The 72,089-nt window shown below is 35.7% G+C and overlaps 1 pseudogene; it reads left to right on the top strand.

The window, feature by feature from the left end:
* The first annotated feature begins 27,939 nt into the window (after window positions 1–27,939).
* On the top strand, window positions 27,940–61,029 carry LOC149576651 (DNA replication licensing factor MCM7-like; annotated as a pseudogene).
* Window positions 61,030–72,089: the final 11,060 nt, after the last annotated feature.

The raw sequence follows: 72,089 nt of genomic DNA, 5'->3' as shown, positions 1-72,089 counted from the left end.
TCGCATAAGCAAAGCATAAGTATAAACAATACAATGAAAGTACATCCACTAAATAACATCCACTGCACATGTCACAAGGTATGTGAAAATAGATACAATAAATCAGAATACATGATAACATATATACATCATCTGAAAAGAAGTCTCTAAGATAAGAAATAAGAATGATAAAGGTACATCTTCTGCAACGAACATCCAACAGCTGACAATGTGAAGGGGGACCCAAATGGTAAGAAGGCACTACCTCCCGACCGCGTGGTTACCTAGTCAGGCTTCCACTCCCACCGTGCAGGGAAGATAATGAACGATCCACAAACGGCTATCAAACATAAAAAATTCCTAGGCAAGGTACCCCTAATAGCCAAAACTACCTCAAAGGTAACACATGCTACTCAAGAAGATAAAATAATCCAAAAGTAAGAACGCTCAATCCAATACCGACACCACATAACCAAACATCATACACAAACCAAGTATAAACCAAATACCAAGATCATAAGATAAAGTCAACGAAAGATAATCATCTCAAGTCAAAAGCCACATGTCAAAAGTACAACATCCATGAATCACCAATCATCCTCAATGAAAGTAAGTAACTATAATAAACACATCCGACAATGGATACACCACCAACAATAAGTACACCACCAGAGGTACACACAAAATCTACAGAGGAGACTCAGGCTACATACTAGGGAGTGTCATCACATGGCTGCTTGAGTTACCCTGGACTGATCTCTTAAGAGACCCCGGACCCTCAAGCGTTGAGTTACCCTGGACTGGTTACTATGAACCCTGGACCCTCAACATCACACATATGGAAACTAGAAAGCCCTCTCAAGAAGACGAGGCACTCATCTCATTCCCATCCTTAGTCTATACAAGCACTAAAGGCATGGGTAGATCAAATATCTCTAACTTATCTTTTTAGTGTATTTTTCCCCCCATAAATTTTAGTTACTAGATTATCACTTATTACATAACTTGCATTAGGTTACCCTGGTACTGACCACTTTGGGTCCCGAACCCCTATGCAAGCCACTCCCAAGTCACGTACCTAGACAACCTCTCCTAAGCACATAAAAACATAGTTGTGTCCCATACCACAACACCCATAAAGATCAAACTCGGTTCCATAACAGGAAACCTGATAATAAGATCGTTCTCCCATCCAAGTACACATAAATGCTCCACAATATAAACCTCATAAATATAATCTCCAATATGAATCACAAAACTCATCATAACATCCAGCCACTTAAAATAGTATCAAAGAAATCTCACAAGGCCTCTGGTGTACATCCTAGACTGGTCAACATCTAACCGACTCCAAAAACCCAAAGCATAGACAATATAAGCAAACAATACAGTTTCATAGTTTGGGTTTGATTTGAAAAGATATTGTTGATATTAAAGTAGGGTTTAAGTTCTAGTGCATATATTTTGAAGTAATAAGTTTCCGCATTTAGCCCTTTCAATTAACCTATTTGTCGTTCTTATAATTAGAAAATCATATCATAACTTAAGAGCAATAGTAATCATTTATTAAATTAACAATTTATTGATTATTAAATTCAATACTCCCAATTCCATTAATAATCCAATTATTAAATAATAAATATAACTAACATCATTAATTGATATTTATCATTAATTCAATCTTATTCTAATAATTGCATACATTATTAAGTAATTAATAATCAAGTTATTGGTAAAATTCTTAGATAAATCATAATAATCAAATTAATAATTAATATTTAAAGTATGAATTAAATCCTTTTGTAAATAAGATTTACTAATTCACCACTTAATTAAATAATTAATAGTAAAATTATTAATTAAAAATTAATAATGACTAATGAGTTAAAAATAAATTTAATTAAATAAATTATATTATTTTAAATGAATTCATATTAACATGGATATATAAAAATATACTATAGGTAATTAATTATATAACATTAATAATAAACTTATCTAACAATTTACATTGAATATCATATAGAACATTTAAAAAAAATTAATTAAAAGAAATGGTTTTAACCTAAACCACCACGCGCGGCCTAAATTAATGCAGGCGCCATATACTTGCCTTGAATTAAAGAATGGCTCCCACGCTATATGCTCAGTTATATCAGCCGCTTAAAATGGTAAGTGGGGTATGCGGTAAAATGAAGATGTGTTTTATTTTTATGTTTAAAGAAAAATAACCCCCATTGCATGCAAACTGCGATCCACGCAGGCATAGAAAACATGAAGCTGCCGACAGTATGAGAGGTAAGTCGGGGGTGGTGAAACCCCTCTCAACATACATTATATTATATTTAATAATTAATTTTGGTTTTTATTTTATTTTTATAAAAAGATTTAAAATAAACAATCTCCCCTCTAAAGAATATATATATATATATATATAATTCAAATAATTTTGTTTTATTTAATACAAAATTCTCCTTCCTAATAATAATCAAATTTTAATATATATATATATTTTGCAATTATAATCTGATAGAGAAAATCCTATTAACCATTCGAATTTTCAATTTAAAATTTTTATTTCCAAAATTAAACATTTATCCAAATTTAAATTTCTCAATCCCATTTTAATTCAACCCAAATCTCGATTTAATACTAATTCCTTTCAATTGTAGAAACAAGGTTTTTTAAATAGTTGTTTCAACCCGGGATTCACAGATGAAATCGAATAGTAAAAGATCCAGAATGAAGGATGGCAAGATTCAGACAACAAAATTTGAGAAACAACTTTCAACAAGCACGAAGAAGACAAAGATCTGAAAGTGTTTCTAGAATGGTTCACAAACCCTACCTTGATCTGATGCTAACAATCTGGTGAAACCCTTGCTAATCCGAACCCTTCCAAGCTTCCAAAGATTTCTTTGTTCCCCTTTCCAAAAGTGTGTTCCCTGAAACCTGTCTCCAAAAAATCTCCCTTCAAAAATGAACCCTCAAATTTTGATAAGGAGTTCTCTTCCTACAATCGGGGCACTAATTGTGCATTTACCCAAGAGGTCTCTTGATCCATTTCGTTAACTCTAAAATCAACCTTTATTTATCTTATCTTTCATATTTTCATGCACATTAAATGGATTATTAAATCTATTTATTTAATTTCCACTCAACTTCTATTTTAATCAATTTATAACTAATAAATCTCATGCGCACTTAATTCGATTAAATATCTTTATTAATTTCACATGTTTAATCTTTTCAATTAATTTCTTTTATTTTCAACTCATGCATAAATCATGCGAACTATAATCTTTATGATAATTAAATATCTTTTCACTTTTAATTTCATTATTAGAAACTTAATTGATAAAATATTTATTAACTTAAATAACAATAATATTTAGCATTTATTTAAAAATGCACTCTAAATATATTATTATTAAATTAAATAAATATAATCACTAACTAAATTTAAACTTTAACTTTTATCTCCAATATTTAATTCTCTCTTATTTAATTAATTCATTCATGCACAATTAATTTCCTTTTTAAATTAAAATATTCTTTTATTATTCCTTCATGCACTTTAAGTGAATTGTTAAATTACTTTATTTAACTTTCCACTTTACTTTACTTTAATAAATTTATAACTTTAATCTAATGCACACTATAATAAAATATCTTAATCAAGTTCACATATTTTATCTTTTAAATTAATCTCTTATATTTAAAACTCATTCATGCGAGCTTAAATCTTTTCCATAAATTAATATCTTTTTCCTTTTTAATATATTTTTGAACGTTTTAATTTGATAAATATTTATTAACTTAAATAACAATAATATTTAGCATTTATTTAAAAATGAACTCTAAATATATTATTATTAAATTAATAAATATTATTACGTTCTAAATTTAATCTTAAAACTTTTATCTTCAATTTAATTCTTTATATTTAATTAATTTCTCAATTAATTAAATATAATTAAATATTCATAATATCATAATAATTTTCCATTAAATTAAATCATTAATTAAATCTTTTAATTTAATTAACAGAAAATTCATCAAAGACTCACAAAACAACATACGCACAAAAATACTCACGGGTTTAAAAAGGGTAGACAGTCTGTTACAAGTCCTCCTTGTAGGACAAGTATTATAGGCTTATGGCTAGGATTGGACCTGATCATTATCTTCCCATTCTCACCATTTGAGTATTTGTAATAGGGCACGCTCATCCTGTGTCATGTCCCCTTTTCAAATAATTAAAAAATAATAATCTTTGCTAAGGCAGGCCAGGCCCAAGAAAGTGAAGTTTCGAAAAAAGGGGGTTAATCTTTGGAAACCGTTGGACTAATAAATGAAAATTATTATTAAAATATGTTTCATTAACCTCTCTTGGACGTGAGTTACACTTATGCCCTCTTTTAAGGGGGTTTGGAGGCATTTTGGGCACATTCCAGAACTTGATTTTTGCTCATTCTTTGTTATTCTTCAGAGGCTGCCAAACCTGTGGAGAAGGAGACCCAAGAACGGGAGTTTGCAGGTTTCCAGGGAGACCCAAGAATGGGAGTTTGCAGGTTTCCAAGAAGGCTAAGGACGGGAGTTTGAAGCCATTCCATGTGCATGCTCATACAGAGTTTGCCTTTGTGCTGAACAGTGCAGATTTGTGAGTTTCCGGGTGTATTTTTGTAAGAGTTTGGTGTTTCCGGTTGAGTATTTCATATCAGTTTTGGTTGCTGCTGTATTTTATACTTTAAGCTGTTAAAATAGAGCTGAATATATATATTGGGACGTGATTAAACTTATGAGATAGATTATTAGTGTTCTTGTGGTGTTTCCGGGCATATTTTGTGCTATTTCGGGAGCCCGATGAGCATAGTTTTGGTCCTACATTTTCGAGCTGTTGTGTAAAGGCTATACGGATCTGGAAATGTCAATTTGTAGGCTGTTATGCTGCTGAAAGTTCTGTAAAAATTTCCATTTTCAGATTCATTAATAATTTGTGAAGTTGTGAAGCTTTTAGCACTATTTTCAACATACCCGATTTGGGGTTTCTTGAGGAATTTGGTGGATCTTTGGGATATTAGCTGTTTGATTTTAAAGATCTGATTTGAGGCTTGAAATATCATACAAAATCAGAAAAGGGACATTTCATCCTGGCAATTCAGGGAAGTCGATGCTCGGTACCTGCATCCTGCATAAAAGACGAGCATGTACATGTATATAATATATCTAAACTAAACAGGCAATGGTAGAGAGTGGTTCATCGTGTAGATCCCGACTAGCAGGTGACTACGACTCCCTCCCTTAACCACATCAAACACGTCAGACAGAAAGATAAAACAAACACGCACACCATACACATGCAAGTATGGGGTAAGTATTGTAAAAATCATAAGTCTAACATCAAATGCGTACATATAATAATGCATCTCTATCAATACAACATAATCATCATTAAAGACATCATGTTAACATTTTTATGAAAGAAACCATATTTACTAACTAGGATCATTAAGACATCATTAACGTCATGTGAAATGAAATCAACAAGTATATATATATGTAATCCAAAACATGAAATAATATCATGATATTGTAAATCCAGTATCTCTAAACTAATCAAAGCATAAAATCAACCTAAAGCAAATTGACAATGATAATAGAAATGCGATCTAGGGGCAGGCACTACAAATGCTCGCATGTTTTATTGGTTGTGTAGGATGCACGTAGAGAGAGGGGTGCCTCATATTTGGAGTTTTTTTGAGTTTGGCCATGGAAAAGGGGAACATGATGGAGTAGGGGCATGTGTGAAGAGAGCTCTAGTTAAGGAGCAACCGAAGGTTTCAACAACAGAGCTTCTTGATGCTCGTAGCATTGTTGATTGGTGTAGTTTAGCATTATCACAGGGGGGGACTCTTGATTCAGTGGTACACAGGTTCTTTTGGTTGGTTGAGGAAGGGTCCATAGCTAATAGATTAGATTGTGCTACAGTGAGAGACTCATAAAAAATGCATTCATTCTGGAGCTCTGATTCTAGTACATGGACCATTTGGACACGACAGCTAGCTTGGTTTTGTCCTAGTTGTTTTCAGTGTGATTGGGATCACTGTGAGTCAAGTGAGTGGGTGGACACATGGGCTCCACATTATCTTACTCCATTGTCTATCATACCCTCTATCAGAAATGATGACATGGAAAGTTCACTTGAGCATAACCATCTATCAGATCTACTTCAACCAGGACATGTCTTTGCATTGGTTGCACCATAGGGGAATGATGAGAAGTCTGATTATTGGTTAGCACGTTGTGTAAGAGGTAAACAAAAACTTGCACAATCGATCACAAATGATGATGAATTCACATATCCTACTGGTTAAGTGGTTGTCGCTGGAACATGGCTACAGACATACATGCTTAGAAAGAACAGAATTCCTGCATTCGAAGACTATCAGAAGCACAAAATAATTCTCATATATTCGCATCTTATTATAGCAACAACTGTAAAGTTGTTGAAGCATCAAGGAAGACCAAAAGTAAAAGAACTTTTTACTATTGCTAATGCTAATCGTGAAGCCCTGTTGGAGACCCTAAAATAGAGAGAGGACCCTACTGGAACACTCAACTAGGTATATTTACTTCTTATGTTATTTTCTTCATAATGATTCAATGAACTGATGATTATCTTGTTTAATACAATAATTTACTAATTTTTTTATGATATTAGAATGTAGGTACATCATGAAGAGTTGGGGAGGGGTTGGGGGGGGGGGGGGGGGGGAGTGGGGGTGGTGTTTGGGAGAATTCATAAGATTTATGATGTATTATGATGTAAAATGTGAACTTTTTTTGTATATGATTTTTGTAATAACAAAAAAGATAGGTTAAATTAGTTGCACATTGTAATTTGTATTTTGGTAGGTTCTTTGTAAGGAATTATAAGAGGAAGATATTGAACAAGTTTTTGCAAATCATATTTGCATGTGATACAAGTCTATAAGGACAATTTTAAGAGCATTTATAACTATATGAAAGATAATTGCTTGCGGATATCTTATTACAAGTTTGGGTTTTTTCTTATTTGACATAGAGGTGAAATTATGATTATTAAAACTATTTTTATCAAACTAATCAAATAAGAAAAATCTAGGAAACGAATGAACAATTAGAATACTTGATTTCCTAAAAAATAATTTGGAGAATGTGTTAATAAGTTTGAATACTCATTCGCATGAGGCATTGAAAGAAAAAGTGATTTTATGATTACAAGTACATGTAAGCCTTTTACTACAAGTCTTATCAATGCATTTCATTATTTTTTATGGTGTGAGGTTTCCATTGTATATTTTACTTATTATTTTTACTTCTGTAATGGATACAAGACCCCATGGTGCAACTATAAGCGTATTTTTTAGGTGGTCTAGGTGTTTATAACAATAGTAGGGTCCCTAGGCATTTGTGGAATCCATTTACAAACAAATTTGCAATAAAAATTGTAACTCCTAACAACAAAATCCTCATTATGCCCATTTTGAGGGAGGTTGTCATATTTGCATTGAATTGGGTGCATGTGGTTTTGGGTCGTACTTGTGGAAGGTAAGTCTAGAAACCTTTTGTAGTGTTTTAGGTCCTATGAGAATGCAATTTGAGCTTTGACTCTATCTTAAATTGGAAATTATGTTATGACGGGTGTTATATACTCATCTTATAGGTAAATTATGCGGAATTTATTTTGTGAAAATGAACTATGGGTCATGTGTTGATGAAACATGAAAGTTTGTGAAGGTATTTAATCCAAATGTTTATGCTAAAATGTTATTAGACATTGATACTCAATAGTCACTTACATGTACATGTAAGTTCAGGTGGGAGTTCCTTAGAAAGGTGTTAATTTATTCTATTCGGTGAGTTATGAATTGATAAAATAAAGGTGATGAGAAAATGCTAAGATCTGCTAGTTGATGTTTACCATCATATATATACATGCTATATGCATATGGTTTCTAGGACATGAAAGAAGCATTAATAAAATAGTAGATGCAAATTGTATTAGGTCAAGAAGTGGTTCCATGGTTGAAATTATGTATGATTTTTAATTTTTCAAGTGAACCATTATGTTAGCCGTGATATGATAAAATTAGTTGTTGATTGTTAAATTACAATGTTTTACTATTTTATGAATTTGACTATCTTGATAGAGATGCATAGCAAAGGAGATGAGGATTTTACTGGATAATTGACTTTTACAAGTTTATGTTCACCTTACTTTGAATCCAACCTAAATAGTTACTGGATACTAAAATCCATTGGGCTCATGATTAGCACCGAAAAAGAGGCATATCATATTCTATACTAAAATTCAAAGGAATAAACAATCTTGAAATCATAAAGTAGGTTATTTAGATGGAGAAAAAGAAAAGGAGAGAAAACCCAGATGAAAGAGTGACCAGAATTTTCACTCCTACTAGAAAAAACTTATCAAAATTCTCACCCAAAAACCATATTCATGTCCTTCATAAATAGGGAAACCTTGAAATTGTTTACATGCTACACAGACTCCCTAAATCCTCTCCTTGAGTTCTTAAAATTTTCATCTATTTATTCACATGACTCTCTCATTTTGGTATGAGCAAGGTAAGGGTCAATTTTAACAACAGGACAACCCTTAGTTGACTTGAGAGGCCTCCCTAAAGTTGGTTTTCCAAGATGAACGAAAATCAACTTTTGGAAGCATGACCTTGGTTAGACAACCTTTCATTTTTGTGCAAAGACTTTTTTCCTTTATAAAGCCATTTTTATAGTTTCTAAACTTAAAAGTTGTAAGGGTTTGGGAAGAGTGACCAATGAGATCTCACACTTTCACCAAGAGGATTATAGGAAATGTGTGGATCTCTTTTAGGGGTTTTCTCCATGGTTGGGAAAATCATTGCCCACTCTCCAACTTTGGGAGACAAGCTTAGGAGTTAAAGAATTTTGGAGAATTGGAAGGGAGCTCTTCATCAACCATCTTTCCATAACTTGGACCAAGGTTGGTTCTCTTCTCATGTTGTGTAACTGATGTTCTTATTGAAAAATTGGTATTGTAAATGTTGTTGCTTTCCTATAATGGGTAGTTTGGATGAAATTTGTTTGTCATTATTTTTCCTTATGTGTTGTTGTGGTTTTTTTTCTTGTCGATTGTTATGCGTGTTGTTTTCTTCTTTGTGTGTTTTTATGGGTGTTCAAGGCATCACTTACCCTTGGGAGGGAAGTAGTGGCCTTATGAGTGAAGGGGCTAGTTGGGTCATCCCATAAGTGTAGAGTCTCTTCCCTTGGAGGGAAGAGGGAAAAAGAATGAAGTATGGTCTCCATGTGCCACAACTTATTTTACACTTGGGGTGATAAGGGGAGAATTTGTGAAAAGAATTATATGTGCATCTTGAAGCCTTGTGAAGGCATGGCATTATTTTTTTGGAATTTGAAGCCTTGTGAAGGCATGATACTTGGTGATTTGTTGGCTTCTCCACTTGGGTTTGGCACACCTTCACTCTATTTATTGGGCCCTTAGAGTGGTCTATTGTGCAAGCTTGATAAAATGGTGTTTATTGTTGTTTTGTTGAAGCAATCCATTATTGACAATTGTAGGTCATTGTGAGGCTTGGGAATGAAAATGACCTTTCTTGGTTTGTGTATATTCTTGTGTGTATCTTATTTTGTTTTGTGCGTGGTTTGTGTGTACCCTAGTTTGGTATCTAGTTCTCCTATCTCCTTGAAGGTTGTGTAGGAGTTGGCTTGATCCTTTCTTCCATTGTACTATCTTTGCATCATCCATGGTCAAGGAGTTTGATGCAAAGCCAAGGAGGTAACAACAATAACTTCACAAAGTTGAATGATTTCAAAAGGTTTTCTAGGCTTCTTCAAGGCACCTAATGGCTTCACATGCACACTTTTGGAATATACCTCCAGATGTGTTGAAACTTGAAGATGATGTTTGGAACATGTTAGATAGGCTAGAAAAAACCTATTAAAGCCTAAAAAAATCCTACAGTTGACTGTTTGTAGGATTTGCCTATCAAGACCTAAAAGGGTCACTAGGAACACAACCACAATCTTGCTCATTTTGGATGGTTACTTGGGTCCATCACCCTATCCTCTACACCAGAAAGCTTGTTAATCGATCACATACCAACCACATCTCATCAAAAATAAATAAATCAACACATAGATGAGGTATGCACAATCACAAACCATTCTATGCACTTTTTTATCACATCAATACATGGAACACTAGTTTTGGCCACGGAGACCATCCATCGTCCGTGGACACCCCGTACCGAGGAGTCTCCAAGGTGCTCTAAGTGCGTTTCGAGGTCGATCTTCTGAGGGTCATAACTCACAGCTCGTGAGGGCTATCGATGAACTATCAAATGCTATAGGACAGTGATGTTGAGGCCTAAAATAACCTATCTCATTTTTGAGAGATGACATTTCATTTGGATTCGGCACAACAATCTCGCTCGATGCCAAAACTCGCAGTGTGCCTCAGTTCATAGGTGCACCACAACGTAACTTTGAAACCACTGATCTTGGCATTGAATTGTTAGCGCCATTAGCTTCGGGTGGGCGGGTGAACCCTTGTGACACCCTTGTTTTGGCCACGGAGACCATCCATTGTCCGTGGGCACCCCATACCGAGGAGTCTCCAAGGTGCTCTAAGTGCGTTTCGAGGTCGATCTTCCAAGGGTCATAACTCGGAGCTCGTGAGGGCTATCGATGAACTGTCAAATGCTATAGGACGGTGATGCTGAGGCCTAAAATAAATATCTCATTTTCAAGAGATCACATTCCATTTGGATTCGGCACAACGATCTCACTCGATGCCAAAACTCGTAGTGTGCCTCAGTTCATAGGTGCACCACAACGTAACTTTGAAACCGCTGATCTTGGCATCAAATCATCAGTGCCATTAGCTCCAGGTGGGTGGGTGAACCCTTGTGACACCCTTGTTCCAGCCATGGAGACCATCCATCGTCTGCGGGCACCCTGTACCGAGGAGTCTCCAAGGTGCTCTAAGTGCATTTTGAGGTCGATCTTCCAAGGGTCATAACTCAGAGCTCGTGAGGGCTATTGATGAACTGTCAAATGCTATAGGATGGTGATACTGAGGCCTAAAATAACCTATCTCATTTTTAAGAGATCACATTCTGTTTGGATTCGGCATAGCAATCTCGCTCGATGCCAATACTCGCAGTGTGCCTCAGTTCATAGGTGCACCACAACGTAACTTTGAAACTGCTGATCTTGGCATCGACTCGTCAGTGCCATTAGCTCTGGGTGGGTGGGTGAACCCTAGTGACACCCTTGTTCTGACCATGAAGACCATCCATTGTCCACGGGCACCCCGTACTGAGGAGTCTCCAAGGTGCTCTAAGTGCATTTCGAGGTCGATCTTCTGAGGGTCATAACTCGAAGCTCGTGAGGGCTATTGATGAACCGTTGAATGCTACAAGATGGTGATGTTGAGGCCTAAAATAACTCAGAGCTCATGAGGGCTATCGATGAAACGTCCAATCAAGTCACTTAAGTTGATATATTTTGAGGTTTTGTTGAAATTGAAAAGTTGTAGTATGAGGATAGTAACAAAGTGAAGTGCTAGTTATCAAAGATTATGAATCTATGAATGACTTGGTGGTTGAGAATAGAATCCATGGTTGAGGAGTGGAGTCATTAACTGTGTTGAGATTAGATTTGAAGCCAAGAGTTAGTTTCAAGGTTGAAGGTGGAGTTTTAAATTAAATTTGGGGTTATCTGAACCTTGTGTAGGATGTTAACAAGTGTGTTTATGTTATGATAGCACTTCAAATTATACATTGCATCCAAATTTGATAATAAAGGTTGTTAAAATGCTATTAAAAAATTATTGCATTTGAATCAAATATAACAAACATAATCAAAATTAATGATATTCCATAAACATGAACAATACACATGATCAACGATAAATTGAACATTACTAGATACTAAATTAATATGTATATCATTGTGCACATAAATGACAAAAATATATATCAAAATACATGTATCCATAGACAAAATTTTACACAAATATATATCAAAGATCATGTATCCATAGACAAAGTAGTCAAATATATATCAAAATACATAAATCCATATACAAAATGTGGCTGATCATGTCATCAGAATGTGTATAATATCAATGTTTCTGTATACAATGTGGCATATGCCATCTCAAAATGTCTCATGATGCATCCTACGACAACTATACTATCCTAGGGTGCTGGTGGATGATCAAAATGCAGCCTCTTCATTGCATTAGGTGGATCAGATGCCTCCTACATAAAAAAAAAAGGAAAACCAAAAATTAGACTACTAAATTTATATGATTCTTTATATCTAACATTCAATTACTGAAATACATAATGATCTTTTTTGTAATGAAGATTTATACTATCAAAATTTTATAATAAATACCTCTCTCATTGACCTCTTGTGCGATTCAGGAGTCCTCTCATATGCCATTGACAATGATGGTACGTCGCTGATTGTGGGCTATATATGTTGAAATACATTTGTCAGATCAATCTACAATTTAAACTATAACATTATAACTCATCAATGCTAAATTTATAACATATTTAATCATGAATTCAAACTACAACTTACTATTGTAAGCTCCACTTGAGGAGAGAGTGGCCGCATCATCAAATCTACATAACTCTTCCGTCGGACCTCATGTGCACTAGGAGTCTCCTATGAGATACAAAATAGTAGTTGTTAATATCACAGAAATTAGTTTTGAATTTATTTATGAAGATAAGTGATGCAGGAGCATCCCATGCTCATCAGGGGAACATTGAAGATCCAAGTCATTACAGAGGTCATGGAGCATCTCTTGAAGTCAATTGGGTAATCCTTGCACCAATTATGGTTCATGGAAGCATAAAAAGTTATAATGTTGGACTCATATGTGGAAAAAAGTTGAAACTGGGCATGAGATAGGATTTTAGGATTTCATATGGTAGATGAGTCATTTGATAGGTTCATGTAGGTTTTCATGATCATATCTTGTCATTAGACAAGTCAAAACATTCAATAAGCCCATTAAAAGCATAGTTTAATAGTTAGAAATTTGAATAGTAACGGTTATGTGTTTTTTGGAGGGAAACTCCATAATTTAAATTTATGAAGAGTTAAAAGATGAAAATAATTCGAGGTGGTTGAGGGGGTTACTAACCATCCCTTGAAACTTATAAATTGTGATTGTATGACCTGGAGGGTCAGATTTGTACGGATTGTCTCAGAAAATTGAATGAAAGTGCTTGGTTTTCAAGAGAAACTTGAAGAATCCTTAGGTTTGTAAGTGCTTTCTAATATTGGAATGAGTGGTAATATCATCTTAGATATGTAAATGCATGGTGAATTCTGAAGGAGAAGTTCTAGAATTGAGTTTTGGGGTTTGAACAAACAGGCCCTGGTTTTTAAGCCATTTTAAGGAGGGTTTTGAAGTTTGGGTGTTTAGGAGTGTGACCAATACCTATAATATTGAGAATCCTTTGATTTAGATCATTAATAGAGACTATGAAAAGGGAATAAGTCAGATTACAAGTTTGAAGGGTACTTGCTTTGTAAAAGTGGTCTAATTAGGCCTAATTCTGAGACAAACTGCCCTGTTCAGTATAATCTTTCCAAAGGAGTGATATCTTATTTTTGGATATGTTATAAAACTCGAAAAAGGGTATCTGAAGAGCTAGTTTATTTTCTTGGTGCTTTGGAAAGTTTGGGGAAAAAAACAAGAAAACAGGTTTTGCTGATCCAAAGAAGAGAATAGCCTAGTAAAGGGCAAAACTGGTCTCTTTTGTATCTACTAAAGATTTGTGAGTTTGGAAACCTTAGAAACATTTTGGTTGAAGTTTTTAAAGGTGTGTAGAGGTGGAGAGAACACTTGGTGAATGTAAATCCAATTTTGGAGTCTTTGGTGGCATTGTGTGCATTTGGGAACAGCATTGAAACATAGGGGTTGGGTCCATATTGTGCTTGAATTTAAAAGTTTGTGGTTAGATCCTCCATCCTCTACATCAAATGGTATCATAGCATCAACAAGGTCTTTTGGGAGTAGATGAGTTGTAGGTTTCGTCATCATAGGAGTCTTTGTCATCCTTAGTGTGATGGTCCCTTTGTTGAAGCCTTGAAGTATCTAATTCCTCCTTGTGTGTCCCAGAGTTGAAAGGTACATAAGTGGTGTCTAAAGATTTCTTGGTGAGGAAAGACAAAGAATCAGTGAGTTGGCCCTTGGGAAGGAAGAAAACTTGTTGTGAAAATGCCTCCTAAAAATCAAATGGCTAGAGAACTTGAAGAATTGAGAGAAGAGTTGGCAAGAGAGAAAAGAGAGAGGAGAGAACATGAAGCATCTAGAGTGAGGGAAGAAAGACAGATGAGAAGAGAGAGGCTTCAACTTATTGCAAGGATAGAATCCTTAGAAAAGGAAAGGCAAGAACCTAGAGGAGAAGAGGTTAGAGGAAGAAATCATGGAGAGAACCATGAAGAAGAAGAGGTTGGTAATGCAAGGCAAGAGCATGAGACAACAGATGATCCTGAAGAAAGGAGATTTATGAGAATCACTAAGGCAGTACAAGGTAATGGTGGGAAGAACCATATTGATTTGCCAATATACCAGGGTAAAATGGATAGTGAAGAAGTGCTAGGGTGGATAGAGGCCCTTGAGAACTACTTTGATCTTGAAGACATAGAGGCAGATAAGAAGGTAAAAGTAGCAAAAGCAAGACTGAGAGGAACAACACTCACTTGGTGGACTAGTGTTTAGAATGAGAGAGAGGAAAGGTGGTGTAGGGCATCTAACCTATGTGGCAGGGGGGAACAAGTATCTATGTTGTCAAACACCTTGCCACTCCATGAAAGCGAGGATTCAAGTAGATTAGGAAGTTGGAATAAAGGTTTGGTCCATATTTTACAAGTTGGTCTATGTTTTGTAATAAAGGCACATGTAAGGCCCATGAGCATTTTGGTGTGGTTATAAACCAAGTGACTCCATGGGACCAAAAGGCCTTAGAATAGGGTATTTAGAGTCAAAACAGTATTAGCAAAAAGTGGTTGTTTGTTTGTTTTATGGTTGGGAACGCTTATATGGTTGTTCCAACAATCATGTAGACCTTTATATGTGTCATATGTGATCTCAGTTGAAAGGGGGAGATCAGAGTGTATGGTGGTTTGGAGAAAAAATAATAAAAACTTCAATTTTCAAAAAATTTACTTGTAATCGCTCGGCTGTTACACTGGTACAGATCTGTACGAAACTTTTATGATTGCTAAATGTATGAAATAGTTTCAAGGGTGAGTTAGGAAACTTTTGGTTTTGGTTTGACTCAAAAAGGAGTTGGGGTTTAAAAGTTATCTGCATTTTAGTAGAAGGTGGTTTGAAAAACCTTGTTTCCTAGACCCTTCCACAAATGCATCCCTAACTTGCATTCCCACCAATGGCACCCTCTGAAACTGAGGGATATGAAAGTTAGGAGACTAGGCAACATAATGCCAGAGGTTGGAGGCTTGGAGAGAAGGGCAACTATTTTTCCAAGTTGGCCCTAGGTCAAGCAAGCCCATGTACTTGACCGGTTTTTGCAAGGTAATCGGTGACAGTCATGGTTTCAGGTACTTCTGATCAGTTTGAGTGCTGGAGTTGGATGCATTGAGTGTGTTGGAGGTTACCTTAAGTGTTTTGGTTCTTGGGAACCCACCTTTCCCATTCTTCCTTGAAGCCCTAGCCTAACTTGATGAACTAGGCCTAGGTACCAAGAAGCAGTTTGGAGGGTGCTGGAGCAACATCAACTCAAAAGCTTTTGGATTCTTAGTAGGTGCCAAGAAGGGTGTTTGGACCTATGGAGAAGTCCCTATGCTATTAAGGGATACTGGGAGAAAAGTTCAAAGAAGCTAATTGGAAGGCTACAAGGTTTGTAGGCCTAGAAGTGCAAAGGTGTGTTCAGAGTTTGGTGGAACTAAACAAATTGATGATTTTGGGTTGGAACAGTATGTCCATGATTGTCTCCATTTCTAGTGATAGTTGGCAAGGCTTTTGAAGTGGGATTGCCTTGTTTGGCTTGGAGGTTGAGTATACTCGGAGTGGGTAAGAGGACTTGTGAGAAGTCCTAGAATCCTAAGTTGGATTGTGACAGCCATTTATTGGCTTGTGGAAGGTAGTTGCTACAGACTCTGCATCAAAAGGGGATTGAATAAGATTTCAGATTGGGATAGAATGAAGACCATGGTGAGAAATCAATTCTTGCCATCTGATTTAGCAATCCAAATAAAGATAAGAAGGAACAATTTGAAATAGAGGGATATGGATGTCATGTCCTATACTGAGCAATTCCATACCTTGAGTATTATGGGAGGACTAGAAGATGAAGATGAGAAGGTGGCTAGATACATTAATGGCCTCAAGTACAATATTCAAGATGAAATAGGATTGAATGTACCAAGGACACTTGGAGAATGTTTTCAGTTGGCAATCTGGGCAGGGGAGAAGTTGAAAAGAAAGAATGAGAGGCAAGCAAATCAGAGAGGAGATGGAACAATGAGAAGAAGAGGTGTAAGAAGTCAGTTTGACACTTCAAACAATCAAGACAAAGATAAAGGAAAAGAGATTACATCTGAGACAAGAGGAAGTTTCAGGGGAGTAAGATTTGGAAGTGGAAGAGGTAATAGTGTTTTCATAGGTAAATGCTTCACATGTGGAGGAGTAGGAATCAATCCTACAAGTTCCCTGAGAAAGGTGTGGATTTTAGGAAGGAGGAGAGGAGAGTCACCTTGACCCAAGGAGAAGAGGAAGAAAAGAAGTACGATAATGCAGACCCTGAACTTGAAGGAGAATCTTTGATGGTGAGAAGAGGACCGCAAATGCAACAGCAAAAGGAGACCAGACCATCCATTTTTAGGACAAATTGCATGAGCCATGGTAATATTTGTAAGATGATAATAAACTCTAGTTCCTTTGATAATTTAGTGTCTTATGAAATGGTAAATAAACTAGGATTGAAGAAGTATCCTATTGATAGACCATATAGGGCATCTTGGGTCAGTGATGCACAAAATATTGTTGTAAGGGAGCAAGTAATAGTGGATTTCTCTATAGGAGAATATAAAGATCAAGTTATATGTGATGTCATTATAATGACATGCTTCCATGTAATCCTTGGAAGGCCTTGGCAAGCCTCAAGGAACACTATTCATTTTTGCTTATCAAATGTTTATATAGTACACAAAGATGGTGTGAAGTTTAAGCTAAATCCTTTAATTGGTCATGATGAGGAAAGAGTTATTTGTTTTGGCAAGAAAGAGTTTGTGGACTTGCAGGAGCAGAGGGAGAGTAAACATGATATGACAGATCTGCCATTGAAGTCATCTCTTTTGGTTATGAAGGATGAGATTGTTCAAGACAAAACTCAGAATTCTGCTTACAAGCAGATAGTGACAACAAAAGGAGTGATGATAGGAATAGTATGGTGTCCTTTGGTGATGAGAGTGAACAAAGAAGTGAACATATCCGTGGAGGATAAGAGACAAGGTCATCATGACCTCAGACAACAAGTTATTCAGCCTTTGTCAAGGATAAAACATGACTGTTCACAATCAGCAGGCAGTAAGGTTACCATGACTGGTAACAAGGATCCAATGCTTTTTGTTTCTAATGATTTGTATGTAGGTGTGTAGGGTAATGCATTGCAAGTGCAAAGTTGCAAACATCCCTCTAGAAGGATGGGAGGAAAGAAGATAGTACCCCTTAACTCTTGGGACAGGAGTTGCTTTGAAGGTGGGGTGTTTGGTGCAAGGGCACCTATTAAATCATCTAAGAGAGCCTTGGTACCAGATGAAGATAGAGGATCAAAGACATCATTGATTGTTAATTGCGATATATTAAAACCAATAATGGAATTATGTAATAAACAATGTACTTTGAAAGACAATAGTCATAAAAGTCCTAGTAAGGACCTAAGGGCAACATGATGTAAAATGGCCAAAAGAGCCATATGGGGTAGTCTTAGGATAGTTTCATACTCAGTTGCATTTAATTAATCCATATGATCAATTTTGAGTCAATGGAATAGTTTAGAAAGTTAGGAAATGCATAAAAACTATAGTTTGAAATTTGAATTTCAAATTCAAATGGTCATATTAGTTTTGGAGGGAAAGTAGCAATTTGGTATTTGTTTGATTAAATAAACCTTTGTAACCAACTTGGTTGGTTGGACAAGTGCATATAAGCCTATTTAAGTTGTAATGAACATATGCAAGACATGAATCATTATTGGTACGGAAAAAATCACAGAAATTGTACGGAACAACAATCCTACTTTCGTCTGTATCAATAAGAAAAATAAAAAATAAATGATACTTATACATACAATGGAGCTCTCTGTGCGAATGGAAATCCCTGATGATCTAGGACGCTGAATCTGTACAGGCTCATCGCGAGTAGCCACACCCTATATACAATAAAGAATGTAATTAAATGGGATTACCACAAACATTTTACAAGAATGCATCGATATTTAATCAAATAGAAAACATCTAATTACCTTTCCTTTGTCAGTGCATGCTGGCTCACCCCTCGCACTTTGTCCCCCCGGGGCAGGTGGTATCTGCAAGATAAAAGAAAGATTAGCAACCATATATGCTACAATATCAAATAGAAAAAAAAAATGCAAACACAACATAATGTACCATAGATGTCTCAAGGCCAAGTGAAATGGCCGAGAGTGTAGCATCATCTATCTGTCTGAGCTCCTCCTCGGTCATCAACTAAACATGAATGAAGATCACATACATGTAAAAGTTAGTATGGCTTAAAAAATAAAATTACTCTATTATAAAAATTAACTTTAAATCGCATATGTCATAACAAAAAAATGTATACACATACTGACATTGAAGGAGTCCATCCCTCTACATTCCCCTTCTCTCTCGCATCAGGGTCTGTAGCCTCTGGATGTGCATCTGGTGTATCCTCGTCTAATACAAAATGATACGCAGGAAGATCACCTATGGGACCCAGGCAAATATTCTTGCATGTAATGCAAGTGTGAGGCACACAAACGTGTGATGAGCTAGTCGATGATGAACTAGCACCAACATCATCAACACGAGGAGGCAGGACTAACCTAGCCTAAGATATCATTAGGCTACTCAGCCTATGAATGGCTCTAATGGTCTGAGAGCTAGCCTCTACCATAATATCTGGATGCTGCACTTGAGGAGGGGGCGAGATATCAATGGGGGGGACAAAAGTGCCAAGTTTCTTTTGCTGGGAAGAGGGTCTATCCTGAGGAGCTCGTAGTCCTAAGCCCATGTTGGGCTTCATTCTCCAATAGTTCACTTTAAGTTTCAACACAAATTCTGCATATAATTTTCTAAGGAAATAAAATGGTATGCCTAAATATAATACCCTGAACAAGTTACTCCATCTATCACGTAGGTCCCCTAATATTCATGGTCCGATTCTCCAAAGAATCTAGTTGCCTCCCTCCTTTGTTTTGTTTGTTGCATTTGAAAGTGGAGCCATTACAAATCTAGACTAGAAGCTAGCGGCCTCAAACATCCCCATAATCCTATTGTCTTAAGCTTTTTGAATTGATTCTTTCATTAGAGCATTGAATATAAGAGTGTGTTGCCATGTTATCTGAAGTGAAACAAAGTTCAAGCTTGTCATATTCTTTATGAAAGAGAATGCATCTACTTTTAGTGGTTATGTCTAGTTCTAAACAAATGAGCAATGAAATAATTATATTTTATAAGGAGAAATATTATTTCCTATTGATTGAAAAGAACATTATACTTTTAAAGAAGTTGCCAAAGTTGAATTTTTTTGAAACAACCCCTCGTTGACAAATTAACACAACAATAGTCAAAATGAAGAGTAATCTACTACAAAACAACTATCTACTACTTTCTGCCCAAGGTAGGGACTCAAGTGTTGGTTGATGCGACGCGCTCCCCTGCCCACAGGTGGTTAATTATGTGGTGTTCCATGTTCACTAAAAGTCATGGCTTTTGGATCAACGGCAAATGGGCCCTACAAGTGGTATCAGAGCTATGGTTTTATTATTTGTAACCCTAGATTGAATCCATGGGAATGCATGAGAGGATTAAAAAAAGGGGCAAGATATATGAATAATTATTGCAGATCTGAGGGTTTTGGATTTGCTGTTATGATGGGATCTTAAAAGTTTTGGGCATGGAAAATTGTTGGACAAAAGAGTTTTTCGGATGTTTCATTTAAATGAGAGTTTTTGGGGGTAGCTTGCAAAAATGACCTCCTGGGTAAAAACAGACCTCACCATTGGATCCGGGTCAACATTTCCATAAATTTTAATATATAATATGCCCTAGTTTGGCCATGTTCAGAGAAAATGAAAGAGTTTTTTAGTTTCAGCCCATGATGGCTGTCAAATTTAATCCTGTCGGAATTTTCGTCACTGAAAAAAAAAATTAAAAATGAAAAATCGTACTGAAAATGGTAAAAAGACTGTCTTAGTAAAATGACCATAACTTTCTCTCAAAATATCGGATTTCAGAGTTCTTATAGGCGTTGGAAAGCTAATTTAGAGCACTATAAGATGGTGTAGGTTTGGTTCTATGATTTTGAGATTTTGTCAGGTATTAAGAGCCCTAAAGTCAAATGTTGTTTATTTTGAGCACGAATTGGGGCATAACTTGGGCATACGGAGTCGAATTTTGGACTTCGAGTAGTCAACGGAAAGTTCTTGGAGAGCTCTACAAATTGGTTCAGATTTGGTGTAGGTTTGGCATGATTTATTTTTTGATATATTGATCTGAACAGTTTATAGGTATATTTTGACTATGGTAACATTGTGAGTTTATGGCATTGGAGATTTAAGATTTGATGTCATTGTATACTCAGTTCATATTTCAGATTGGTCTCATGATGATATGGTTATCAGTGTTTGGTTTGGATATGCATGATGACTTGTTGGGTCTACAAGTTGTGCAGTGTTGTAAGCGGTCTATACTTACAGGTTGCATTTATAGCTTGGTTATGGGTTGTCTTTGCCCATTGATCTTTCATTATTGATGCATATTCATATTGGTGGCTTGGATTTGGGTTGTCTATGCCCTAAGTCACATGATTTTATCTTCATGTTGAAGGGATGAGATGTTGTTACCAGGTACAGTCATGGTGGAGGATTGTGGTTAACTATGCTGGCAGATTGGACACTTTGAGAGCCAGATGCTCGGTTCATGGATGTGATCATGGTGTCATGGATTTTGGCATGACATGATTGGTTATACAGGTACATCCTTGATGTTCATTAGCTTGGATTTTTGATATAGTTATGGTGGTATATCTTCTTGGTTGAGGATCATGGTTATTTGGTTTCTTTTAAGGAGCTCATGATGTGCACTTTGAGTTCTTTGATGGTTTGATGCCTTGGTTGATTCTCATGGTTAGAGGATGGTTTTTCATCATTATGTCATGGATAGCTTGGATACACGGTTTAGTGGGAGCTTGTGATAGTGATGGGGTGACAGTGCATGATTAGTTCTTGGTTTGATTTATATCTTCTTGGTTTGGAGAGGATGGATTTTATGATGCCATAGGTGACTTGGTACCACAGTTGAGTAGGAGTTGTTGGCATTGATATATTTATTGAGTGTTTGCAGATGTTGGAAGTTTGTCTTAGATCCTGTTGTTGCAGAAGCGTCTTTGACATTTGCATGGTGCACTTGTTATCTTCATGGTGTTTGAAGATGGTTAGATCTTGAGGACTCATGGAGTTCTTGGTTATCTTCATGCTGTATGGAGATGGTTCTTCCTGGTATGTGGAGATGGTTTTCTTCATGGTGTGTGGAGATGGTTGCATCTTGAGGACTCACAGGGTTCTTGGCAAAGGTGTGGTTTATATTTTATATTTGGCATGTTATCCTTGGTATGATGATGGTTTCATTATTATGTCATGGTATACTCTTGATACGTGTTTAGAGTTGTGACATGTTATGATGTGTTCATGTGGAGCATGTTATCTCTTTAGTTGAGATGGTAAGATCATGTTGTCATGTTTATGTTCTTGAGGCCATGGTTGGAACTTTGACATTGATCTTGGTTTAGTTTCTTGGTATTGAGTACACTAATCATAAGCTGGATACTTCATGATATTGCTATGTTGCATTTGGAGTTGGCATGGATTGATTGGTTACAGGTGCTCATGGATACTTAGAGATGGTGGTGACGCTGATTTCTCTTAGATTAGAGAAGTATTTGTTGGGACAGTTGATGGTTTCAGCAGGACGTCCGAGGGGCAGTCACTTGATATGGACTTGAGAGGAGATTGTTCTTAGATGAGTCTTGGTTGGAGACTTGGGTATCTTGATGAGCATTCTCATTCCCCACTCTTGGTCTACTCGGCAGTTTGCTACTTGAGAGGTATAGCCCATTGTTTCTTTCAGTTGCATTATATTTATGCTTGTCTTTCATGGAAACGGATCTTGAGCTATGGTACATGAGTTAGTTCTGGAGAGTTCATTTGAGAGATGGTTTTAGCATTGGTTATCTCCATGTGCATATGTTGTTATGCTGGTTGAGTTTGGGAGATGGTTTTATATTGGGCATTTTCCTTGGATTAGGAATGGTTATTCCTTGGTTTAGAAATGGTTTTTTATTGAGTTTGGTCTTCTTGTGAGAGGCTTACATCCATGATGAGCTATATGATATGGTTTGGGTGTTGTTGAGGCTTCTTGTTGGGGTTTTATGGAGGAGATCATACTTACACAGTTTACATCTAGAGGTGTGTGTAGAAGGACATGATACAGGTTATGATTTGTATGGTTTCTCTGGTCTTGGTTATCTTTCTAGATATTCAGTTTTGCTTACATTGGATTTGAGATTGGTTAGAGATTGTGATCACTGGTTTGTGCTCATGTATCTCATGTGAGAGATGACATAGTTATTTTTTTCTCTTTCCTCTGTTGGTTGTGGTGAATTTGGGAGAGCATTGGAGACTTGTTATGAGAGTTGTTCTTGTAGGATGGTAGTTTATGTATTGTGGATGTCCTTGATACTACATGGATTCACTTCTTTGAGATGTGTTGAGTGGATTGGTTATAGATTTGACATTATCTTTTGCAGTGGGAGCTTCTTGGTATATATGTGGCAAGTATTACTCTTGAGGCTTGTGATTGCAGGCTATAGATTGGATATGTCGGTGATATGAGATTCACTTGTTATACCTTTGAGGTATGAATAGTTGGATGGGTTTGGCACTTGCTGTGGGTGCTATTTCATCTATGGATATTTTGACAACTACGGATACATGTGATTATCTTTGGATTAGGTTATTTGTGCTTGGAATTTCAGTTGGTACAGGATTTTATGATCTTCTAATGCAACAGGTTGGGTGGTTTTCTCTTTGGATGGCTTCTATGTATGTCCAGTGGTAGTGGCATAATAGGAGGTGAGATAATTCATGTTTGAGATGCTGGATACTTTGATTTTTTTGCGGGTACCAGGATGGAGCACTTGGTGTATTTTGATCCATGATGGTGGATGTGCTGGGAGGGATTGTTCCCTTGTTCATTTATGTGGCTACGGATTGACCCTATGCAATGTATACAACAAGTGGGAGATTGTTGAGATAATGGGTGTTGCACACATTGCATAATATTGTTATTTTATTTTTATTATGTAATGTTGTACCTAGATGGATGTGCAACATGTAAAGATTCTCATGGAATATTCTTGATGAGTTGTATTGTAACATTGTGATAATATTTTATGTAATTATTTAATATTGGAAAAAAGAATTAAATGCCCAATATTAAATGTGGGGTTAGTGGATTAGGTAGCACATGGTTTTAGCACATGGTTTATGTAATACCACTTAGTGGTTGTGTGGGACTTGCTACTATATAAGCAGCCACAAGGGTAGTTGTTGTAGAGAGAGTGAGAGTGACAAGGAGAAGACAAAAGGCAAGAGTCGAACGGGACAAAGCTTGACAGGTTAGCCAAGGGAGCATTTGTGAAGGTTGGAAGCATGGCATGGGATGTGTGGATTCATGCTTGTTCACATAGTTTGCTCGGTTGTGGCTATGGCCATGAAGGCTTCCATGGTTGTATGGTAATGGTATTTTTGCTGAATAATACATGATGATGGATGCTTTTGGAGGCTGGGTTTTTCCCTCAATGAGGGTTTCCCAGGGTATATCTTGTGTCACATTTGTGGGTATCTTCTCGACCCGCATAAGCACCTGGTATGCGCGTCGAGGGGGAGATTGTTGGGTGATGCGACGCGCTCCCCTGCCCACAGGTGGTTAATTATGTGGTGTTCCATGTTCACTAACAGTCATGGCTTTTGGTGCAACGGCAAATGGGCCCAAGAATTGGTATCAGTGCCTGGTTTTGGCCTGGTCATGGGTTCAAATCTCCTCGGTGCCTTCCTAACCCGCGTAAGCACCTGGTATGCGCATCGAGGAGGAGATTGTTGGGTGATGCGACGCGCTCCCCTGCCCACAGGTGGTTAATTATGTGGTGTTCCATGTTCACTAAAAGTCATGGCTTTTGGTGCAACAACAAATGGGCCCAAGCATTGGTATCAGTGCCTGGTTTTGGCCTGGTCATGGGTTCAAATCTCCTCGGTGCCTTCCCAACCCGCGTAAGCACCTGGTATGCGCGTCGAGGGGGAGATTGTTGGGTGATGCGACGCGCTCCCCTGCCCACAGGTGGTTAATTATGTGGTGTTCCATGTTCACTAAAAGTCATGGCTTTTGGTGCAACAACAAATGGGCCCTACATCAAGTTGCATCTTTGCAGCTCTTGTTTTTGTTGGAAATGATTTGAACGTATGGTGGTTACTTTATAGGCGATTCTTTTTATATGGTGGTTGCTTACTATATACATAAGGTCATTCAAAGGGAGTGTTCAAGGTCGAAGGGAATGTTCAAAGCCAAAAGGAGTGTCTAATCCTGAAGGAAGTCCCATATGAGGGAGTTAAGTCAAGTTGCCCAAGGGAAATAAGGTTCCATATGGTCAAAGGAACCGTATAGTGATATACAATACGACTTATGGAGTCACTATATAGGTGGTGTCTGGTTGAAAATCGTATGAATGGTGTTCAATCACCTTCATTGCGTACAATGATGCCAACCGAATAGTATCCATTATACAATGATGCGCACACATAGTTTGAGACCTCTAGATGGAGGACTGTTGACTCGATGAGTGGTCATTGGGATTGTCAAATGGAGATCTAGAAGTGCCAAAGCTACCAGTGACTTTTGTTTTGTGACAACTAATGCACTAGAATGCATAATGAATTCCAATGTGTATAAATTGTTGCATGTTTCATCAACATAGAAATGATGAAAGTGGGGTTGATTGTAACACAATCTACCTGTGAGCTTGTGAAAAAATCGTTGTGATTGTATGTAACTTTATTTATTGTAACACAACGAGGCCCTTAGGTTTTTCAGTGGTGGTTTTTTTTCGGAAATGGTTTTCCATGTAAAATTAGTTAATTATGTATCTTGTGTGCTTGGGTTTTCATATTCTTATTTTCTTGCACATCTCTGTATCTGACACTTACTCTTGCTTCTTTCCCTTTGAATTAACATTAGAAGACGTTTTTGCATGTAGTTTTCCTTACAATTTTCAGAATTTCTGAGAATATTTGATGTACATTTAGCATAAGTGTGAATGATATAATTTTTGAATTTTGAAATATGGATTAACTAACTCTTATTATTTACGAGGTTGAATAATTTATGATACAGTTAATGTACCGATCTTAATATAAAGTAAATTTGATCTTTTTTAATGCATGCTGATAATGAGCTCTCCTAGTTTTCAACAACTATTTTAGATAAGTATATTACAAAATCTTAAATGTTAAAAATTTCATACTCAAAGTCTATAAAAAGTAAAGAAGGAAATAAGTTTTGAAAAAATGGAGGGATGGAATTACATATCAACTCCTTATTAGAAAATAATTGGTGGTTCTAAAAATTTTCTTTTAAAAAAAATTAACTATAATTTTTTTCTCCAAATTTTATATGCAACAATTAATATTAATAATATTTTTATAAAATTTCTAATAAAAAAAGGCCCCTTAAAAATAAGTAATCGAATTAAATATTATTGTGGTTACTAGCTTCATAAACTACTCCTTAAAATGTTGAAAATTAAAATAGCTAACATAAGCTAATTAGTTTTATGGGAAGGGAAATTTGAGATGAGAAACCAAATAAGAAAATGGAGATGGTAAACTATAGAAAGTGTACTATTAGTTGTTATAGTTAACTTTGTGCACTCCAATATCTTAGACTTAGTCAACGATTTCATTTGGTTATTTTCGTCTATGACTTAGTTACTTAAAAATACAATTATTACGAGATTTATTATGTATGTAGAAAAGTGACAAATTTAAAGTATCATCACAAATATGTTCCTTATTGCCCCATTAGTTGCTTGTTTTCACAGCCAAAAAACATTGCAAAAACGTTCTAATGGCTATGCACTATGGGTACATAGTACTTCCCCAACATCTAATTACTAACACTATTTTTGGAAAAAATGCGTGAGTATTAGATCATAGATAATTTTTAGCGGGCTTATAGTTAGATAAATAGGAGATGTTTTCCATGGCAAATGTGTAGTTTTTGAATCAAACTCATTGGCTTATGTTTCATAACTAATAGTTCATAAGATCATTGAGATCTCTTATGAGAATGAATGAAACACTGAACTTATTTCATATGGCAACCCTTAAACATCACGCACTAAGGAAAAATTAAGCTTGAAAAAAGTAAGTCAACTTTGACTATTTAACACTTTTAGTCTAGGAATAAAGCTCTATGTGTGATGTTTAAACCATCCGACTTCATATAGGTCGAGCGTTGAGACTCTTGGGAGGTCACACCTCTTAGTATTATTCGAGCTCAAGCATGATTAATCAAAAGATTTTCTCTAAACAATCATTACAACATAAACGATAAGATAAGTCACAAGTTTAAATGTCACAAAGAAATAGAATATATAAGCTTATTTAAAGTGCGGTTAGATACCTCCAACAAGAAGTATTAGAACGTAAGCAATGAGAGAAGTCACAAGTTCAAATCTCACAAAGAAATAGAATATATAAGTCTTATTTAAAGTGCAATTAGATACCTCCAACAAGAAGTATACAAGATAACCCCATATAAATATCACCATATCTTATCCCAAAAAAAACTATGTAAATTTAATAATAATAATATTAGACTATAAAGCAATCTTAACAACCTTTCCTTTGATAAGTAAGAGACAATTTCCATAGCTTTCTAATTGATGAGCTTAAGGGGCTTTCTAATGAATGGTTCTTAAGGCACAACACTTCGAGAAGATTTTGCAAATGGGGTTGCAAGCTTTGGGTTTAACCCTGGAGGAAACTCCATAGTTAAGCGCACTCAGGCTGGAGTAGTACTGGAATGGGTGACCTCTTGGGAAGTCCCGGTGCTTCACCCCTGTGACCATCACCTAAATCCAATGAGTGCTAAGTGTTTCATTTATTCTCATGACAGATAGATTCACGTTGAATCACTACTCATGAATTATGGATCAATGAGTTTGACTCAAAATCACTAAGTTAAATCATGATAGCAATATCACAACCTTTCCTTTCCTAAAATGTATGAGACACTTGTCATAAGACATTATCAATGGACGCGGTTGGCGCTTAACACACGTTATGTGTTGTCCCAACTTCATTCCAACCCACATTTGACTCGTGTTTCGCTGCCTCCCAAACTCTTTTGGGGAAGCGCGTTTGTTGGACAATATAAATACCCCCGCCTCTTCGTTCTTTTTCTTCTCAACGCAAACACCAGAACATCTGCATTTCAAGAGAGGCGAAGAGATAAATAATTATCTAGGGTAATCTGTGCATCAGTGAAATACGATCTCATAAAATGGCCGGAGCAATATTCAAATTGGAATTCATAGCAGCACTATTTACTGTGTTGATGATTGTGAGTGCAGTTAATGCACAAGAAGCAGAGGCGCCTACTCCATCAGCGATCACAGGCGCAGCTAATTCCATTGCAAAGACTCCATCCTTAGTCGCTGCTCTCATCGCTTTCATGGCCTGCCTTTTACATTGAGTACAGAGCTTCACAGTTATGTTTTGAATGGCGGATTTTGTTCGTGGTCATCTTGTTTCATGACCGCGGAGAACGCTCTTGTCGAAGAGCTTTGGGGTACAGATTTTTATAGGGAGATTATTTGATTAGGTCTGTAGAAAATAAATGGATCTCCCTTATTAGATCCGTAATCAATTTGGGGTTTATTGTTCTACTTATTTATTTTATATACTAAAATTCTCTCAGATGATCTTTCATTTGGCTGTGGTAATTTAAAATACGTGTTATAGGTTTCGGATTTAGCAGATCTACTGTTACTTTTGAATCTGTATTTTATAAGTGTAACAGATCTTTAAAATTTAATTACGAAGGCATGGTTCCGCAGAAATAGAAGAACACGATTGCTCTTAATGCCGAATTTACAATCTGCTAAAATGAAGACCAGAAAAAGTTCATAATCCTATTTTAAAAAGTTCATAATCCTGTTTACTTATTTATTTTCTATAATAAAATTCTTTCGGATGATCTTTGATTTGGCAGTGGTAATTGAAAATATTTGTTATAGGTTTCAGAATTTGCAAATCCACTGTTACTTTCGTTGCCATATTTAATAGGTGTAGCAGACCTTAAATTTAATGAGAAATAGAAGAGTAATCGTGCTCTGTTTTTCTTAATGCTCATTTGCAATCAATTAAAATGGAAGTAGTTAATAGTGCAGCAGAAATTGGTGTTGGGCAATCTTCAAATAAAATGTATCAAAGATTAAAAGAAGTCACAGTTGAATCTTATTCAGATTCCCCAAAACACTGTGAAATATTTTCAAAATTTTTATTTTGTTGTTTTCAATTACAAAATATACAGACCACAAAATCAAAAATTATCAAAATTTCAATAATTTGTAGTGCTGAAAATTTCAAAATTTCAAAAGAGTATAGCCACATTGATAGAAAATGAAGGAAAACCATGCTGTTACTTGTTATTATCAAAAATAAAAATTTAGCGTTGTTTTAAATTTCAAACGTGAATCGTTAATTATTTGTGAGAGAGAAAGGATCCAAACTCCTTAAAAGGGGTTTTCTTTCAGTTTGTAAAAGTATGTCTTTCAGCGGGCAGTAAAACCGGCCCTTTTGGCTTGTGAAACGTGGTTTAAATGGATGCAACTTTTCAGTGGGAGTGTAAACCCAACATCTATTCCAAATTTGCACTTTAAAGATGTTAGGGGCATTGAATCAACAAGGGCTCTTGGTGAGCGAGTCCCTGCCTTTTGGAGAAGGGGACAAGATGGGTTACATGGCACAATGAATAAACAGTAGAGCATATATATATATAACAAGAGACCAAAGTGTCATAGTTCCTACTTGTACTATAATAGTGTAATGCATTTATAGTTACAAATAAGTGATGTTGGTGGCATCATGTAACAATACCAAAAATGTAATTATATTAATTTAAATTTATTCAAATGTGTACTATTCTCCTTTAAACAAGAAAATCATTTACCTAAAACACTAAAAAAAAAGATAAAGTATAAATGTCATTTGTACTATTTCAAAGTGTTTTTAGTTCTCTTTACTTTTAATTACATATAAAGAATTTGACGTAAACTAAACTCTTTATTTTTTAAAAATACATATAAAGAATATGACGTAAACTAAACTCTCTTAAACTAAACTAGTGTAACAAGAGTAGCTAGAAAATACTCTTGCAAGCCTTCATTATATTCTTCTAAGATATGGTAAATTAAAAATAAGAAACCATCAAGTACTATATATATACACAAGTAAATCCTCTTATACCTTCTTAGATGGCATAGATTCTATCATTACACTTATATTGACCACCTTTCCAAATCTGGGTGGTTCATAAGGGTATTGAATATTTGTATCATAACCATTGACTCGGAAAGATGGTATGCTCTACACTTCCCAGATTTTACCTTTCAAATGTAACCTTCACAATCAACAACTTTCACACGTCTCCATATATTTTTGGAGAACATACATTTATCATCAACATACTTAAATGTACAATTTATATGACTTAAATTTACTAGGTGAATGACATCCTTTTTCATGGTAGTCATGACAAATTAATTAAGTCATAAATGAGATAATGAAAGAATTTAAAATCCTCACATCCAATCATTCAATCTTTAGTAAGCTCGCTAGATCTACATTTAATGGCTCAAGATACTCAATATCTAGTAGATTATATTCACTAAAGTATTCTCAAAAGGTTAACCAAATCAAACATTGACAAAATGAGTATAAACAATATGAATGCGACTACTAAGAAAGAGAAAGAGTTACACTAGGCCTTTTCACTCTCCATTTTCTCATGTTTCCTTAATTTTTCTTGTAGAGATAAGTCCGCCAATAATAGTAATGATATTATTATCCAAGTATTCTTCTTCCATATGACAAGAACCAATTCCCACTTGTTGGACTTTAGTACAAGAACAAGAGTAGCTTGGTGGAAACCGCTTAGCAAGGAACCAACGTGTTGTTTAGAATTTTATCATGCACATTGTGCTCAAATTGATTATTACAATCATATTTGTGCTCGATGAATCGAGTCCACAAGACACCTTTTTATAAGTTATATTAAATCAATATAATAGATAAATTTTAATAGAACTGTCATGGGAAAACATGGGAAACCCTAGTTCCCTTCATGGGACACGTCTATTCATTAAAAGAATAACATTATAATTATATATATATATATCACACACATATATATACTCTTTAGATTCATATATTTATCTAACATAAGCTACCAAATTGTTGGAAATGATTGAAAAGATCATGAGAAAAATTGTTGGAATGATCATATGGAACTGGTAAAGAATGTTCTCAATCATTGTTTTGTCATTGATGTCAAACTTGCTACTTGCAGGAATGACAATTGCTTTAGTGATCCAAATACTATCAATTGGTTGATTGACAAGGAGGAGGCAATCAATAAGATGTAACTAGAACACCTAGAGAAAGGTTGAAGTTATAATGTTGTAATGAAGTCCAAGGATTAGCTAAGTCATTGATGAAAAAGTGTATTGATGACATACTCTAAGACACAGAGAATAGGCACATTGAAACATATCAAAGATGTAAGGTTTTAGCTAAGTCATTTGTAAAGACTAACTAAGATCATTAAGGAGCAGAACAAATTCTTAGTTGAAGTCGAGCAAGTGCCAAGTGAACTTTAGATGCCGAGCAAAATCAAGTGCCGAATGTCGAACAGAATCAAGTGCCGAGCAGAATCAAGTGCCGAACAGAACCGAGTGCCGAACAAAATCAAGTGCCAAGCAGAATCAAGTGCCGATTAGAATCAAGTGCTGAGCAAAATCAAGTGCCGAGCAGATACAAGTGTTGAGTAACACAGAGATGCCGAGCATCAGTAAATCAATAGTGCCGAGTTGCTGCATTATTTCTAAAATCGAAGATTTGCCAGATCTAAACCGACAAGGTTTTTATCTAGAAGTCTGTGAATTGAATGGAAGATAAGAGTGATGAGCTAGTGGCACAGAACACCATGTAGAACGTTTATGAAGATACAACTGGACTCTAGACGAAGTTTTTAGATAAGAGCAAGATATGGGGTAGATACATTGTATCCTACCTAATCCATTTGAAACCCTAAAATTGGAGAGGGAGAATTGAGCGAAAAAGGCAAACCAGATTTCTATTTAAGGAGTCATAAGGTCATTAAGCAAAGAGAGGAGAAGGTGGTCGAGCATAAAAGCATGAAGTGCTGAAGAAGGTGCTAAGGAGAAGAAAGCACATAAACTCTATTTGGATAAGATGACCACAAGGATGATTGCATTGGCATGATGAGTAAGAAGACTCAAGGAGATGAAGCTTGAGAGGAAGACAAGCTGTCAGAGCTGAAGTGATTAAAGCCAAGCAAAAGGATAGAACTGAAGTGAGATCTGAAATCTGCAAAGTATGTTGTAAGTTGTATCAGATCAAAAAGCCATTATCGTTACTCTCTAGCAATTGTAACAGTTAGTTTAAATCCTATGGAGTTAGGTTGGTTTAATAGCCATGAGGTAAATCCTTTAATAGGGTGACATTCCAAGTGAATGTTCTAAAGTCCTTTGATCAGGCCCATTCCTAATAGTTTGGTGAAATCCTCTAACAAGGTCACATTTAACAGTGTGTTGTAAGCCTTTAACAGGGCAGGCTTTTAACAGGGCATCACTTTAGAAGAGTGAGAATCAAGTAGCATGTTACTGGTGGTTTTTTCCAAATTGGGTTTTTACGTAAATCATTGTGTCATGTGTTGATCTTGCATGTTTTATTCCTGCATGTTGATTTGTTGTAACTTACTAAGATGGTTGATTTAAGTTTGGACGGATGAAAATTTTATAGACTCATTATAAGTTGTGAAAAAGTATTATTAGGGCATTTGGACCTTGGATAACTGATTCACCCCCCCCCCCCCTCAGTTATTCTAAAGAATTCTAACAATTGGTATCAGAGCCAAACTGTTGATTCAGTTTAAAGGGACTATAAGCAGGAAAGATCAAAATGCCTAAGAGAGAAGTCCTCAAGCTCAACAAAGACAACTTTGTTGCATGGAAAAGTTTGATGAAGCTACATCTTGGATCCATAGGAGATTATGCCCAAAATTCAATTGTTACTGAACATGTTGATCTAATTGGTACTCTTACTGCAGAAGATTTGAAAAATAAACAGGAACATAATCAGACAATGCTGAAAATTGCTTCTGCACTCAACTATGTTGAATTTGATGATATCAAAGGATGTGACACTGCATTCAAAATGTGGAAAGCCCTATCAGACATCTATGGAGGAGATTAGAATGTCCAAAGAGAAAAAAGAGAAAGCCTCAGAGGAAAGTTTGATGATATGAAAATGGAGGAAAATGAGAATGATGCTCAGTACGGTGCAAGAATAAAGGAAGTGGTAAGTGCAATAAGATGTTTGAGTGGTCAATTGAATGAAGATACTATTAATAGTAAGTTCTTAAGAACCCTTCTCCCTATCTATGCTATTAGAGTATCAACAATACATGAGCTAAGATGTGTACCAGGAAACAATCTAAGTTTTGAAGGTATAGTGGGTAGACTCACTGCATTTGAGTTATCTAACTTTGACAACTACAGACCTGAGAATGTTGAATCTGCTTTCAAGGCCAAGCTATCACTGAAAGATGCTGAACAGGTGAAATCAAAGAAAGGAAGAAAAATGAAATATGTATCCAATGATAGTAGCACTGATGAGGAAGATGTGGAAAAATTGGAAGCACTACTAGCTAGAAGATTTCACAGAGGTAAAGAAAAATTCAAAGGTAAGATGCCTATCATTTGTTTCAATTGCAATGAAGTAGGTCATATTGCTGCCAGGTGTACACAGAAAAAGGATTACAAGGAAGGCAACAAATACAAATTCAGAAGAGATGATGACAAGAGAGATTACAAAGACAAAGGCAAGAAGTGTTATATTGTTGAAGAAAATTTTGATAATAATAATGATGAAGTTGTTTATGTAGCCATGAAGGACCAATCTGATGAAGAAGAGCCTACAACACTGGTAACATGTATGAACAAGAATGACAGATGGATCATAGACAGTGGATGCTCACATCACATGATAGGAGACAAAAGTAAGTTTGTTAACTTTACTCAGTATGATGGAAATAGTGTTACATTTGGTAATGATGCTCTAGTTCAAATCAAAGGAAAGGTTTCCATTAAGTTCAAAGAGAAAATTTCATGTGATAATGCATACTATGTTGAAGGATTAAACTACAATTTTCTGAGTGTCTCACAGTTAGGCAATATAGGATGCAAAGTATAATTTGGAAACAAAACTGTAAAAATCTATGATACTTATGGTAAACTGATAGGAAAAGGAGATCAAACAAGGAGTAATCTATTTTACCTTGATATGGATGATGTCTCTTGTTTTGTTACAAAATTTGATGATGAATGGTTATGGCATACAAAGTTATGTCATGTCAATTTTGACAATCTGGTCAATATTAGTAAAATGAAGAAAGTCAGTGGTTTACCAAAATTGAAGAAGCCTGATAATATCATGTGCAAAAAATGTCAGCTAGGAAAGATGACAAAGTCAAGTTTCAAAAGCAAAAACTATACATCTAAAGAAGTACTTGAGTTAGTTCATACTGACTTATGTGGTCCAATGGAAGTACAAAGCTATAGAGGAGATAAGTACATAATGTTGTTTGTTGATGACTATTCCAGGATGATGACTGTTATGTTCTTAAGACAAAAATTTGATGCCTTTCAAATGTTTAAGTGGTATGTGGCTAGAGTTGAAAAGGAAACAAGAAAAAGCCTGAAATGCTTGAGATGAGACAGAGGTGGTGCATTCACATCAAAAGAATTCGAGATATTTTGTAATGACAAAAGAATCAAAAGAAAAACGTCAGCTCCTAGAACTCCCCCACAGAATGGAATTGCTGAAAGAAGAAATAGATCTGTGATTGACTGTGCCAGAACATTAAGGATGGAAAAGACTGTTGCTCTAAAATACTGGAGAGAAGCTATAAGTGTACCTGTTCATACACTGAACCGAGTACAAGTCAAGAAAGGTACAAATACAACACCTTTTGAATTATGGTATGGTCATTCACCCAATGTAAAAAATTTCAAAGTATTTGGTTGCAAATGCTTTATCCTTAAAGATGCTAGAAATGGAAAATTTGATGCAAAGTGTGATGAAGGCATATTCCTTGGTTACTCCACTAGAAGTAAAGCATATAAGTGTTTGAATACTAACACTAACAAAATTGTGGAAAGTACAAATGTAAACTTTGATGAGCATACAAAAGTCCAAGCTGAAGAACCAAAGAGAATGGATGAATACAGAACCTTTGTGTATTCTTATGAAGGAATGCCTGTTGATGAGGATGTTGTCAATCAAATTGAAACTCAACAACAAATTTTAGTTTCAGTCGAGTCACAACCAGTGCATGCCGAGTTGCATTCAGAAGCCGAGTTACAGAATGAAGAAAATGCACAATCTGATCATGAAGTCAGTACACATGAAAGAGATGAAGAACAACCTGACAATAAAGTGCATAGTGATCCTGAATCTGAAAGATCAAACATGGAAACAAGGACAAAACCAAGATTATCCAAATATGTAAAAAGACATCACCCTGCTGAACAGATAATTGGTGACAAAGATGCAAGACCAATGAAAAGGAACATACTGAGACATGAATCATGTCTGATCAGCAAATCTGAACCTAAGATAGTATATGGTGCATTACAAGATGATGACTAGTATAAAGCTATGGAAGAAGAAATTGATCAAATAAAGAAGAACAAAACCTAGAGTTTGGTTCCCAGACCAGTTGACAAGAATGTGATTGGCACCAAGTGGGTATTCAGAAATAAGCTAGATGAGAATGGTGAGATTACTAGAAACAAAGCAAGACTAGTATGCAAGGGTTATGCTCAAGAAGAAGGACTAGACTATGGGGAAACATTCGCCCCTGTTGCTAGAATGTAAGGAGAAAGAACTTTACTTGCATATGCTGCATATAAAGATTTCAAAGTTTATCAGATGGATGTAAAGTCTACTTTTTAAAATGGTATACTAGAAGAAGAAGTCTATATTGAACAACCAGAGGGATTTGTTGATGAGAACAACAGGGATATGGTTTTTAAATTACATAAAGCACTCTATGGTCTGAAACAAGCACCCAGAGCATGGTATGAGAGATTTCACAAGTATCTAGTGCAAATAAGATTTGAAAGAACTGATGATAACAACATGTACACAAAATCAGAAGAAGGTAAGGATATTATTGTATCTAAAATCTTTGTGGATGACATAGTGTTTGGAGGAAAGGAAGTGCTTTGCCAAGGCTTTGCTGACAAAATGAAACATGAGTTTGAAATTTCTATGTTTGGAGAGATCAAATTTTTTGTTGGATTGCAAGTACATCAACTAAAACATGGTATATTTGTGACACAATCAAAGTATATCAAAGAAATACTCAAAATGTTTAGATTGGAGGAGTCCAAACCAGTCAGCACACCAATGGCGACAGGAAATAAGCTATCCAAAAATGATGAATAGCCTGAAGTCAATCAAACAATGTACAAATCCATGATTGGAAAACTACAATATGTTGTACATAGCAGACTAGACATAGCATTGGCAATTGGAATAGTGGCTAGATTCTCTGCTAATCCCAAAGAAAATCATCTCATAGCAGTAAAAAGAATAATGAGGTATCTTAAAGGAACTGATAACTTTGGTCTATACTACAAAAAGAATGGAAAGTTTGAACTCAATGCATATACAGATACAAATTGGGGAGGCAACATTAATGACAGAAAAAGCACAAGTGGAGGTGCATTATTTTTAGGTAAAAGGCTAGTTACTTGGACTAGCAAGAAACAAACATGCACATCCCAGTCCACTGTAGAATCAGAGTATGTGGCAGCTACAGTCAATTGCACAAACATTGTGTGGCTCACACATCTATTGAAAGGAATGAAAGAAGAGGTAATAAAACCTGTGATATTGTATTGTGATAATACAAGTGCTATAAACATATCCAAAAATCCAGTAATGCATGCAAAAACTAAGCATATTGCAATCAAGTATCATTATGTCAGAGAATTGGTAGAAGACAAACAAGTGAAGTTGGAATACATTCACACAAAGGACCAAACTGCGGATATCTTCACCAAACCATTGCCCAAGGATGCTTATGAATATCTTAGAGGCAAGTTGGGGGTAATACCCCTAACTCAAACAGTTTAAAGCAACAAGGATGCTGCCCTGCATCAACAGGAACAAATCATTGAAATATCAGAAGAATGATGCAGAGGATGACGACAGAAGCAGAAACTCCAAATCAGTCACAAGCATGGTGACAGAGGGAGAAGACATCAAGAAGCCAAAACTCATACTTCGCATGTTAAAGATGTTTCATCTTTGGCATTTATGTCAAAGAGGGAGAAATATGCAGAAACCTGATCAATACAAAGCAAGAGGGAGATATATATGAAAGAGGGAGATATATGAGATCAGTAGTAAGGATGCAAGCAGCCAGAAAAAGTAGCAGACAATGTATACAATCTTGATGGTAACTAAGTTGATCAATTGATCAGTTTGGTTTTGCCATCAATGCCAAAGAGGGAGATTGTTTGAAATGATTGAAAAGATCATGAGGAAAATTGTTGGAATGATCATATGGAACTGGTAAAGAATGTTTTCAATCATTGTTTTGTCATTGATGTCAAACTTGCTACTTGCAGGAATGACAATTGCTTTAGTGATCCAAATACTATCAATTGGTTGATTGACAAGGAGGAGGCAATCAATAAGATGTAACTAGAACACCTAGAGAAAGGTTGAAGTTATGATGTTGTAATGAAGTCCAAGGATCAGCTAAGTCATTGATGAAAAAGTGTATTGATGACATACTCTAAGACACAGAGAATAGGCACATTGAAACATATCAAAGATGTAAGGTTTTAGCTAAGTCATTTGTAAAGGCTAACTAAGATCATTAAGGAGCCGAACAGATTCCTTGTTGAAGCCGAGCAAGTGCCGAGTGAACTTTAGATGCTAAGCAAAATCAAGTGCCGAGTGTCGAACAGAATCAAGTGCCGAGCAGAATCAAGTGCCGAACAGAACCGAGTGCCAAACAGAATCAAGTGCCGAGCAAAATCAAGTGTCATGCAGAATCAAGTGCCGAGCAGATACAAGTTTCGAGTAACATAGAGATGTCGAGCATTAGTAAATCAATAGTGCCAAGTTGCTGCATTATTTCTAAAATCGAAGATTTGCCAAATCTAAGCCGACAAGGTTGTTATCTAGAAGTCTGTGAATAAAATGGAAGTTAAGAGTGATGAGCTGGTGGCACTGAACACCATGTAGAACATTTATGAAGATACAACTGGACTCTAGATGAAGTTTTTAGATAAGAGCAAGATATGGGGTAGATACATTGTATCCTACCTAGTCCATTTGAAACCCTAAAATTGGAGTGGGAGAATTGAGTGAAAAAGGCAAACCAGATTTCTATTTAAGGAATCATAAGGTCATGAAGCAAAGAGAGGAGAAGGCGGTCGAGCATAAAAGCATGAAGTGCTGAAGAAGGTGCTAAGGAGAAAAAAGCACAGAAACTCTGTTTGGATAAGACGACCACAAGGATGATTGCATTGGCATGATGAGTAAGAAGACTCAAGGAGATGAAGCTTGAGAGGAAGACAAGCTGTCAGAGCTGAAGTGATTAAAGCCAGGCAAAAGGATAGAATTGAAGTGAGATCTGAAATCTGCAAAGTATGTTGTAAGTTGTATCAGATCAAAAAGCCATTATCGTTACTCTCTAATAATTGTAATAGTTAGTTTAAATCCTATGGAGTTAGGTTGGTTTAATAGCCATGAGGTAAATCCTTTAATAGGGTGACATTCCAAGTGAATGTTCTAAAGTCCTTTGATCAGGCCCATTCCTAACAGTTTGGTGAAATCTTCTAACAAGGTCACATTTAACAATGTGTTGTAAGCCTTTAAGAGGGCAGGCTTTTAACAGGGCATCACTTTAGAAGAGTGAGAACCAAGTAGCATGTTACTGGTGGTTTTTCCCAAATTGGGTTTCCACGTAAATCATTGTGTCATGTGTTGATCTTGCATGTTTTATTCCTGCATGTTGATTTGCTGTAACTTGCTAAGATGGTTGATTTAAGTTTGGATGGATGAAAAGTTTATAGACTCATTATAAGTTGTGAAAAATTATTATTAGGGCATTTGGACCTTGGATAACTGATTCACCACCCCCACCCTCAGTTATTCTAAAGAATTCTAACACAAATACCAACACTCTTTCTTAGCTAGGGAAAGATAAACACAAGACAAATATTACACTATTGATAATATTAGGAATGAAAAATTTTAGGGATATATTTGATCAGAAGATATCCACCATTTTGATTTCACATTTGATATCATGAGTATTGTTCTTCCAAAATATCAAGACATGATATTCACCAAATACTCTAAGCAATATTTTGATATCATGAGTATTGGTCTCCCATAATGTCAACACGTGATTTTCACAAAGTACCTAAACAAGGGATGATATCACATCCATGAGTATCAATGTCCCTAAATATCGACAATCAACATTCACCAAGTACTCAAAAGTTTTCTATATCACATCTGATATCATGAGTATTGGTCTCCCAGAATATCGATATTCGATATTCACCAAGTACTCAAAAGGTTTTGATATCACACATGATATTGAGTGTTGGTCTCACAAAATATCGACATTCAATATTCACCAAGTACTCAAAAGGTTTGATATCACATTTGATATCATGAGTATTGGTCTCACACAATACATGATATTCACTAATTACTCAATAGGGTTTGATATCACAAGTATTGATCTTTTAGAATATCAATAATATTCATTAAATACTCTTTGAGTAATGACCTTCTAGAATGTCGAGATGGAACAAATTCACCAAGTGTTGTGAGTAATGGCCTCCTACAACATCAAGTCACATGATATTCACCAATTACATTATGTAATAGCCCTTCAAAATATCAATTTGCATAACATTCACTATGTACTAAAAAACTATTTATAAAGTATGTGCACACACATTCTCATAAAGCTTACCATGCAAAGTATAATCTATCATGATCTTCATAAACATCATAAGATATCCATCATAATCGAAAATTAAGGTATTGTAAGATCGTCACCATTCAATAATGCTTTCAAATACAAGTGACATCATTTGGAAGTCGTCACTTCCTCATGATGTACATAGGAAGTAGGCCCATTAAAATTGCATATTCATGAGGTATATTCATCAATCACGATCCTCTTAACTACTACAATTTATTGATCACTGGAAAACCCATCTCAACATGGTTTAATCCCTCAGACTGAATATGATTGAGATTACTGAAGCTTGACTGAATCATGTCTATTTGTTCATTCTCTTTCAAGGTTGCCTCTACTAAAATAGCAGGCTCCCTCTTAATCTCAATCACCCTCTACCTTCAATAAAATTCTTAGAGGAAAAGATCAAGACAAATAACTCTTATAGTAATAAAAATCACTTTTAGTAATTATTTCGAATTATTATATTTTAACCATAAAAGTATTAGAAATGTGATTTTAAAAAAATCATCTATATATAAATGATCTATTAGAGATTATATATATATATATATATATATATATATATATATATATATATATATATATATATATATATATATGTATGTATGTATGTATGTATGTATGTATGTATGTATGTATGTATGTATTTTGAAGGATTTGATGAAAACAAATCTACAGATCCAGTAGAACGCCTACATGCAAGAACCTATCACAAAGAAGTAAAAGACAAGAGAAGACAAGGGTTTGACTTTGAAAATATGCAAAAATATATTCTTAGACTAAAAGAATAAATTGAAATCTACAATTGATCAATCCTTATAGAAGGAGATCGTAAAACCTAAAAAGGAAACCCTAAGAGGTAAAAGACATTTAATAATTAAATATTAAATGGGAATGCATGTGCATAAAGGAAAATCTTAAGAAGGAAGTAAAATTAATTTAATAAAATAAAATAAAATTAATCCTTTACTCTAACACCCCCGCTTAAGGTGAGCAACAATTCAGCTACAAACAGTGCAGAGAAGGAAAGAAAACTATAATGCTGAAAGCATAAAATGGGTCCCAGTAGCATGGCCTAATGAGGTACCTAGCACAATTAAATCTTTTTAAAAATGGAGAAATAGGGTAAACCATGTGGGAAAAACCCTACTCCAAAAAGAGATAGAAAAATGCTAAAAAATAAGAAGAAATGACTCATCACTAAGATCCCCCAAGGAAAACTTCTTTCACCTCAAGCATAGAACGTAGCTAAAGATACCACAAGGATGCAAAAGGTTAAGTGAAGATGTTTACAACCTTCTCAACAATGGGAATATACTCCAAGCTAAGAGATCCATCTTGAATCAAATGCCTAATGAAATGCACATGAAGCTCAATGTGCTTGGTCTAATGATGCTCAATTGGGCTGTAGGAAATATGTATAGCACTCTGATTTTCACACCAAAGAAAGGTGGGACTATTAGGGGGAAATCCAAACTTTTTCATCAACTATTCAAACCATAAAACCTCTTGACTAGCTAACATAGTTTCCCTGTATTATACTTCTGTAGATGATAATGCATGAGTATGCTACTTCTGGCAAGACCATGTGATAGGACCAAAACCAGGGAAGACTTCTTGTCAAGAACATACTTTTGTTGGAGTATGGTTATCCCATCCAAAGACTAGACAACCTGTAGGCCCAAAAAATAGTGTAGATGTCCAAGGTCTGTCATCTCAAACTTCTCTCTCAAAGCTTGCTAAACACTCTAAATCATAGAGGATGAGCTACTTGTAATAATGACATCATCCACATATAGAAAAAGTATCAATAGATCAACCCCATGACATTGAATGTAGATTGTATGATAGGAATGATAGTGTGTGAAGTGTGATACAAGCAAGAAGGACTCCATCTTCTCATACCAAGCCCAAGGGGCTTGTTTGAGACCATATAAGAACCTTTGAAGTTTATACACAATAGAAAAATCCTGCATAAAATATTGAGGATGCTCCATATAGATCTCCTCATGAAGGTCTCCATGCAAAAAGGCACTCTTCACATCCATCTATAATAGTGTCCATCCTTGAGAAGCTACAAGAGAGAGTACGAGGAAAATAGAATTCATCTTGGCAACAGGAGAAAAGGTCTCAGAGCAATCAATACCCTCCACCTATGAAAGATCTCTTCACAACAAGATGTGCCTTGTACCTATTAATAGAACCATCTGCAACATACTTGGTATGGTACACCCACCTACACCAAACCAACTTTCTCCCTTTCAAAAGAGGAAAAAGATCCCAAGTGTGGTTCTTCATCAAAGGAGAGTACTCCTCATCCATAGCCATGTCCCTATCTGAGTGTCTTTTCACTTGTGAAAAACTCTATGGATCATCTAAAATGACATGACTCCAAAAGTCCAGTACTAGATGTTTGAGCATGAGTGCGATGAGAATCTAAAGGATCTCTTGACATAGGTCCAATTGCATCAATAGTATCACAAGCCCACTTGGGTACTTGTGCAACATTAGGGGGAGGAGGGGAAGGTGGATCATCATCAAAATATTCCTCCAAGGATAAAGAATCATGTATAGAAGAGGAATAAGTATTAGGTAGTGAAGGAGAAGCTAGTGATGGAAGCTCCATCAGAGGATAATGCTCATCAAATTGGACATCTCACTAAAATAAGACCTCTGTAGAATTAGGATCAAACAACATGTACACCTTCACATCCTCATAGTAGCCAACAAATATGATCGGTTGACTCTCCCTCTTCATGGATTTTTGTTATGCATCTAGAATAAATGCTCAAGCCTCACTACCAAAAATATAAACATCATACTTGACATGACTCAAAGCCTCCTCAGGAGTCAAATGTCACAGCTCCTTGTGAATCTATTTCTAAATATAGTTGGCACAATTGATAGCCTCAACGCAAAAGGAAGAACTCATATCTCAAGACTGTATGATACAATTGGCCATCTCTTATTATGTCTTGATCTTTCTCTTAGCAACCCATTCTGCTAAGGGGTATGTGGAACTATGAATTGATTCCTCAAACCATGCTTAGTGAAAAGATATCTAAAAGACCGATTCACATATTTCGTGTCATTATCAATGCATATACGCCTAACAGAAAGACTAGACTAATTCTCCATAAATGTCTTAAAGATTTGAAATGAATCAAAGACATCATACTTGTACTTCACAAAGTACACCCATGTGCTTTTAAAGAAGTCATCTACGAAGGTAAGTACATATTGGGCACCAAAAAAAGATGGAGTGGGGAATGAAATAAGATCACTGTGTATCAACTCTAATGGTTCCTTTAAACGTATGGATCTACCTTTCAGAAAAGGATCTCTATGATGTTTTCCAAGAGCACAACCTTGACAAATACCGTTACTAAAAAATATCTAAGGTAGCCCAAACACTAGCTCATGTGTACTCATCTTTTGTAGATATCTATAGTTGACATGGCCAAAAAACTCATGCCAAAGTTTTCTCACTATGTCTGCATGAGAAACAAGAGAAACACCTATAGAATTAGAGCTCTCAAAGCCATCAAACTAATATAAGTGAGTATGTAAATCAACACTCCCAGTAGCAACAACCAAATCAAGACTGTGGAGGTCTCAAATAACCACATCATGTGGTGAGAACTCAATTGTCTTACCAGAGCTAGAATGAAAAATCTGATAGATATAAGATAGGAGGTTCATAGAAATGGCTAGAATCAATAGAACATTCTAAAGGGAAATTTTTTAAAGGGATACATGAACTTGAAGAATATACTTTCCAAAGCGATAGTGCCAAAACCTAATATTAGAATTTGTACAAAGTCACCAACTGTAATCTATGTAGAAACACTCTGAGCAAGTGAAGTAACCAAATTGGGTGAGTGTTTTATATGGTGGGAAGTGCTTGAACCAATGATCCAAGTAATAGAACAAGACACAACCCATGTAGAATGATCATGTCCTTTCCCTAAAGGAGGAGGTGGTGGCTTCAGAGAAGCAATACTATGCTATTGTATGGCCTCCTCTAAAGCCTCAAGACTTCTCCAAAACATGGAAACTGGATGTCCTTCCTTGCCACAAAAACTGCAAGGATCACCTATAAAATTCTTAATCTTGGAGGAAGACTCACCAAAATTAGAAGGTTTACCCTTCAGAGTGGATTCCTAAGAATCTAATCTAGGAGATGGGTTGGATGAACTCTCACTGCCAACTAATTCTATTTTGGGCTTCAGTTTCTAGTTTTGCTTCCCTATAGATGTTTGAGCAACCAATGCCTTGAACTTTGATCATGTTGGAGAGTCCAACTATGTAAGCTTGGCCTTCTCTCTCCTTAACCAATCACATAATACCTCAAATGTGAGCATGGTAAATTTGGGACCCAAAGCATCCATAGTGGAATGGAAGGTAGAAGATAAAATTTGAAATTTTCTTTGAAGCTTTAACAAAATCAGATGAACACACACTTTATCAGTCTTTACTTTTCCACAACTACGCACTAATAGATTTGGCATCGATTTGCGATGGCTATGTGTCGCAATTACGATAGCAATGTGTCGCCACTGTGACAGACATAGACGTCATAGTTATTTAGTCACAATTTACGACGTCTACCCTTGCCATCGCATTTGCGACGCCTATCCGTCGCTATGCAACCACCTTGTTGTCCCGTCATCCTCGTCACAATTCTTGTGTTTTCTGTCGCAATTGCGACGGGGTTGCCGTCGCACCTACAACAACCCCGTCACAATTGGAGGGTAGGTGTGACAACAAATGCGTCACAATTCTTGTGTTTTCTATCGCAATTGCGACGCCAACCCCTCCAATTGCGTCGAGGTCACTATAGGTGCGACGGCAACGACGTCGCAATTGCGACGGTCAAAGGATCAAAACAAAAAAAAAAAAAAAATTGTGCTTTAAGTTGTCCTTCAATTGATATTTGGATGCCTTTATTGAGGGTTTATCTAGTAGGACTAGTGCTGCTTCCATAGGCAAGCTATGCATTATGCTAGAAAGGGCTGAGAGTACTTTGTCTCAAAATGAAGCTCTCTTTAGCCTGGAATTGGGTTGCTCAAACTATCTACCAGTGCCATGTTTTGCCTGTGATAGGAAAATGTACAAGATAGAAAATAAAATGTAAAATCCATTGGAACAGGCTGAAGAGATCAATAAGGCAAACTCACTCACCTATACAATTCTGATGATTTATAGATTTCACTAAAGTTGACACCTAGACGGCGCTCTTCTGACATAGATGTTACTTCCAGCATCCACGTAGCTGGATTATAACCTTCCTTGATCTATGGAACCCCCTCAATGGCCTACATGAATCATTTTCAATTAGCTGAAACATATATGATGATTGCAGCTAGTGCTTGACTCTTAAGCTCAACGTATTGAGAATGTTTGCTAAAAGCTTAGTGGTCAACACTATCTGGCATGACCAATTCCTTGTATATAAAATCAACTTCCTATTGGTTCTAGTACAATAAACTATGACTACTTACAACTCCAAAATTCAAACTGCTCATCAAAAGGTACCAGATTCAGATCTAAATCTCTCAACAGAATAAAACTGTAGTGGATGGCATCTTACCGAAAAATATTCTATAAGTTTGTTAGAATTGTGACCAAGTGGACCTGCATAGATAAGCTGACCTCCTTACTTCATTAAGAATAGCTGCAACATATTTCATTTAGCTTTAAGAAGATGCAAATTTCAAATGCTTCACAAAGCTATTTTAAGAAAACCAAATCTTTACCTCATCAAATACCTCGAAGATATCAATACTAGGCTGATGGATTGTACAAACAATAGTTCTCCCCGTGTCAACCAGATTTATCTTGTTAAAGTCTTTTTATGTAACCTGCAATAGTTATATATTCTACAAGAAAAGTGTGCAAGATATAGTGCAATAATTATATGTTTACTACATTGAAATGTTTGTAAATAATGGGAAAAAAATTGTCATGTCTGAAAGTTATGATGGTGTTATGATGATATTTTTTTTGGAGGATGGGTGTGTTTTCACAAAAAAATATCAAACATGTATTTATGATATGCAGTATTTAAAAATTATGCATAAGGGCAAAGAAATACATTGCATTAGCTCAGAACTAGAATGTATTTAACTTCTAAGTCAAACCCTCAAAATCAATCAAAAACTATAAAAGGTAAATGCCAAGCAACAAAGAAACACTTGTCAGATGAGCCAGTAAGGCTGGCTGCTATGATGTACGATCCATGAGGGGGTTGTAGTTCTTAATGAAAAAGTCTAGCTTTGTTTTAACTCCTAATTTGGTTCAGTTGTTCCACATCAAATACATCAGCCATTACAAAGACTCTCAATTAATTATTTTAGCATTAATTGGTGCCATAGAATTATGAGACTGCTAATGTCCCAAAAAATTTCAACCAATTTGTTTTTAGTACAATTTTCCCTATAAAAGCCATGGGACCAGCTGATTTATGAGTCTCCTGAACTTCTTAGTAGTTTAAGTGGCTCCCCTCTCTTCATGGGACTATACCCTAAGTTGTTGTGATTTCTGCATAGGGGTATAAAAACTTGTTTTTGTTTGTTTTTTACAGTATTCAGTAAGATGATTTGCCTACAAATGACACAGGAAGCTACAAAAATGATGTTACTTCTATTTTTGAAATGAAAATTATGTGTGAAAGATCTGCATAGCTTTTTGACAGTTTGTGGTAATTTTGCTCATATATTTGAGTACCTCAAGAAGGCACAAAATGCTCATTAGGCTTCACAAGTTTTGTTTACCATTTTTTACGATTCAGAAGAACCAGTGTTGTGCAATTTGAAAGCTAAATTCATAATAAAGTGCTCTTGATTGATCCATTTCTACTCAGCTTATATAGGCAATGGTGATGTAATAGCAATCACAAACAGTGACATGGAAAGGAGAAATGTTGTGCTTATTGTGACGGGCCAAAAAAAATGAATTGCTAGTGATGTATTTGCATTTGAAAAGAATCACTGTGTTTTTAGATTAAGAGCTTGTGGAGTTCTTGTAAGATTTGGAGGCAAGAAGTCAAAAAGTTTGATTTTCCTCCTTACTAGCATAGGGCCTCTTAGAGTACTCTACGATTACAGATCATGCAGTGGGAGTATGCAGTGGAAATGATCTGCATAGGGCCTCTTAGAGCACTCTACGATTACAGATCATAATTACAATTTGTCTATGTTGATGGAGAATTTTATTTTGGTGAAGACAAAGACAATATTCAAGCATTGCTGGTACCAGATGATTGACCTCATACTTAAAACAATAACAGCCACAAAACTGTATATTGGGATGGCACATAATGAAATATTTTGGATTTATTTTGTTCTTAGCTCCTCATCTCAAGTCGTAATTTTTGGAGGACATATCGACTTTTATATATCCAATGACTTATATGAATAAAACAACAATTATATATCTCACAAAGGTAGAAGTATAATGAAGTGTGATACTAATAAGGCACTGAGACTGAAAAGTTAATTATTTTGGGTGACCCATCTGCTAGGTGAACCAAATAAAGGAGCTGTGTGGTGGGACAAATGCCACAAATAAGACCTCATTCAATTAAGAGGACCGTGGCTATGATGTGCCAACACAATGGATAAAATTGCTAATCATTGACACAAATTCTCATTTATAAAATCCTTAAAGTTACCTTGACATAGCAGTAATGAATATGCAAGGGGAGCAATTACTATCCTTTGGGGAGCTTCTAATTTGCTTGCAAGGGATTGCATAAGATTGATAAAGCAATATTTTATTGTTGACTGAACTGCTGACATCTTTGCATTTACAAGGAGTTGGGAATGAAAATACACATCCATTCATACAAGTACTCTAGGGTTCCCATATCAATATCAATGGGATGGAAATAATTTTAGATTTCAAATATAAATTTTAAAGGCTCTATCTTGGAAAAATATAAGGTGTGGATATGTGTGAATGAGTAAGAGTGCGTAGTGTGTGTGAAATAAAAAAGAAGACCAATGGAGCACAACACACGCTAGAATCGCAACATAATATGGGAGTACAGACAGTATATCCAAAATTTTGGACAAATTGGCTTAAGGGAATGTTACCAAGAGATGGGATGCATCGATTGGAGATTAAGGGCATGCATAAATATTTTCATGAAAGAGAGTGTATGTGATATAAAATAGAATACTGCAACAATAACGAATAATATGGCTAATCCAAGATGATTTGATTATGTGGTATTTGTAAAACCCATTAGGAAGAGCCAAACCATCTTATCAAACCATCAATATGGCTAGTCTCTCATTCTACATACTACGACATTAACCCTTCTTGATATGTGTAACCCTTGTACTTATGAAGTCCTTGCATAGTCATTGGAGTTCAAGCGTTGTACTATGATTTGATATAAGAGTGGTGATCTCTTATGAAGCGTTGGAGTTTATGAGTGTATCACAACCTATATGGAGAATTAACACACATTCGTGTGTTTTGGGGTAGGGTGGTTATTTGAGTATATATCTTATGTTTCTTTTCTCCTCTTGTTTTCTCTTATGTCAACACTCTTCTTAATTTTTATAGATTTGGTTTTGTTGCATTATTATCTTCAACGGTCTAAGGAGGAGTTCATTATATTTTCTTCTAGTATCAATAAAGTAAATATCAAATGTCTTACTTGAGGAAGTACAAACAACTTTGATAAGTATTACTTTCAACTAGCCAAAAACTATTGTTATTGACACAAAATTTTCTTGTGCATTAACAAGTTATAAGTTTTTTTAATGTTGTGATGTTGCTATCAGGATTCAATTGTGTAGTTTTCGGTCAAACTCATTGGTCTATGTTTATGAGTAGTGTTTCACAATAACTTCTTTCTCATTAGAATGAATATAACACTAAATACTCATTGCATCTAGGTTTGCTCATGGAGGTGAAGCGTTGGGCTTTCTCGAGATGTTACCCACCCAAGCAGCACTCCAACCCAAATGTTCTTAACCATGGAGTTTTTTAAAGGTTAATGTCATGCTCAAAAATCAAGGCTAAAGCACACAGTTTTAAAAAAAAAAGGTAATAACAAGTATCTTATTGAGCTTCACTTTGTTTTGAGAATAGTTTAATATTCTCTACTAAATAGGGCCAACCACGTGAAGGTGGAAGCTCATTTGGCCCCACCCCCCTCCCCCTAACATCACTCTACATTCCCCGTTAACATCTAACATTCATTCATTCTTTCAACCATTAATCAAATGTAACATTCAATCAATATCACATGATAAAATTCAATCAATATCACATGATAACATTCATTAACACATTAGATTCGTTAACATGTAACATTCATCAATATTCTGCATTAACACATAATTCATGAACATTCATTAGCACATAATTAAATTCATTAAGACATAAAATACAGTCATTATCAATTAAGGTATGTAGTGAAAATCATTTCTTTTTTTTCTTTCTATTTCTTTTTTCTATGTAAGCTCTAAGAGGAGCATCAGTGTCATCATTAATTCCCCCCTCATCAGTTGTTCTGTTCTCTATTCTTGATGATCTCAAATTCCTATGCTGTTGCAAAGGGGGGTCCTCTGCAATAACAAATAAAAGAGTTAAATTAAAAATAATTTATTATAATTGTTACAAGTATTTAATTATTTTAAATAACATAACTGTGTCTCTTTACCTGATCTGACCACATCATTTTGTCTGGACTCAACGCCAACACGGTCATGAACATCGACCCCTCAATCCTCTATAGCTGCTATACAAAATGTTACGTTAATCCAAACACCAATTGCAATTACATATAAAAAATTTAATAGAAAATGTTTACCTCCACCACTGGGATGAACATCATGTGAACCTTCGACATCCACAGATGTGTAGAAGGATTGTCAGGCTGCATTCCAACATCCTACGCATTGTTATCATTGCTTGCTTAAAACAGATATACTCACTTTATATTGGAACTTAACATCAAATAGACTAATTGGTAAAGTATTCAATTTGAAATAAATTTCATTTAGCTTATTTACCTGTGGCTCAGATGCATCAGTATTAGAACCTTTCACACTAATTTCAGCTCGTAGCCGTTCAGTCACGGCTCTATAGCCTTGTTGGAAGCCAATTCTCTTATCGTCTTCTATGAGGCATCTCTTGAACTCTGAGCCCTGCATTTTTGTGTGGTATGGTGAATTTTACTTGCATTATTTCATCAACCAATGGAGGGTAGTTAAAATATCAACAACAAATCATCTATATCCATCACAATATAATAGGAGAAAAATCGAGCAGTTTTCATGGAGCAATCTACTATATAAATGTTGCGTGTTTGTATGCTTTGCTTGTACCAACATATTTTCTCCAAATTCTTAAGTTGGGTAAGAGTTAGTTCAGCTCTTTGGAAATAAAAATGGCTGCAAGTGCTGCTGCATTCCCTCATTCTTTCAATCACTGCCTTTATTCTCAACTATTGGAGGAAAATTCAGTCAAGGGTGAGATTTTAAATAATGTCATATTAGTGAATCACAAGTTTTCTTTACTAATCTAGATTGCAGAGTCTTGACTTCAGTTGTTGAATTGTTTATATTGAATATGAAAATCCACTACTGTTATTATATTCTATTGACCTATTTATAATTGATGAGCTAAATAAGGGAGTCCTAGTATTTCCCTTCACATTATATAAAAAATTTGATACAAATTTTCATTTACTAATACTTACAACTCTTGCTTGAAGTTTTGAAAAACCACCAGAGCCGAGCTTGTGTGTCCCGTGCTTTTCTAGTCTTGCCTTTGTTGCCTTTGATGTGTCAGGAAATCTATGAAAAGTTTGAAATATGTTAGATAGTATAAATATGGAGGTTAATTAGTACATAATTAGATTCTCAACAGTATCACATACCTTGTTGTACTCTCCACTGGTCTAATATTATTTTTCTTGTCAGCTTTATACTTTCCATCCAAAATCAGAGCCTGCCACTCAGCCTCAGGAACATAGGGCGGACGCTCGTACCTGGGGTTATCCCGTAAATTTTTTTTGTATTGGTCCCTAATATACTTCAAACATAAACCAGCTTTTTCAAGGAGCTTGTTTCTCTTGAATGCACGAGGTCCAAAGAGTTGGGTCATGCTCTCTGTAAGATCATCCTTCAATGGTTTGCGTTGGTGATTCCACATTTTAAGTAAAAAAAAACAAGTTAGCCTCATAAATGAAGTGAAGCTACCTTTAATATAGTTCAAGAAATGGATGAAAAGGAAAACTATTATAGCAATGATATGAAATCAAAATAGTGGTTTGGGGATTTAGTTAGGATATGATGTTCCACCAGGTACACATGGTGGGCCCAAATATTCGCAAACACTCATCACCAAGTTTTCTCCAAAAAAGATCATTCCCTAAAAAACAATCATGGGATCATTAGTCGATGAAGAGTGATCAAAAACTAAATTAATATTATATCACTATAGAATAATAATAACTTTAAAGTACCTGGTACTTTGGCACTTTTAATGGAATGCCTTCATCATCGCTGACGATCAATGTGACATCCTTCACCGTTCCCGTACTAGGAACATAAGAACATCCAGGAAATGATGTTGCAGGTCCTATTGCAAAAAGTTTCACAAGTTTCATAAGTCTTTGTCACGATCGAAGTATAAAAGAACAAATGATAATTGATGTTATAAAGTTGTAAAAAAGAAACTGTTTGTTGCTGTTATAAGAGAGAAAAAGAGGGATTTGTGTACCAGCAGATGGTGCAACAGTCGATGCATGTAAGCTGCATGTTGCTGACTCAACAGTCGAAAAGAGATTTGTGGTTGTCCTGGATGGAGGCGGCGTCATCGTAGGATTCAATTGATGTGAAGCTGAAGAATAAAATTGTTAGAGCATGCATAAATATAGAACGCGTGGACTAGCATGGACAAGATTGTTAGAGCATTAAAAAAAAGGATTGTTCAAGCATGTATTGTCAATGATTATGATCATTCCTATATATATTCAGTGGAAAACAAAAGTGGGGAATGGAACATGCGATCTACTTGAACCACCTGCAGCACCCTCATCATGGGAACGGGGATCGAAATCAAGCAAAAAACTCTGTAAAGACAACGCATCCATATTTTAATCAATGCCATAAAAGAGCATAACATAAAAACCATTATTGAACTCTTGTTATAATTAAAAATTTCATTAATACTTACTTTTAAGGACTCAGAGGTGTGCAACAATTCAAATGCCCTATCTTTTATTTGTTGAGTCATAGGCTTTATGGTTGCCAAACGTAGAATTTCTTTGCTAATTTTCTTTAAATTAATTTTAATCGAACCGATCGGGTCATCGATCTCTGCTAAATCGATATAGAAAGGGTCCTCCTCAGGGGGGCTTGCTGAGGGACTGCAGGTTCCTTTCCCTCCCTCCGACCACTAGCCCTCTGTGACAACAATAGTATTAGTATTATCAAAATTACTCCAAAACAATAAAGAAAACAACATTAAAAAAATAACATTTTGCTTCTATCTAGTTTGTACAATTACAAATGAGTTTTACTTGCTCATGTGTAGATGAGCCGGGAGCATCGTCAGCATCCCCTCTGGGCGGTTGCTCCATATTGTGCCCCTGTGTCAAAGATGAAGTATAAAAATGTTAGCCAAAAATTTATTGACTAAATGGTATGTTGCAGTCATTGATTAGAAGTTGGTTTAATAGTATGTACCACCCCCATGATAGTAGCCTCGTTTGTATCTATGCAGTTCAAATTGTAATCAGTAAGAAGCTCTTCCCCTGCACGTATTGATTTTATCACACAGATGAATACATGATTTCCCTCGCGCGCCTCAAATATGCAATTGGGTTGCTTTATAGTTGACCCAGGTCGTGTACTATTTATAAAACCCGCAATATTCCCTGTTGCTTTTGGCCTTCCATCAATGTATATAGCCACACTTTTACTTTGATTATTGTCTTGCTGTTGTATATAATTTGCCGAGAGGGCATACCTACGCATACTTTTTTTATATTTAACAATATGCATCCAACTTTTGTAATCGTAACATGGTCCAACATACTCCATCAATTCAAAAACTTTGTTGTAAGACACCTTTATGCCATCCATAGAAAATAGGCCCAAACCATGTAGTGATGATGGTGCTATGCGATATATCCTCTCGTTAACACAAAAATTAGTTTTTATTGGAGGAAGTTCCTTGGGTACCCAATGTTTCTGTAGATGTTGGTACCTCAAGGGCACCTTGATGTCGCCTTCCATCTCATCATCATAAGAACATGACCCCCCTTGAGCAAGGAAAAATTTCATGCGTTTATTGAATTTCCTTCTAGTCCTTTGACCTCTAGTTAATCTCCCTGATCTAGATAAACTGCATGTCTCACTTTCCTCTTCTATTCCTATATTTCCCTCACTCGAGGAAGACACTTCTGAAAAATACCTATTCGCTGGTACCTAAAAATGGGAGAGATCTTAGAAGACATCAATCTTACTATTGATAAGTGTATTAAATAGACTGTCTATAAGGAGTATTGAGTTATACCTGTCGATCCATGAGACTGTGCGGGATGCTCCTGAAAGGGGTTCAATTTCCTGCAAATGTAATTCAATTATCGTGAGCATAATCACATCATAATCATAATCACATCCATCATTAGCATCACATAAAAATTAAAAACATTAAAAGGTACACAATAAAACACTTAAATCAGGCTCACATTATAAGCCTACTAGGGAAGTAGGCCTAGTTTTGGGGTAAAACTGGGTTTTTGTATCAGCTGATGAGTTGAGGGCTTAGTAACCTTGGGGACATGATATTTGAAGTTGTTTGATGTGTGTGGAGGTGGAGGAAACACCTAGACTAAAGCCACTTGCATAACATTTTGAAATTCAAGTAGATATTTTATATTAATTAAGATAACTGTAATTTCTTCCAAAACACATTATAATAATTTTAAAATGGATTACTGGTTTCTTTTTACCTATCGTGTAAATCCCATAGATCCAAATACATGTATTGAAATAAGTTTTCTAGTTTTCTACTGCAACTTTCAAAAACTAAGCAAAACTGTTGAAAGTACACAAATCTTCTTAGACCTAGCTAAATACTTTAATATTTTAAAAATACTTTCTTTGACTTTATTCCTAAGATTATTTGTAAAACTTTGACCAACCACCTGAAGGTCTTATTTCAAGAGACCTTACAACATTAAGCCACTAAAAGCAATTTCAAAACATATAAGCTAAAAGTCTAGTTAAAATATACATTAGAATTAAAAAAAAACAATTTTCATACCCGAGCGCACGGCTATAACTCATGCAACGACCTTCTTACTTAGCTGTAGAAGCTCTCCAACAATCAAATTATACAAACTACAAGGCCTAACAAAAATTTCAAAACATATAAGCTACAAGTCTAGTTAAAATATACATTAGATTAGATTCAACAATAGCAAGCAATGTTATTCAGAATTAGATTCAACAAACCTTAGCAGTGTAAATAGCCATCTCCTCTAAATTGGACTCCAAACACGAGGGGGCATTCACATACTCTTCCCCTAAAGGTATCCTGAAGAACAAAAGCCACTATTCTTGAGTTTGTGAATTGCACCTCGAGATGAATGAAGCTTAAAAGGAATGATCATTGTTTTCATACATTTAAATCAAGATGTAATATTTATTCATAAGTATATACCTTGCAAGCACTTAAAATTGTTGTTATATGTGTTGCGCGAAAAGAAGAAGTTTATACTTATATGTACAGACACACTTCCTGTATGCGATCCAAAGCTTGAATGTTATCAAGTGTGTCCAATGATGGGGAGAGACCTCCATGCAAGCAGAAGATCTGCAATGAAACAAAAGAAAAGAAAATTTTCTTATAGTAAGAACAAGTTTGTTGTGCTGTATAGGGTACCAACAAAATAGTGTATAATATCTTTTTCTTTACCTGGCTTTCAATTCAACATGAGAGCCTTTAATAGAAAAGTCAAGTTAATAACATATATATAATTTTGCCATAACTAGATTTTATTTTGACCAGGTTGGGCTAGGTGATCTTGTGGAGATCTCTGGAATATTTCTTCCTATGCCTTACATAGGCTTTAGAGCCATGCAAGCAGGTTTGGTGGCTGATACATACCTAGAAACGATGTCAACTACTCATTTCAAGAAAAGATACGAGGAGTGAGTTTTAGCTTTTTGTATGTCATTAAATTTTCTCTTTCTTGTTTTGTAAGGACTTCTATTTTTCCAGACATGATCCTCATTTCATATAAGAAATACCATCAGTGAAGCTATATCACACTTTATGCTAGGACCAATAGGGGAATAGTAAAAATAGATTTGATCAAATGTCAAAATCATTCCTAATAGAAAAAGTGATTACATTTTTAGGCAACAGGATGGTTTAACTACTATATTCATTAATAACTGAAAAATTGTTTACAAGGCTTGTATATGAGCTAACCTTGGTTATTGACACATTAACATCAGCTATAATGACATTAAGCAGTATTTTTGAATTACTTAAACTTCTCTTGGCCTGGTATTTTGGTGGCCTGGTATTTTGGTGGAAACATTTGCTTGCTGATTTGAAGGCTAATAGGTCTATTAGTATGGTAGCTTAAACTTGCATGGACTAATTCAGTTGTCTTGATAGGGTTCAAACTTAGATATTGATCATATTGTTTTCGCATGTTGCAAATTTTGATAATAAGCTCGTGACATTGAAAAGTCTCAAAATTGATCCAAATTTTGATAATAAGCTCGTGACATTGAAAAGTCTCAAAATTGATCCAAATTTTGATAATAAGCTCGTGACATTGAAAAGTCTCAAACTTGATATGAGACTGGTTCTGACAGATCTCAACTTTTCATAATGAGCTTGTTATTTTGATAAATCTCAATCAGGGACTAGTTTTGCCCATTGCTGCAATTTGAAAAAATGACCAAACATCATTATCCAGTATGAGTAGCCAGCATGATTCTAGAGTAACTCTGTATTATCAGTGAAGAAAATATCAAAAATCACAAATTGGGTACAATCAGTATGTTATGGAGGGACATGTCTCCAATTAAATTTGCCACACAAGTTATCTAAATAGCCTTAAATAATTGGAGTATATTAACAAGAACCAACATCATCATATTGTAATAGGTCAACAAATTAGTTTGATTAACTCCTTCCCTATCTTGTAAATGGAAGCATATTAAAAGTTCCTTCTTCCTCAATTCTCCCGTCCTTTCTTGTCCCCACTTTTCTTCCTCCTACCCTTCTGCACCCTGCAATCGCTTCTTAGGTTTGCCCATGTAAAACCTCTCCTCATCCATGCTCTGTTATAAGCTCTGTTTATCTTTACACTCTACTATTGAAGAACAATCAGGTTTGACACTTTTAAAAATGTCTCTGCCCCTATCGAGACCATTGTGGGTTTGTGATCCATGTCCTACTGCTCTTCAACTACTTCCTTGCACTCAAGCTTCTTGGGCATTTCAGTAACTATTTTTTTTTCCCACCAAATAAAGATGAGGGAAAGCCTTCCTCTGTGAAGTTGCTTGTTTTTGTTTTCTCTTCCTGCCACAATCTATAGCCACGTGCTCTGTTTGAAAACATTTTCTATTGTTTTGTCATAATCCAGTAGTTGCACCTAAATTCCTTTTGCAATTTTCAAATATGGATCTGCTGGATGAGCTTTTGCCATATCCATCTCAACCAGAATGCAAGCATAAATGGTATGAAGGATGCCTAAAGAGTCTTTGTCCATGTCTAAAAATCTAGCCAGGGTGTTAGATGCCAAAAAGCCTCAAAAGAGGAAGATAAACTAGTATTGCAGGGAGCGAGTTAGAAGTCTAACCAGATATCTTGTCGAAGGATTCATTGAGAAGGTTAAAAGGTGGGTACCAAGGACTCAACAATAACAGATGCTTATCCTCTTAGCTTCATTGATGCTCACACACAAATTTCTTCCTGTCTCACATATCCACCTCAAAAATCTCTCATGTCCAAGGGTAAAGTTGCATATCTCCTTCCAGAAAGGAGATCCAACTCCAATATCTATTTGTTCAGTTCACCAAGGCCTGGCCAAAAACCTTTGAATCTCACTATCAATTCCATCTCTATAAAAAGCTTTTTGCAATTTAACCAAACACATTTTCCAAACCATTGAGATTTAGTACTTGCATAAGCAATCAATCTGTATTTGGACTAGGTCTATGATTCCAAGAACTATAATTGTACTTTTTTTCATAAGATGGAGCCTGTGAATTGCTGCCGAGCACACAAGTCAATAGTCACATGGCCTTTCATTGGAACATTTTGGTAGATATTAATTGGTAATAAGCTTCTATGATTTATGTAACTGTAATCTTGTGTTATATCTTATCGATTTACCTTTTTTTTTTAAATATTGTTTATTCCATTACACTCTAGGTATGTTCTGCAAGGTGATGAACAAGAACAAATCGAAAGGCTAGCTGAGGATGGGGACATTTACAACAAGCTTGCACATTCTTTGGCTCCAGAAATATTTGGTCATGAGGATGTTAAGAAAGCTCTATTGATTCTACTTGTGGGTGCTCCCACTAAGAAACTGAAGGATGGTATGAAGGTATGATTGATGAATTTCAAATGGTAGCATCCCTGTAAGTTAAGATTATGAACTGTTCATTATTACAACTGATGGATTTCTATTATATTTCATATATTCTTGGCTGGATAAGTTACCCTTGTTTTTGATGCAGTAGGTGTGACCTTAATAGTACAACTGGTTGTAGCTAGAGCCAAATATCTACCGAATCACATCAATTCCAATTGTTTCTACTCAAGGAACTGTATAGCTAATTTTCATTGAATTCACAAATTAGGGGCGATTTGCATGTCTGCTTGATGGGAGATCCTGGAGTAGCAAAAATTCAGCTGTTGAAACACATGGTTAGTGTGGCACCTCCTAGAGTTTACACCATTGGGCGAGGAAGCAGCGGTGTAGGTCTCACAGCTACTGTTCAAAGGGACCCAGTTACAAATGAGATGGTTCTTGACGGTGGTGCCCTGGTATAAGTAATTCAATGTATTGAACTGTTAATGGCATTGTAATTGTGGGTTGGGATGTTAGTCAAATGTTCTGTAAGGCTGATCATGGAAGGCGTAGCTAATATCTGTATTTGGTACATATAGAGCTGCTGAAGTAACATTTCAATTTTTTATGGGATGAATCAGGTTCTTACAGATATGGGTATATGTGCTATTGATGAATTTGACAAAATGGATAAGACAAACTATACCGCTATTCATGAAGTGATGGAGCAACAGACTGTGAGTATTGCAAAGGCAGGCATAACAACCTCTTTAAATGCAAGAACTGCAGTTCTAGCTGCTGCTAATCCTACCTGGTATGAATTGAATCATTCATCTCTAATCTGGTTTAATGTCAAAATGAATTGTTAAATCTTAGATTCTTGAAACCTTCAGGCCAGTGTGAAGGGTATTTATGCTCAAATTCTATAAGAACGAGGGATTATTAATTTGAACTGCTGAATACATTTCATACCATTTCCAAATTAGCAGCATATTGAGTGACAAATTTGTTACAATTTTTCCCCTTTTGATTGCTTCAATTTTGTTTCTTGTGATCTGACACTTGTAACTGCGACAGGGGTCGATATGAACTCTAGAGAACTCCTGCAAAAAATATCAATCTTCCTCCGACACTGCTTTCTCATTTTGACTTAATGTGACTAATACTTGACAAAGCTAACATGGATAGTGATTTGGAAATGGCTAGACACGTCTTATATGTGCACCAAAAGTGCAAGCCACCTCCTTTGGGTTTTGCTCCTCTTGATTCATCCATACTGAGGTGAGTAATTGACTGATCCTTAGATTCTAATTCTTCAACTTACATACTATAATTTTGACTGCATTAACTACATTCTCATGAGTTATTTTCACCAAGCCATATATAGAAGCTGCAAGAAGAATGGTGCCTTCTGTACCCAAAGATTTAACAGAGTACATTGCCAGTGCATATGCCGCCATGAGGGAAGAGGAAGCACAGAGTGATGCGCCACATTCTTACACCACAACAAGAACACTTTTAAGCATTCTTCGAATCTCAATGGTACTAAGATTCTAATAAATACTACATTTGTGTAACCATATCACTTTTAAGCATTCTTCAAATCTCAATGGTACTAAGATTCTAATAAATAGTACATTTCTGTAACCATATCACTTTTAAGAATTCTTCGAATCTCAATGGTACTAAGATTCTAATAAATAGTACATTTGTGTAACCATTTACAGTCTCTAAGATGACATTGTTTTTTTAATTTATGTTCATATACTTAAATAAGTTGATGTTTGGGTTTGTACATCATGACCTTTTTCCAAGACAAGAAGATTATGAAAGAAAATTGAAAGAGTGAGCTTATACAAGTTGTCTACCTATCCAAATTTTTCAGTCTTCCCGCATCTATTCATCTCTAGCTCATTCTTGCAATTTTCTACCATTATCTTCATATTCTAACTTTCATTGTGTATGTTACTAAATTATATTGATTTTCGAAAGATTTCAACAGTTCCATAAAATATATTAATAGGTCAAATATCCTTGATGATTATTACGCATCTAAGATCTTTGACTGTACCATTATTATAACATCATATTGAATCCAGCTGTATGAAGGTAAGCTCTATGCATACAAAGGAGGATAAATGCATTTGTTGTAGAAAAATATGAGTCACTAAAAATAAGTGATAGTTTTCATAAAGGTCTATATTGGTTGCAGGAAATAGGAACAAATAGAAAGAATGTGTATATGCATGAATTTTCAATGTATTAAGGAGCTTTACCTTTTCTACTTACATTTTCCATGTATATGCATGAATTTTCAATGCCCCGACCCTCTTAATGGTGTCGAAGTGATCTCCCGCGCGCGCGCCTTTCCTTTCACAAGAACCCTGTGTCGCGCGATTTCATACAAATGAGGGTTTTTCGCTTTTTTTTTCTCTTATATCCCGCTGGCGTCGCAATTGTGATGCCTATCATCGCAATTGCGACGGAATCAGGCTAAAATTGAAAAAAAATGAAGCCAAAAATAGATTACCTTTTCTTGCCATCGCAAATTGAGGTCTAATGTATTAGTGACGTAACAAAGTTCTTTGTTCTTTAAATATCATTAGAAATTCCTCAATTGAGGGAAAAGCATTAAGTACAAGTGATGTAAGCTCTACCTTAATCTGAAGTGCCTCGAACTCACTATACCAAATAAGCCCTCTAGCTTAGTCCACATATCTTGAGGAGTAGTGCACCCATCAAGATGAAATTGCAAACTATCAAATACCTGCAAAGAAATCAACCTCATGGCCTCATCCATCTTGTTCATGTGCTACATGACCTCCAAGGCCCTTTATAAAACTAGTTGCACATCATCTAAACAAGACCACGATCCTTTTGAATGGAGAGGCAACGCCATCAAGGTTTTCCATGTATGATAGTTATGTGGGTAAGAAGTACTAGAAAAGAAGAGGTCTCGACCATTTATTTCAAAAGTGTTTGTTTTGATATAGTTCTAGTTTATTGAAGTAAATGGCATAAACAAGCATATAAAATACCCCCACAAAGCAAAAAAAAAACCCCAACAACTAGTAGGAAAGCTTATACAATGAGAAGAGAAAAATGATTCAAATGAGAATCATACGTAACTTTGCAAACATCTGATGAAAATAGTAGAGAAATTGGAAAGATCTCGAAGAGACATTTCTGATGCTTCTTTTGGATCAAAAAATCGAGCAAAAAGGAGCAAGTTATGCCACTGGGAATGCAAAAATAATCATCTAACTTTGACTACAAAATTTCACTAGTAAAACCTACACCACTGTGTCCATCTCAAAATCAACTTTCCGACAATGTCTTTTTTGCCAAGAAATGCCTCTGTGTGCTCAAGATATTGCATAAAAACCCCAGGTTGGTTTAGAAGGCAAAGAAAACTAAAAAAAAAGAGCTTAAATTCCAAATTTAAGCCACCTACGCACTCATATGACCATAGGTAGGTGGGATCAGGGCTGGCAGCTTGGCAGTGGTGCACGAGTGGCACTCTCGTAGCACATGGGTTGAGACCAACCAAGGTGTGGCAACAATGGCCACTGGGCAATGTCGTGGAGGCTGTTGGAGGTGTGATGGTAGTGGCTGCTAGGCGATATTGTAGAGGCCATCAGAGGTGTGGCAGAAGTGGTTGCTGGGCGGTGAATTGATGGCCACTTAGTGAAGCAACAAACACTATATCACCTAGCAGCAGTTGGGCGACAAATTGATGACCCCTTAGAGAAGCAACAAACACTATATGAAAGCAATTTTTTTTTTTTAAATCATTTTTTAAAATAAAAATCACATAAAAATACATGCCAAATGTTGTATGACTCTAGTATGCAATTTTTTTTGCCTCCCCTATCAATTGTGTCCAAAATCAAAGTGCTTTATATGAAAATAAGGGTTTTGATTTCTAAATCCAACCACAAGGTTTGTTTGGATTCAAAGTGCCCCAAAATTTAGAGACCCCCCTATTTCCATAAAAAAATAGTTGAAAAAAAGTAAGATTTGTTTTCTGAAACCCTCATTCCTCTTTTCTTCCAAATAAGAACAAGCTACACTAGATCCAGCTCTGATACCATGAAGGATTTGAACACCTGCATGCAAGAACCTGTCACATAGAAGAAAAAGACAAGAGAAAGCAAGGGTTTGGCTTTGAAAATATGCAAGAATATTTATCAAACTAAAAGAATGAATTTCAAATATAAAATTGATCAATCCTTATATAAAGAGATCGTAAAACCTAAAAGAGAAACCCTAAGAGGTAAAAGACATTTAGTAATTAATATTTAATTATTAAATGAGAATGTATGTGCATAAAGGAAAATCTTAAGAAGGGAGTAAAGATAATTTAATAAAATGAAACTAAATTAATCCTTTACTCTAACATACATACATACATACATACATACATACATACATATACATATACATATACATATACATATATAAACAAATTTATCCCTCTTTATATATAATGATCACATTTATATTGTACCATTCAATAATTATAATAATCATGAAAAAATAATTACAATATTGCATTTATCAAATATAATAACATGAGAGGTTCATAATTTTTTTTCTTGATATCAACTATATCTTAACTCTTCATGATATATATATTAAGGAATATTAAACAATACTATTCTTTTAATATAAATTATATATAAGAAAATATTCTCAACAAAGTATAACCATAACAAGTATTAACTTTATACCTAACTAGTGAGTTCCTAGTATTAGTGACATGTACTTACCTCTTTCGATCACACATTTGACTCCTTTGAGGACATAAGTGACCTTTACAAACAAGGTCTTAAAATTGCCCACAATTCTCTTAAGAGTCTCCCTTGGCATAGTAGCCCACTACAATTTGTGCAGGGAAAAATTTGTATTTCACATGGAAATTTTAATCACCCTCAAATTTTCCAAGGTAATATTAGCCTTGATTCAACCAATTTTCAATTTGATTAGAGTATAAAATCTATTTGGTTAAACAAGAAAATAAACCAATATTTTGCACCATAGTGGATGAGTGTGCTTGGAGAAGTGACAAAGAATTTTCACGTAAAACACTTGCATGGGTAAATCCAATGGTCATCCAATGCCTCAAGGTAATCAACAAACATTCTAAAACTCCCCAAAATCTTTCCTTTTATAAATTTTCTTACGTCTCTTAAATAGCATGATGTTGGGTCTAACACATTCTCACTCTGCAAAAAGAGTTGTGGATGAGCGATGCCTGACTTGTTCCTGCTTGCATTTGCATTCACATTCACCCCTCAATACACTTTCATTAACAAATTGTTTGTGCAGTTGGAGGCTCTTACTATAATCATCTCTTTGCTTCCATGCCTATGTCACCCAATCATTTTCTTTGTATTTGGCATTGACTGTAAGTGTCCTAGTCTATCTCCTAGTCTATTTCCTCTATTCTCCAACTATACTTTATTCAACTATTTCATTTTCATCCTTTCTCTAATACCAAGTTGGCTTTCTAAGGATTATTGCAAATGTAATAGCACTGCCATGTATTTGGTATGTGTTTTCCAATTGGCATCAATCACTTATTTATATTGATATTATATCAAGAGGAGACAGTCATTAAAATAATAACATAATTATATATATATACATATATAATATCTCATATATAGCTTATATATATAAGACACACATGTGTATATATCTACTCTTTGGTCTCATAGATTTATCCAATAGAAACTACCAAACATCAACTCTTTTAATAAAAACACATCGTGTGCATTAGTTGTTCGATAACTGGGGGGGTGAATCAATTATAACCAGTTATCCTGAATGCCTTACAAATTTTTTTGTACCAACTTCAACGTCATTAAATTTTGAATTAATAACTCAATAGCCACATCATACATCTTAATTCCAAGTTATAACAACTTCATGTCAAATTGTTATCTTACTATTTCTTAATATACTAAGTATCAAAGTACTCATCTAGCTTATACTGAGTCACAACATTAAACAATTACCATTAAATAAACTTAGCAACACAATAAGAAATCACACATTTGAGACAAGTATTTAACATGGAAACCCTATAAAGAGAAAAACCACCTTGGAACCAACAACCCAAATAATTTTACTCTTCTGAAGAGAGCTCTATTAGGAACCAACCTTGTTAAATGTTACATGCATATTTTTAGTGTGACCTTGTTAGAGAGTTTTCACCAAAGATCATCTAGACCTTATCACTCCTTGACATTTCTAAAGAGTGGCCTTCTCTAAGGACTTACAAATATTACTATTAAATGTTACTATAGGATTTCAAAGACTTATTAGGTCCACTCTATTAAGATATTTTTCTGCTAAAATGGTAATAAAGAAATAATCAAATGATTTGCTAGGTTTTAGCACTACCTTGTTTAGATCTCTTCTTCACTTTGTCTCTTCCTTCTGATCTCTTTTTTACTGATTCAAACACTCACACTTTCACTTAGCACTTCCTTCGCTTGATCTTCTCAATTATGTTATGCTTGGTTTATCTTTTGTCTTCTTTTTCCACTTCAATTCACATTAACAGTAATCACCATTTATCAACAACATCAACATAATCAGTAACAAAAACACATTTCTTCATCTCTTTAAATAGCTAACTTTTGCCTTTCCAAAATCTTCCAAAATTTTGCACTTAATTAGAATCGTAGATCTTAGATTCAATGAATTTAGACACTCCAAAAATAGACTTCCTTCTTGAACTTTCTGCTCTATTTTAAATTGTTAAATCTTCTCCATTAGATCTCCTTTGAATTATTCTAGCCATTGGTCTCATAACTGATTTCGTCCTTACCTTTTAGACTTCTCAAACCTTCTTGATTTTCACCAAATTTTGACCTTAGATTAACCTTTTAAGAACTTGTTCTTCACGTTCATGCTCAGTATGTTAGAGGAATAAAGTTTTTCTTATTAATTCAATCATATTGATTTAATTATTAAGTCACTTATTATATCTAGTTTACTTAAGCTAAACATTGGAGATATAATAATTAATTCTTTTATTAATTATTATCATGTAACCTAGGTTAATTTTATTTATTTATAGGGTTTTGATCTCCTTTTATAAGGATTGATCTCTTTGTAATTGATTGATTCAAATTTTATTATAGTAATTTCTCTTTTTTCTCATCAAGAATGTATCATCTATGGATCTGGGAATTCCAGCCTCCATAGCTTTTGCTTCTCTCTTTTTATGACAAGTGTTTGCATGTAGGTGATTTGTGAAAGTTGTGGGGTTGATCTTTCATCAACTCCAACATGGTATTAGAGCTCCAAATCTTCATGCCCCTATTTTGTTTATGAGAGGTTTGACTTGGTTTTCAGATCTATGCTTTTTCTTTCAAAGGGTTTCATTTTTCAGAGGATTTTGTATTGGATCTGGGGGGCCATTCATTTTTGGTACTTTTTGAGACCAAATAGACAACACTGTTGAGCTCAAAGCACCCAAAAACCTCTATTTTCATATAAAATTTGTCCAATTTGGATGCAGTTGGAATCTGTCATGTCCCCTTTTTGAATAATTAAAAAATAATAATCTTTGCTAAGGCAGGCAGGCCCAAGAAAGTGAAGTTTCGGAAAAAGGGGGTTAATTTTTGGAAACCGTTGGACTAATAAATGAAAATTATTATTAAAATATGTTTCATTAACCTCTCTTAGAAGTGAGTTACAGTTATGCCCTCTTTTAAGTGGTTTTGGAGGCATTTTGGGCTCATTCCAGAACTTGATTTTGCTGATTTCTTTGTTATTCTTCAGAGGCTGCCAAACCTGTGGAGAAGGAGACCCAAGAACAGGAGTTTGCAGGTTTCCAGGGAGACCCAAGAACGGGAGTTTGCAGGTTTCCAGGAAGGCTAAGGATGGGAGTTTGAAGCCATTCCATGTGCATGCTCATACAGAGTTTGCCTTTGTGCTGAACAGTGTAGATTTGTGGGTTTTTGGGTGTGTTTTTTGCATGAGTTTGGTATTTTCAGTTGAGCATTTCATGCCAGTTTTGGTTGCTGCTGTATATCAGACTTTTAAATGTTAAAATAGAGCTGAATATATGTATTGGGACGTGATTAAACTTTTGAGATATTTTATTAGTGTTTTTGTGGTGTTTCCGAGCATTTTTGTGTTAATTTCGGGAGCCCGATGAGCATAGTTTTTGTCCGACATTTGTGAGCTGCTGTGTAAAGGCTATATAGATCTGAAAATTTCATTTTGTAGGCTGTTATGCTGCTGAAATTTCTATAAAAATATCCATTTTCAGATTTATTAATAATAGGTGAAGCTGTGAAGCTTTTGGCACCATTTCTGGCATACCCGATTTGGGGTTTCTTGAGAAATCTGGAGGATCTTTGTGATATTAGTTGTTTGATCTTAAAGATCTGATTAAAGGTTGGAAATATCATACAAAAATCAGAAAAGGGACATTTCAGTGGTATCAGAGCCATGATCTTGCCAGCCTGAGGGTTTGTAGAAGTTGCAGGTCAGTTTTGACAACTACCCAGATCTTGCATGTCAGTTTTGACAACTACCCAGATTTTGCATGTCATAATTTATGGTTGCATGTTTCTTCTAATCAGTTGCATGTTAAAATTTATGGTTACATTCTATTTCTAATCATTTTCATGTTAGTTCTTGGTGAATTTGGTGGTTGTAGAAGTTTGCATGTCAGTTTTGACAACTACCCAGATCTTGCATGTCAGTTTTGACAACTACCCAGATCTTGCATGTTAGTTTTGACAACTACTCAGATCTTGCATGTCAGTTTTGATAACTACCCAAATCTTGCATGTCAAAATTTATGGTTGCATTCTACTTCTAATCATATGCATGTTAGTTCTTGGTGAATTTGGTGGTTGCATGTTGCTTCTAATCAGCTGCATGTCAAAATTTATGGTTGCATGCAACTAAGTGAAAGAGAAAAAAGATATTTGCAGCGAGAAAAGAATAAAGAAATTTTGATCAAACCTCCAGTTGAAAGTAAAAGTACAAAATCCAGGGAAGGGAAAAGTATGGCTGATCCAGATGAGATGGCAAAGAAATTCTTCCAAGACATCCAAAACACTCAGAAGCAAACAGTGGATAGTTTGGCAGAAACTAGAGAGGCTTTGCGAATATTGACAGAAAAACTACAAGGAGTTGCATCTATTAATGAGAAAGGGAGCACTTTAGAGGAGCCAAGAAATCTGAAATCCACACCATCTAAATCAACCAAAACTATTTTCTTGCCTGCAGACGAGCCACCAGTACCAAATCCAGCCATTAATCCTATGGAAGAGGTTACAGGTAACTTGATTACATTAAGAGCTACTTATAATGGCTTAGATGATGACTTTCGTAGTTCAGTTCCTTTTAGAGAATATGTGGATATGATGAACACTTTGATGCCCAAGAAAGAATACAGAAGGGAGCATGACATAAGTGGAAGAGAGCTCAAAAATAAAATAAGCAAGTTTATAGCACCTACTTTTGATGGAACAAATAAACTTTCAGCTAGAACATGGCTACAAAAATTACAGACCTTCTTCACACTTAACCCCATGAAGGAGAGTGATGTTGTTCAAATTGCAAGTCTACACTTGGAAGATGCAGCCTATGATTGGTGGTGTCATGGAATGACTACTCAAGGTCATGATCAGGTAACTACATTTGATGATTTTAGTCAAAGAGTGATAGATAGATTTGACCTCAAGGATGATGATTATGAGGATGTTGTTGTGCATGATGGTGAGATACCTAGTGTAGATGAGCAGACATTGAGCATTCATGACTTTTCTGAGAGAGAGTACCAAGCACAGTTAGATGCTTCGTCACATGAGGTTGAGGCTAGTAGTACTTCACATGATTTATTCTGCCTGTTGAAGGTGTGTGAAGACTGTATTGTCACTACATTATCTCATCATGACAGGTATGTGGAGTTAGTTGGTATTGGTCATATTACTCAAGTCAGGATTTTGCTTGAGTTACCAGCTAATTCTAGTTTACAGATATGGACTCGAGATTCTTATATTGGCATTTGGGGTTTAGTTGACTGTAAATCATTAACACTTTTTGGTAGCAGTGATTGTTTGGGTGCTACCATGGATTTGATTAGCAGATTGCACGGTGTTGTCTTTTCTTATGCCAGGAGCTTATCCGATGTTTGTATTAGTTTTTATACACCGGTGTTGGGCTTTGTTCATATATCTAGTCGACCATACTTGCTGGAATGTGTTGATGATATTTCATATTTGGCAGTGTGTACAGATGAGTCCCAAGATCATATTGGCATTGATGACATCCAGGAGGATGTAGTGGGCAATTTTGAAGACTTAGTTTCCTTGGGTACAAAGGAGTTGGACAGCAGTGCTAATGTTTTTGATACTTCGTATGTTGATATGAGCTTTAGATTTAATTCACAGGGTATGGATTGTAATACTCTAGAGACTAGTGACTTTGATGATACTCCTTTAGACAGTGCATCAGAGGAGGTTTGTAGGAGACAGTCAAGCCAGTGCCATCATGTGCCTAATCAGTTAAGAGTTAGTGACCAAGACATTGCTATCGCTTGCCAGCATTTTGATGCTGCTCGTCAGTTATTAGCAGTTTATGGATGGGGTTCTCCTACTAGTGATGAGCAGGAAGGCAGTTATCTTTCCTTGACAGAGATCCACTCTTTATGGGAGGCTATTCAGATTTTGAGACAGAATTATATGCAGTTGGTAGCTGACAGAGATTATCTTATGGAGTGGGGTAGTACAACATATGATGCATTGTTGGCCAAGGAAGATGAGGTGAGTGAGCTTACTGAGAAACTTGAGGTGACTTCTGAGATTCTTGAGAGTACACAGTTAGCTTTCAAGAAGTCACAGTTTCATTTGGCTAAGGTGACCATGGAGTTAGAGTGGCTACAGTCTTTACCTGATTCTATACAGTCACAAGCTATGGTGTTTGGTGATCCGAGGATGTCCATGGCCGAGATTTTCAGAGATAGTGGAGATGGGGATGCATCCATCCTTGATACTAACATTGGCATATCAGGTTCATTCCCACTAGAGTCAGGTTCAGTTGAGTTGGGTTTTGTAGCAGATTGTTGTATGCCTGACATGGTGGTGGCCTCTAGTACTGATGGCACAGAGACTAGAGATGTATCAAAGAGCATGTGTGATGTTGGTGAGTCGACAGTTGGCATGGTTCCTACTAGTAATACTACTCCCTTGGTGATATCTTCAGAGATAGTAGTCAATTCCAACATGGTTAATGATCAATTGCAGTTAGTTTCATCTGGATTACAGTCTGAGCCACTGACTGAGATTGGCGCATTCTATCGGCATTACACTGTAAGGTACGCTCATCAATTTACCTTTGATGACCATGTTAATGAGATTTTGATACAGAGATGTACTTTGGTTCCTAGTGCTTATCATCAGTTATGGAATAGTTTGATGCCTCGGGATGAGAGTTGTGATGGGCACGACATGGTGATAGGTCCTGCAGTTGATAGCTTGATAATACATGACTTAGAGTAGGAGTTTTGGAGTGATGCTTCAGCAGGGTATGTACATCAGTTAGCAATTGATCCTTGTTTTGAGGAGTTGATGGTAGGAAAATTTTGTTTGGGTTCCATTTCTTGTTGTTCATCTGGTGATGGCTTTTCACCATCAAGGGTGCATGGGAGTTATGGTTATGATACAGTGCTCGATGATCTACAGAGTTGTGTTGATTGCAGGAGTTGTACAGTGTGTGGATTCTCCATACTTGGTATAGTTTCATATGAGAGCATTCACCATTGTTGCAGAGTTGGATTGTACATTTCGTATAGGCCAGTGGGATGCGTTGATGGTATTTATTGTGTTGGCAATTTGATTTGTCCACTTTACTTGGGTTCTAATGTTCTAAGAGTTTGTGTCTCATGGGTTTTTGACTGTGGTAGTGGTGATTTTGGAGTTTGGTTGAGCTATAATTGTCAGTTTGATTATGGATTCATCTTGGTCATATTGCAGAGGATATTGCAGGAGCCTGTGTTAATTGGTAGTAGTATAGTTCATGACTACATTTGGGATCCAGGTGGATTGATTGGTTTATTGTTCAGCCATTTCTTGAGGAAAAGCAATGTTTGGGAGGGGAGGACTTGTCATGTCCCCTTTTTGAATAATTAAAAAATAATAATCTTTGCTAAGGCAGGCAGGCCCAAGAAAGTGAAGTTTCAGAAAAAGGGGGTTAATCTTTGGAAACCGTTGGACTAATAAATGAAAATTATTATTAAAATATGTTTCATTAACCTCTCTTGGACGTGAGTTACAGTTATGCCCTCTTTTAAGGGGTTTTGGAGGCATTTTGGGCTCATTCCAGAACTTGATTTTGCTGATTTCTTTGTTATTCTTCAGAGGCTGCCAAACCTGTGGAGAAGGAGACCCAAGAACGGGAGTTTGCAGGTTTCCAGGGAGACCCAAGAATGGGAGTTTGCAGGTTTCCAGGAAGGCTAAGGATGGGAGTTTGAAGCCATTCCATGTGCATGCTCATACAGAGTTTGCCTTTGTGCTGAACAGTGTAGATTTGTGGGTTTTTGGGTGTGTTTTTTGCATGAGTTTGGTATTTTCAGTTGAGCATTTCATACCAGTTTTGGTTGCTGTTGTATATCAGACTTTTAAATGTTAAAATAGAGCTAAATATATGTATTGGGACATGATTAAACTTTTGAGATATTTTATTAGTGTTTTTGTGGTGTTTCCGGGCATTTTTGTGTTAATTTCGAGAGCCCGATGAGCATAGTTTTTGTCCTACATTTGTGAGCTGCTGTGTAAAGGCTATATAGATCTGAAAATTTCATTTTGTAGGCTGTTATGCTGCTGAAATTTCTGTAAAAATATCCATTTTCAGATTTATTAATAATAGATGAAGCTGTGAAGCTTTTGGCACCATTTCTGGCATACCCGATTTGGGGTTTCTTGAGAAATCTGGAGGATCTTTGTGATATTAGTTGTTTGATCTTAAAGATCTGATTAAAGGTTGGAAATATCATACGAAAATCAGAAAAGGGACATTTCAGAATCTAACGCAAAAAAAATTGCTCTTAGATTTGGCATGTTTCTTGAGGCGACGATTTTATGATTTTTTGGCACATAAATTAAGATTCTTGGCATGCAAATAGAGATTGTTTGGCACGATAATCAAGATTTTTGGCACACAAATTAAAAAATTTTGGCACACAAATTGAGATTTTTTATATGTAAATCAAGGCACTTTTTGGCACAAACTTGCATGCTTCCTGAGACAGTTTGGTATGAAACTAGTACATTTCCTCTAGTGATTTCTTTACTTACAGGCACACTTTTTGAGACATTTGGCATGGATCTCGAGGTGGTAAAAAGTTATTATGCCCTTCTAGCTCTTTTTTGACCTACACATAGTTTTTTAGCCATAACTTGCTCATCTGAACTCCATTTTTTGCAAACGAGATATCGCCAAAAAGCTAGTTTCGAGTTCGTTCCAGTGGCACAATTTATTTGCACTTTTTCTTCTATTTGGTTTTTGTACTCAAATTTAGAGGTTCTAGTCTATGTTTGCACTCTAAGAGACATATCTTTAGACATTCTATTTTCTAGATTCTGCTCCAAGCACATCCCATTGAGTTTTTTCCTTTTTTGTATTATGGTGGATATCTTGGTTGTTTTAGGTCCAAGGATTGATTTTTTTTCTTTAGATGATTTTTCATGGGTTTTACTATTTTTTGCATCAACCTTATGCCTCTCTTTTTCTTTGTTGACATCATTTTGCAGTATTTTTGCAAACACACTGAGATAAATTGTCATTCTATTGCATTTTGGGATCTTGCACATCTTTGTGTTTTGTTGTGCTCACACTACATTATAAATTTCTTTGGGGGGTTTTATGTTTACCATATTCACCATCTTGCTTTGTCACATGAGTGTTCCTTCCACGACATTAGCCTCATGATGTGTCGATGACATGTGTCATTATAGGTGTTTGTACTTCTTTTGCACTCTTGATGTTCCTGGTTCTTTTTTTTGTAAGAGATATTGCATTTAGTTTCAGTGTTCATGTCTTACCTCTTATCATTATAGGAGGGTTATGTTGGTTCTATTTTTTTCTTGGTTTGATGGATTGAGCTATGTATTTAGTATTTGATCTTATATACTATGTGATTGCAGTGGCAAGATACCTATGCATTTGGGTGAGATGGATCATTTACCATATAGATATTCTTTCATTCCTATTTTTGGAGATCATGAAGATACCTTCCATCTTCAATTTATCAGCTCTTCAGACTTAGTCTTCTCTACTTGGTCATGTTCTATATAGTGGAGGTTCTTCATATCAACAGTTTGGCAGTGCTTGCAGCGCCATGCTGCAATGGTGTTCTTCATGATCATCTTTTTAAATATCTTTTGAGACATTCCCTAGTTTGGAGGCTTCTTCAATCCTTCACTAGTTCTTTAAGCATTCTTTCCATCTCACTTTGGAGTAGGCTTTTTCTCATGTGGTTTTCTCTATTTCTCCTCTTTTCAAAAATTTGGTTATGCTTGGGTACCTCATCAGACTTTGTTTGCTAGGACCCAAATTGCCTTTTAGTAGTATTTCCTAGGTTTATAGCTACTCCCTAAGTTTATCTTAAGGAGGCGGGGAGGGGTGGTGTTAGAGTAGCAAAGTGTTTTCTTATTAATTAAATCATATTAATTTAATTATTAAGCCACTTATTATCTCTACT

The sequence above is a fragment of the Cupressus sempervirens genome, chromosome 1 (assembly GCF_028749045.1).
Source record: "Cupressus sempervirens isolate cs-2001-9-10 chromosome 1, ASM2874904v1, whole genome shotgun sequence".
Lineage (NCBI taxonomy): Eukaryota > Viridiplantae > Streptophyta > Pinopsida > Cupressales > Cupressaceae > Cupressus > Cupressus sempervirens.
The sequence above is the reverse complement of the archived record's forward strand: the minus strand, read 5'-3'. Positions and strand labels throughout refer to the sequence as shown.